Source organism: Lissotriton vulgaris, chromosome 1_2 (assembly GCF_964263255.1).
Source record: "Lissotriton vulgaris chromosome 1_2, aLisVul1.2, whole genome shotgun sequence".
NCBI lineage: Eukaryota > Metazoa > Chordata > Amphibia > Caudata > Salamandridae > Lissotriton > Lissotriton vulgaris.
Window position 1 is genome coordinate 359,157,018 of NC_141686.1, and position 72,089 is coordinate 359,229,106.

The 72,089-nt window shown below is 51.0% G+C and overlaps 1 protein-coding gene across 1 annotated transcript; it reads left to right on the forward strand.

Moving 5' to 3' along the window:
• Nucleotides 1-2,534: 2,534 nt before the first annotated feature.
• LOC147736842 (uncharacterized) lies at nucleotides 2,535-44,725 on the forward strand. Its single transcript, XM_086953525.1, has 2 exons — nucleotides 2,535-2,893; nucleotides 41,497-44,725. Exon 2 carries the CDS (start codon nucleotides 42,213-42,215, stop codon nucleotides 44,319-44,321), a length of 2,109 nt encoding a protein of 702 aa, XP_086809651.1. The 5' UTR covers nucleotides 2,535-2,893; nucleotides 41,497-42,212; the 3' UTR covers nucleotides 44,322-44,725.
• The last annotated feature ends 27,364 nt before the right edge of the window (nucleotides 44,726-72,089 follow it).

The following is a 72,089-nucleotide window of genomic DNA, read 5'->3' on the forward strand; positions in this document are numbered from 1 at the left end:
TGCCCACATATCAATATGGAAGAACGCGCAAATTAACTGCCTTTTTGTATGTCTTTGGAGTGTCCTGGGGAAAACGGTCACAGTGGGTCTGCCTCGTTTCATTGTGCGATGTGGAAGAATGTAGCGTGGCTGGGTCTGTGCTGAGGAATTGGGTTTGCAGGGACTTAAGTGGGATGAAAAATGGAGGGTCTCTCAAAGGTCTGTGGTCGATGTAATTAAGGGTGTGGCTTAAAAAAATCTAAGCTAAAAAACTATGTTAAGCATAGTGTGCTACCAGACGAAGATTTTGCTGCTACTGTCATTGCATTGACATATATAAAAGATTACACCTACAACAAACTAGGACTATTGGCGTTGTCATTGGTTGTTATTTGTATAAGATAAATAAGCAACAACTATAGCTTTGTTGTATATAATATTGAAAATGCTTCAGTTCTGAAATGAGACTGTGAAAGAACTAAAACGAGGCTCTTTGAAGTTACATTAAGGCAGTGAAGGATGGCACTGCTGCAGAGTAAAGATTTTTTTCTCACCCTTAGGGTAAGGTCAATAATGGAGAGCCCGATAGGGAACTATCTCAGTACCTGCTTTTTAGGTCTCACCTGAGCCAGCGCATGCGCCACCGGCAGGACCTTGCCCGCTTAATGCCTTGGGCTATGTGCACGGATCGGGACGTAGTCTTGAAGAGTGTTGAACAAATGGTAGTGCATGTCGAGCGTAGGGAGAGTATGGTTGGTCCTTCTGTGAGACCATTTGTTAAGATTCTGGATGAACTAGCTCTGAGTGACATAAAAGTTCTAATGCAAAATGACAAGTTTGTCCCACCTAGGGTTTGAGGCACAAAAACATTATCATGAGGGGCACTTAGGGCAAACTAAGACAAAAAACGGGTAAGGCAGGATTTTTGGTGACCCTGTATGGATGATCAGATCATGGTGAGTGTTGTGGATTGTGAAGTGTTTAAGGAGAGCGAAAAATGGCTTAAGAACGGTGTCCTTACAGTACAAGGAGATATTGAGTACCCTGATGCACCTAGGAGTACGGAGTATGATACCCTGATTAAGAATTAAGAGAATACTAAGGCAGAAAAGTGACGTTACAAATGTGTATATATATTTGATTTTGTTTAAAGTCTTATTTGGTGTCATACCCAGGCCTTTCAGACTCTTAAAACAACAACTGGTTAGTATTCATCTTGTGGAAAGGGGTCAACCCTACCTGAGGTTACAGCATAAAAAACACAGCAGAGTCATAGTGGGCTCTGCTCAAGCCTGCAGGATGGGGGTGGAGAGGCACCAGAGGCTAGCACTGAGTTGTCTCCTGCTGCCATAGGCCTGGAAAGTGAGATAGTATGGACAGTGGTGAAATGAAAGAAGAGTGACTTGAAATACCCTGGCCTTGTGCACCTGCAGAGACCAACGTCTGCCACATGTCTAGTCATCAATGAAAAGTGTGTACGGGACTGTAGGCTGAGCTAGCAAACACAAACAAAACAATACACTTACGTTTTGGCACTGCAGTAACAAATCCAACAGGCTGTTCTTTTAATTTCTGCATTAAAGCATGCCTTATGCCCAACTGAATTTGATCTGGTGAATAAAATGTCATGGTATTTTTAGTCATCAATGAAAAGTGTGTACGGGGCTATAGGCAGAGCCAGCAAACACAACCAAAACAATACACTTACGTGTTGGCACTGCCGTAATGAATCTTCCTTTTAATTTCTGCATTAAAGCATGCCTTATACCAAACTGAATTTGATCTGGTGAAAAAAACGTCAGGGTATTTCTCTCTATTTACGTTGCTGTATACCATGCTGTGCATTTGAAAAACCCGATAAAGTGTTTCAAAAAATAAAATGAAAAAATCAATAAGCTGCCAGTTTAATTGCACCACTAACACATGTTCTCATATATTTAATGAAATACAAAGTCTCGCTTCCAGTTGACAGCTTCCTGTAAATACTCTTTAGTCCTCTGCATCAGTGGTTTGAAGATGTGAAGTGAAGTTGTAAATACTTTTTTGCAGCAGCACCCGAGAGTGAGACCCTGTAACTTGGACTGTGTGTGTCTTCGGTTTAATGCTTTATTTGGTTTGTCAGACACAACCATATAAGCAATCAATAAAAACAACACTTGTATTTTACAGAATAAAATCGTTAAGTTAACAAGTCTGAATGAAACACATGCAAGAAGCAGTATTAAAACCAATAATTTCCATCTAACACAATATACTATACAAAGCTTCAGGTGCTGAGCATATGATCCATACTAGTAATGTCTTAAAAACATTCATATCTGTGACATCTAAAAACCCAGGTCTTTCCTGCCACAAAATGTTTGTTGTGTGAAATGTATTCACTCCTGGAGACTGGGAATGGAGGTTCCGTCAGTGGCCAGCAGAGGGCGCGCCTCGGGATGAACTCTACTGAGTACATTGTATGAAAGGGGAAGAGCTTCCTCTTCCGGGTCAGCGGCGGCAGAGACAGCCCCAGCACCGGATGGTGACATCACTTCCGGCCTCTACCCATGGTTGTCTTGCCACCGTCCTGTGCTGACCTTGGGTGTCTGCCCACAAGTATCACCCGCAGGGGCGGGTATCCTGGCGGGCGGGAGCTTCCTCGAATGAGGGTCCTGCAGGAGCAGCCGTGACGTCTGACCCGCCCTGGAGCCCCTGTTGCTTCCTCGAGCCCGCCCCGCCCCTACAGCTGTTTGCCCTTTGGCAGCTCTGCCCCCTCTTCCACCCTTTCAGCTTCCTCTGCTGCGGCCACAGAACCCCAACAGGGCCCTTGGATGGAGGCGGCGATGCCTGGGGGGGCCACGTGTCCTTCAGCTTGAGCCGGTCCCGGCCCCTCCTCTCGCCTCGAGTGAACCGACCCCCAGCACGATCAAAGGTGCGTGAAAGGAGAGAGGTGTGTGCATGAATGTGTGTGTGCATGAATGTGTGTGTGTGCATGAATGTGTGTGTGCATGAATGTGTGTGTGCACGAATGTGTGTGTGTGCATGTGTGTGTGTGCATGAGTGTGTGTGTGCATGAATGTGTGTGTGCATGAATGTGTGTGTGCATGAATGTGTGCATGAATGTGTGTGTGCATGAATGTGTGTGTGCATGAATGTGTACATTTATTTATTTATTTATACGTTTTTATATAGCACGGACTTTACCCGAAGGTGTCAGAGCGCTTCACAATAGGAGCAGTAATGATACATGAGGAGAACATTACAAATTGCAAAACCAAACGTGAAGTTACATGAGGCAAAGGTGACAATTGTGAGCAAACAAATACAAGAGGAGCAAACGGTGCATTACAGGAGGAAAAAGTGACATCTGTGAAGGTTATCAAGGCGTACAAAGTACAAGTGGAGGTATAATACTGCAATAAATGGAGGACACTCAAACACAAGAACAATCGTTACGTAGGCAATGGTGGCACTTGTGCAAGTATCTAAAGCAAACCAAAAGTAAGAGGTAGCAAACAGTGTGTTACAAGAGAAAAGTGACGTGTGCATGTTACAAAAGAGTACCAGACACAGGTAGAAGGATAATACTGCAATAAACAGCAGATTCTCAGACCACAAGAACAAACTGGGAAGGCACTTCCAGAGTCATGGAGAATAGAATTTTCTATAATAAAAGGTCTTCCTTCAGATAGTAGAGAGGGTGTGAATTAACTTTGGAAGTCTCTTTGGAGGAGGAGAGCTTTGAGGTCAGTTTTGAAGGCCTGGGAGGAGGTGGTGGTCCGGAGCTGGGGCGGAAGCGAGTTCCAGATTCTCACTGCGCTGCCTGAAAAGGATTGGAGAACAGAGAAGGTTTTGGATCCAGCAACTACCCAGCCTGGATCTCAACAATAAGGAAAACAGAACAAAGTGGCTGGACAGGAAATTTTAACAAAAACAATTGTTCAACCACGTAGTTGATGTATACCACGTGACAACCGGGTACAGATCCCAAAGTAAATTTATTTTTTCTTTTTACTTAGATTCAAAATTCAAAAGCACAAGCACAAACAAAACAATTGTTACGACAGTGGATTCATAATGACATTATATACAAATTTACAACATTTACAAATGTACAACAATTACAAGAATACATCAAGCAAACTGAGTGAACGAGACACACCAAAGCAATACTGGAATCAATAAACAAAATCAATTGCCGTTCTATACAATGCAGAAAACTTTCAGGTGAAGAGCATGTGACCAGTCCATAGAAATATGAGACCATGGGACAGGCGGGAAAAGATGGAATAAAGTGCCTGCCTGTCAACCAATCCTGTGGTTAATAATTTATAACGGGTTGACACAACTAGGATCCAAAGTAATTGATGAAATTCTATCCTAGGGTCACCCTTAAGGTTTGCCACAGGGTGGAGGTGTCGACGCGTTTCGAACCGGCGTTATTACAGGTTCTCTTCAGGACAGGGACTGGGGGTTGTTGTTCTGTAAAAGACATATAGAGTGGGTGTCAGAGGTTTCTATCATGAAGCTATTGCATAAGGCTCCGACTCCTGGGAACAGAGAAAAAGAATTACCTGCACAAGGCATGAAACTGGTCGTGGTTCAGAAGGACTCAACCAGGGAGAAATTTCTGAAATAATAAGTGAAAATGGGCTCAGTGAGGCAAACCAGGGGAAAGGGGTTGGGACAGACATGAAAGGTGCACGCATTGTGTGCTTAAAAGCGGGTCCTACCTGTGCTTCAACATGGACTGAAAATGGGGTGTAGTGCCCGCAACGCGGTGCACACGCGGAGTCCAAGAGAGCTCACATGTTGAGCCGTCTCAACGTGGGATCTGGGAGATTGTAAGAAACATAGAATCTAGGGTCAATATAATTGAAACGAGTATGCACTGACACCCACCAAACTGGAGTGCCCGGGAGAAACACAACGTACCTGAAGACCCAGGCAATGGGGGAAGAGAGGTTACTCCGCGCCAGCAAATGATTAGTGTAGACAGCTGGAACCTGTCGGGGAAGATGCGGGCTAGCGTTAGTCACTCGCTCAGGTTTCAAAGTGTATAGCGAGAACGGAGTCAGACGCGTCTAAGAGTCGCGCATCACTTACTTCGAGCACGGAATGAATCCGGCGGTCTGGGCGGCAGTGCAGTCAATCGATAGTGCGCCGCGCCCAAACACAGTGCTAAAGAACCCATCCGGTCGGACGGCCGGTGGGTGTGGCCTGGGGGCGGAGATCGCCAGGGATGCTGGAAGTTGTAGTTGTAACGTCCACAACGTGGGGCATAGTGCTGTGGGTGGCGGCAGTTATGGTGAATGCAACAATGTAACAATGTACTCGTTTGCTCAATTTGTCATCACAGTGGAATGATTTTACAACAGTCTAGAAAACGCATTACACATGAAGGAAAGTTATTATAACAAAGCAGTGCACATATTACAACAACTGTAAATAACCAGGGAATATGGAATACCATCAACAATGAACAATCTCGGGGAGTCACGGGAGTGCAGTGCATATAATGATATTAGGACAAAGTCTCATAGAAGACAGCACGCAGACCTGGGTAGTGCGTCAGCTGATATATACAGAACCAAAGAAAGGATCAAAGAAAGCCTTCCTGAGCAAGCTACCAGAACGCTGCAAAACAAACTTTCTGCCCAACCACCCCTTGTCGCCTCAACGTGCAGAACAGATACATTTAGACAAGATAGGGGGTAGATAATGTGAGCACAGCCAAGCTCAGCCAGAAAATTCCAGTTCATAGGCTAGTAGATTCAGTCATTTCGTTCAGGCCAGAATTAGAGGTGTCAAACTTAAGTATGAGATACGCCTCTTTGTGTGAGAGACGGACATCCGGGTCACCATTTCCGCCCTTGATGACTGCTAGCACTGTCCACCTCATGTCATGACTGGAATGTTTTTGTTGTACAAAGTGAGAAACCATAGGGGCCGTCATGGTTTTATTGTTGATTCTTGACCGATGTTGTATAATTCTCTGACGGACCTCCTGTGTAGTTTTGCCAATGTATAGCAAGTTGCACGGACACAGTATAGCATAGACCGTATATTTAGTCTTACAGTTTGTGTGTTCGTTGTGACGCCAAAATTTCTTCCCATCCGTGAAGAGTGAGCCTTCAATCGTAAGATCACATACCGAACAAGTCCCGCATTTGCGATGCCCTGTGACTGGACTTGCCCCGAAGATGGTGCTTTGAGAAACCTTTTTAGATGGAGGTCTGGTAGAGGTAATCATTTGGCCAATGCTCCTGTTCTTCTTAAGTGCAAAAAGAGGATTACCTATATCAGGAAGGATTTCTTGCACCAAATGCCAGCTCTTTCTGACGATTTTCTGGAGTTGGTTCGTATGGGGTCCAAAGGTGGAAACACACACCATCCTCTCCGTCGTCGGCCTGGATCTTTTTTCTAGGAGATGTTCCCTGGGTGTCCACCTGGCTCTCTTCATTGAATGCTTCAAAAGTTTTTGGGGATAACCCCGTTCTTGTAGCTTCGAAGTAAGGTTCTGGCCATGCAACTCAAACTGCTCGGTGGTGGTACAATTCCGTCTCACTCGGAGGTATTGGCCATAAGGGAGATTATCCCTTAGGCTCCGAGGATGGTAGCTCTTGTAATGCAGAGCATTATTTTTGTCCGTCTTCTTTTGGTACAGAGAGCACATCAACATATTGTCTCTCACTGAGACTTCGACATCCAGAAATGGAAGTGATCTTTCGTGGTAGCTCAAGCTGAACTTAATATCCGGGCTCCTGTTGTTCAGCCACGTGTGGAATTCTTCCAGTTCTATAGATGTTCCGTTCCACACACACCACACGTCATCTATATATCGGAACCACTGTCCGATGTGGTCTCTGTAGGGATTATTATTCAGAACAAATCTTTCTTCGAATTGGCCCATGTACAAAATAGCCATTTCGGGGGCAAAGGGACAGCCCATGGCTGAGCCTTTAATTTGGAGAAACATTTCCTCTTCGAAGGTAAAGAAGTTCTTTTTCAATGCCACAGTGGCCAAAGAGATTATGAACTCAGTGGGGATTCTGTGAGGGCGTGGTCGGTTGTCCAGATACAGTTCCATCACGTCTAGGCCATCTTGTTGTGGTATTTGTGTGTATAAGGATGACACATCCATTGAGGCAAGAAGTTGGGTGGAGGAATCAAACGGGAGACCTTCAACTTTGTTTATGAAGTCCATGGTATCACGTAGGAAAGATGGTACTTGCACCACAAGGGGTTTCAAAAAAACATCAACAAATTTGGAGATGGGCTCGAACAGGATTGGGCCATCGATCTTTCTTTTTCTTTTCCTTCATGCATACATGAATGTGTGCATGAAGGCCTCGGTACGTGCGTGCTCTTGTGAGGGGTGGGTATTTCACCCTCCTTTCTTCCTGTGTATTTCAAGGGTTCGTCCCGATGGACTCAAGAATCTGCATCAGGATTATCTGACAACATTAATTCATTCGGTTTCGGGAAGGTCTTGGCCTGCAGTTACACCCCACTCACTCTCCTGAGTGTGCGCTCAACCCGCTGAGTTACCTTCACAGTCCAAGGCCTGGAAGGCGCCTCCCTTGAAGCGCTCAGAAACCTGGCTTCTATGGGAGGCGGGGCACTGATGGGGGAGGGGCACTGATAGGGGGGAGGGGCTCTGATGGGGTAGGGGGACGGGCACTGATGGGGGAGGGAGGGGCAATGATTGGGGAAGGGGAGGACGAGCAATGATTGGGGGGACGGGCACTGCGGGGCACTTATTGGTGGAAGGGGGACGCGCACTGCGGGGGTGGGGGGGTCCTTGCACCCTCTGTTATTTTCATGCAAGTGGCCCCCTCCCTGCTGCTTGTGTTTAGACCCTTTAGAGGCAGATGGCGCATTAGGTGAAGTAGTGTGGCTCACTGGTTAGAGGCGGCAGACCCGAGAGCAGAGGACGGCCGGGGACCAGGGTTCGATTCCCGGCGCGGCAGGTTTCTGGACCAGGGTCAGCGGACTCGATAATTCTCTCGCCTCGGTGCCCACTCTGATCAGCGTTCACACTCGGCAACTCTGGGCATTAGCTTGCCTCATCTTCACTAACGGCCCCACCAGACCGCCGGGGATGCCTGGTCTCACCCTGGAGATACCCATTAAGGGACCATCTCTCAGGGAAGCCAGGAAGGGTTTCGCAGCGGTCGAAGCGCCTTGGGACCCTCCAGATAAGTAGTGCGCTATATAAATGCCTATACATTTACATTAGGGTTCGATGCCCCCCGGTACACACAGGGGCTTCGGAGAGTGGGGGGCTGGTGCCAGCAGGCTGACGGGGAGCAGCCTTGGCACGGCTAAATGTTTCTTACAGTCTTTGCCATGGTAATATGTCCCCTCGGCTATTATTTCACTCACTCTGAATGCACTTTTATGCCTCAACTGAGCAGCCGAATTCGTGTTCCAGGCACTTAAATAAGAACTGTATTTGTATAGCTCACAGTTCACTTTCGACCGCTTTTGGGCGCAGGTGTCTTGGCGCTAGGTAAATTGCACACTAGAGACGAGAATAACACTAATTAGTGGAAAACAGACGCGTTACAACAAACATCTGTTATTTAGCGCCAAAATGCCATTCTGGTTGAAAGTGCACTTTGTAGGAGAGTAGGGTCTGCAATCCTATGATCACCCGAACTTTTTGCTTTCGGTTTACTGGTTTACGACTTTCTCGGGCTGTGGGCCTGCTAATCAGACCCACAGCCTAGCTGTTCTCTCACTAAATTGATGCGTGTACCTTAGTGCATTACCCAATTGGAACTGGGCCACCTTGTCAGACCCTGTAACTCAGGGCATCGGTGTACCCAGGGCCTACCAGGGCCTGAAGCATGTATTATGCCACCCCTGGATGGCCATCTAAAACTGACACAACTGGCTGCACGATAGCTGGGGCAACGTAGCATACTCGCTCGTTGCTTTAGGTATAGTATCCCTATATCTAACCTCACAATGGACACCCGGGTTCCTATCAGTCACTCCTATGGCAGGCCTTGACAATCCTGAAGGCAGAGTGCATGGACCCGTGTGAATTGGGCTCTGGCACGAGCCGAGCCCGGTTGCAGCTTGCGGAACCAAGACCCAATGGCTGTTCCATGATAACGCGTATCATATCGGTAACTTCGGTATAGCGTTATCAAGACATGTCGAGTAAGGTGTCATACGAATTGGGATGCTGCCCCCTCACCAATTGTGGCGTCGAGGTTAGCATCCCACCCTTCTAGAGGGACACGACATGTACGTAACTGTGAACCCTGGTATAAGTTAAACAAAGCCTCAGCTCCACAAAATGGATGCTGCCACCACAGACACGAGTCTGACCTCCTGCTGCTGGGAGTCCTTCCAGCGCGGAGAGCTTGGACAAAGGGTTTCCTGTCCAGGGCGGTGTTCGCACCGTCCCAGACAGGGTTGGTGTATTCTGGGTAGATAGGGCTTTGCGAGAAGGTGACTGCGGAGTGGCACCCCGGTGCTCACTACGCATCTGCCGGTTAGAACCAGTTCCAGGGGCGCGCAGCCCCTGACCTGGGGAAAGTCCGGCAGGGGAGAGGGGTGTAACTACCCCCCTTCTTGGTCCCACCCCTAGGGCAGGACCTTGTCATGTACCCACCCCTTTCTTTAGGATAAAGGCTGGAGCGGGGACCCTCCAAAATTACATCATCTTTGAATCAAGAACTACTTTCTACGAAAGGAACTCTCGACTCTTCTCAAGATTTCTCCCTTGTGGCTAAGGAGTAGTCACCCTGCATCCGCAGGCACCATCTAAGAACTCTGCGGTTTGCTGCACGTCCTTCCTCAGGAATCCGACTGCCCAGCTCGACGAGAACCGGCTTCCCTGGCACCTCTGACCTCTACCCACGTCGTCAGCTCAGCTGAGATCTGTGGGTGCGACGAGACCTCGAGGGACCGGCCATCATCAAAACCGGCACGCTTTCTTAATCAGCACGACCACCGAAGCAATTCTCTGGTGAGTGCTCTGGGGTCCGAGAAGCCCCGACCCTGAGCAGCTCCAGCACCGAAGTGCTGTCTCCCAGCATCTCCACGATCTGCGTGGGGCCCTTCTGCTCGCTGCTCAGCACGTTGTCTGGTCACTAGCCGCTGGCTTGTGCCCTTCTTTGACGACATCCGACAACCAACGCTGCTGGTCTGGTTGCTCCAGACTAGCCTTTGCTCCCTTCTTTGAGAGGAGCACCCCGGACCCTCCTGGTCCACTCAAGACGCCATTTTAGGCCCACCACGTGGCCCTGAAATCTGCCAAGGCTTGTTGCCCCAATCCTGGGCCCAGCGACGCCGACAGCATCAACCTTCGTGGGACAGCTCGCACCTCCATCCTGGTCGCCGACAACGCCTCCTGGTCCGTGAGACTGCAGAGCCTAGCGTCGCCCACTCACCTAGTCGAGGTGACGGCCATCCGGTGCCTTCCTGGTACCCTCTGACTACTGGCTAGTAGTACGAACTTGGTCCCCTCTGCTTTCAGGTATCATCGATCACTGATCCAGGCTCGGATCACTACGAACTATTCACCACTGGTCGCCGGCCAGCAACTCCTTTTCTTCCGGCTCCTGGCTCGTCAGCGAAGACCCCCGACGCCTGTAAGACTTGTGCAGCCGCAGCCCTCGTGGCTAGGTAACTTCGGCATTTCGGTGCCTGCATAGCCTCCTTACTTTAGGGTCCCGAGTCCCTCGCTTCCGACTTGCCTTATCGGGTCCGCCCGAGACCACTAGAACTTTCCGTGCCCTCGGGCATTTGTTTTAATTGTGCACTTGAAGTATTTTCCTAAGAGTTTTGTTCTGTGCTTAGTACCCTGTCCTCATAAAGAGTCCAGGGCTGTTGTGATTCTAATAAATATACTGTTTATTTTCATAACACTTGTGTGGTGTCCTTTCACTTGGTGTTCAAGGGGTATGTGATGGTATAACAGCTGGCTTAACACGCCCTCTAGAGTTTAGCCCGAAGACTGCTCGTATCCACGCTACTAGGATAGCTGGTCTAAGGTTGACTTACAACCAATCACCATAAGGGTCGTTTGGACCGATGCATAGTGGTCGCTAGAATAGCGAACGCTGCATATCGGGCCAACTTCTCACACACTTTACAATTCATTTTGGAAGAGGGGATGCATAAGGGGGTGAATTTGATGTGCACAGGGATGTAAGTTAGTGCACAAGGAACACAGAGGAGGAGCAGATTCAGGGGAGTGCTGAGTATTGAAGGATGTGGGATGGAAAGCACTGATTTACACTTTGGATAGAATAGATGTTTTACAAGGTATTTACACAGCCCAAGCACACCGGCCTTTCACTGGCCCGGCCTGGGAGGGGTTTCCAGGCCGGGCCTGCTTGAAAACCTTGGAGCAGATTTACAAGAAAGGGACGCATCTATAGAGATGCGTCACTTTCCTTGCGCCACTCTAAAAAATGCTTGCGCCACCATGGATACGCCATATTTACAATACAGTGACCATGGCGGAAGGATTGACAGATAGGTCAGAAATTCTGACGCATCTGTTGCAGAAAAAGTCACGCATTGCTGGAGTCATGTCGCAAGCACGACGCAACTGCAGCAATGTGTGTTGAGGCCTATTCCCACTACACCACATCACTACTTACACCTGCTTGAAGTGTTGATGCAGTGGCATCCTAAAAATGGCTTGTAGATTTCACGGAGTCACTTTTATGAGGCCTTCCTGCGTGGGAACGCCCACCCTGCATACATTATACGTGACGCAGGTATAATGTGACGGAGGGCTATATAACGTGACGCATCTCCTTAGATGCATCACGTTGTAAATAGGCTACATTGTTTACACCACTGTTGCGTCAAAAAAGTGACGCAACTGCAGTGCAAAAGTCACGCAAGGAGCTTGTAAATCTGCCCCTTTGTGTTGATGGTTTGTACAACACTGTAAGACACCTGATGATAGCCTCAGAGAAGCGCATGATAGAGGGCTAAAACAAGAGTGCATTTGACAGAATTGATCTCAGATCTCGTCCCCCCCCCCTCCCCCCTCCTTAGACTGTGCCGCCTGTCACCAGGGGGATTGGGTGCACAGTATCTGCTTTGATCGCAACATGTAACAAGCTCTTACAATATACACACACACACACACACACACACACACACACACACACACACACACACACACACACACCCACACTCACACTCACACTCACACTCACACTCACACTCACACTCTCTCGACCGCGGGTTACTTCCATTGTATAGCGTGGGGATTCGAGTGCATTATTTGGGAAGTAAATCTCGTGAACCAGTAAAGATGAGGAAAAAAACTGAGTTGCAGTTGTTCCGCCGTTGTTCCCCACTGTAGTGAAAACTTGCACCTCAGAAAAAAAGTGCAGTGTGTGACAGTAGATAGGTGGAAGTGTAGCTTTGAGGATTTCTCACTTACACATTTATGATTATTACTTGTTTTGCCCTATTGAGGAAGTACCCTTAACAGCATGCTTTTTTTGTTTTATATTTTATATAGCGCGAACTCGACCCGAAGGTATTGGAGTGCTTTACAAGAGCACCGTATTTATATTACACATTCAGGCACGGGGAGATTCAGTGATTTGCCCAGAATTTGGACCGAGTGCGGTATTTGCCTCTCTGCGCTGCACCCTAGTAGCGGTCTTTGCCCCCACAATCCTTGTCTGCGGGGCGATTGCAAAGGGGGTTATTTCTTGTCTTCTTTTAGAGGGTATGCACCTTAAAGCCAAGGCCTAAGGCTCTCCATACGGTACATGGTGGCGGTAACATGCATCCTGCGGTGGGCCACACTATGTATAAAACTACAACACACACCCCAGGCACAAGACGCGCCGAGAGATGGGTGTGAGTCACAAGCGTCCATCGCGCAATAATCAGGCCACACTGTTGTTAAGCGTAAAAGGCCATTTTATTAGGACCAGGCTGCACAAACATCAAACAGCAAAATACAACAATCATCAACAATAAATCTCCCTCCCCAACATCAACTCCATCTTCATACACTCCAGCCTCTCCTTCCATTCCACTCCATGCCACATTCCGTTCTTCATCCCTTCCCTCCAATCTCTCTTCGCATCCTGACACTACTCGCATGCGACCAGTCGCCCCCCAATCATTCACTCCTCCCCCCCACGAGAGGTGGGTGCGCCCGCTAGTGACTCCCCGACCCCTCCCAAATACCGCCAACCAGGGAACCCCCTTTAGGGCGGTTACCTGCCCCACCCCTCTTAGGGTTCTACTGTGCATCTTTCAACACCGTCCCCTCAAGCATCCCTGCGGCACCCTATCGCCTCGTTCCGCAGCTTACTCACCACATCACACACTTCCATCATATAATAGGCGTTCCCAAGCGTCGAAAGATGCACTCCGTCATCCCTAAAGAGCAATCTTTCCTCGAGCCGTATTCCGGGGTGGGCTATCGCCCTCATCGCCCTGTTCAATTTCCTCAGAGTTTTCTCGACTGCCCCATGCTTGTTTGCCCCTCTCCAAACTCTCCTGGGAATAAATTCAGTCCATGCAATGCAAGTCCCAGATCATTTCTGCTTCATCACTTCCAGATCCCTCCTAATCAGCTGCAAGAGCGCCAAACCCGAAAGCTGAATCAAGTCATTTTCCTCCAAATGAATGCTCAACAAATCCGGGCATCCTCTCTGAGGGACCATCTTCGCAAACCACTGCAATAGTGCCCCCCAACGCATCCCCCCTTTCCCCCACCAGTGCACCTCATGTTGATGTCCTTTGAGTCCCAGGTTACGGTCGTACACCTGCTGCTCTGCGTATTTCGATGCCCTGTGCGCAAACGAATGCCCCACAATCCATGTGACCGTCTTGGTCCCCGGTCCGCCCACGTAACCTACGAAAGAAAAATAGATTAATTCACATCCGGGAATGCAGCCAACCTCAAACCCAAAAACCCCGGCCTCAGCCCAAAACCCTACTTCTGATATAACCCTCACAACACCGGGACTTCCACCTACCAATCCGCCGCATTCTATCCCATGACCAACCCAACCTTGCCGCTGCTGTCGCTGCCCCAATTCGAAAGGAATGGGTCCCAAAGTCTGCCGGATTCAAACCCAACCTACCCACAGCCATGCGCAAACCGCCAACAGCTGCGCAGCCGTAACCCTGGCCCCAGACGCGTGACAACAAATTTCACCCCCTGTTGCCCCTACTAGCTTCACAAAAGTCCTCCACTCAGTCACCGGGCACACCCCCCCATCCACTCGCACACAACCAGACCCCCTTACCCCTCCCCAACTGATCAGTTTTGGACTGACCCAACCAAATCCCCAGACGCCCCATCTCCAATCTGACCTCCTCAAAACTCCTACCACTCTTGGACCTTGTCCCCAACAATTCCAAAACTTTAAATGCCCCCAAAAAACATCCACACCATACACAGCCTAAACAGGTGAACTTCAAAGCTATCATAACAGCACAACGGCAACACTTCAACTAAACGGACCTACAATTCAAAAGTCACTGCTTCCCTCAATACCCCTCCCCCCCGTTCTCCCTACCCCAACTCCTGAGCATCCTACCAATGACCACATCCTTCGTGGGGTCGAAACCAAAAAACAAACTACCATCGAAAGACAACCCCGCCAACTTTCCTGCAATGGTCGCAGCCGACAGCCCCCTGTCAATACAGTGTAGCACAAAATGTAACACCCCCTGCTCAATGACTGAACGAACTCCGCATGCCCCATCCTGGCGCCATCCCATAAATGAACCAAACTCTTCCCAGCCTGTACGTCCGCCTCGTTGAGTCCGCCACAGAGTTCTCCACCAGTCCTAACACTCTCACTCCCCCAAGGCCCAGATGCCGGCCGGCAGTCTGGTCTTATACTGGTCCGCTCCAGGCGCCAACCTATGGAACTGCTGTCACTGCAAACGAGACAAAGCATCCGCAATGTCATTATTCGCTCCAGGGACATGCTTGGCTCGAAAAATCACATTCAACCTCAGGCAGCGTAGCATGAACTCCCTCAACAGATGCAGCACTCTGAGGTCTCTCGCCCTCTGTCGGTTGACCAACTCGACCACTGTCATATTGTCCACTTGAAACAACACCGATCTGTATTGGAATTCCGCCCCCCACACTTCCAGTGCCACCAAAAGGGGGAAAAATTGCAATGCTCCTCCCTTGCTTCAACCACTGGGCCGGCCACTCCTCCACATACCATCTGCCGTCCCAAAAGAGGCCAAAACCTGCTCCCACTGCATCAGAGTAGATCTGAATCTGCCAGACAGTCCGCTCCTCAACAAAATCTAGAGACACCCCATTGAACTCAGAAAGGAACGTCAGCCATGTCCGTAGGTCAGCCCGCACCCCCTTGGAGATCCGGACACTGTGGTGAGGTAAGATTGCCCCCGACATGGCCATGCCGAGCCGCCTGCAGAACGTCCGCCCCGCGCGCACTACCCGGCATGCAAAGTTCAAAAACCCCAGCAGTTGCTGCACAGCCCGTTAGCGCAATCCTCTTCTCTCCAATTAACCACAGCAGACATGCCCGGATTTCCTCCACCTTTGCCTGGGGGAGGCGAGCACTCAACTGAACGGAATCCAGCTCAATCCCTAAGAATGTCAAGCAAGAGCTAGGCCCAGCAGTTTTTTCCGGTGCCAAGGGCACTCCAAAATGCCGTGCCCTCTCCTGGAACTGTGACAGGGCCCTGCCACAGTCCCCCGATTGAGCTCTACCGATGAACAGGAAATCATCCAAGTAGTACGTCACGTCCCGATGCCCGCTACTCTGAATAAAATCCCACTGCAAGAATGTGCTGAAAACTTTGAAAAGCGCACAGGAAATAGTACACCCCATGGGAAAGACCTTGTCTACATAGATGGCACTCGCAAACTGCATGCCCAACAGAGCAAAATCCGCCGGACCAATCGGCAAAAGATGGAAGGCTGATTTAATATCGCATTTTGCCATTTCCGCCCCTGGCCCGCTCACCCTCACTAGGCGAATGGCGTCATCCACCAACGCATAGAGCACCCGGGAGTCTACCTCCGCGATGAAGTCATTGACGGACTGACCTTCCGGCCAGGAAAAAGGTGATGTATCATACCAAAAGCCCCTTCTTCCTTTTTTGGCACTACTCCCAACGGGGAAATGATCAGATGCTCAAGGGGCCTCTCCACAAATGGACCTTCCACTCTTCCCTCCAACACCTCCTTCTGCAACTTGGCCGCCACCATCCTAGGCAATTTTTTAGCTGATTTAAGGTTGTCTGCCCATCTCTGCACCCTCCGTCCTTGGTAGCCCACTCTAAAGCCCTCCGTGAAACCCCACTGCAATTTTAAAGCAGCCTCCCTGTCAGGGTAACACGCGAGCCACTGGGCCATCGCTTCCACCTTAACCGGGTAGGCCCTACCCTTCGCATTTGTGGTTCGCCATTGCTCTGAGGGTGTGGCCAATGTGAAACATTGGGTGATCGCATGCCGGCCACTGCATTTGGAGCACTTGTGTTTAAACTTACAAGGGTATCGCGAGCAATATCCCTTGTAACTCCAGCAGGCACGAGTCGTTCTGGTGCCTGGTTTGGCTGTTGGAGCTGTGTGCCCTGTAGGTGTGACCACTCCTCCCGCCCCAGACTGGGCGGGCCGCGACGGAAAGGACCGATAGGGAACTGGTAGCCCACTAGCCGTGTGCGTGGAGGCCGACGAGTGTGTCGATGCCATCCACAGCTCCTGATCAATTTCACCCCCAAGGTTTTTCAGGATTCACACTAACCCGGTGTTAGACCTGGCACCTTGGCATGAGTCTCCCTTCCACTTTTTGCTGCTGTGCCTCATATGTTTTGCTGGTGTTAGCTGCTCAGAGCACAGTGCCACTGCCAATCAGTGCCACAGTGCAAGTGCTCCCTGTATAAAGTGTATATGTAAATGGTTTCCATGATTGGCTTATTTGGTTTACTGTCAGACCCCAGTAAAGTGCACCAGGAGTGCCAGGGCTTGTAAATCCAAATGCTGCTAATGGGCCTGCAGCACTGGTTGTGCCACCCACAGAAGCAGCCTTGTAACATGTGTCTTAGGTCTGCCATTGCAGAGCCTGCGTGCAGTCTGGTACTGTCATGCTGGCTGGGCAAGTGCACACACTGGCCAGCCCCTAAACCTTCCCTTTACTTCATGTGAGTCACCCCTATGGTAGGCTCAAAAGCAGGGTGCATTGTAAGCATAAGGTAGGACAAGCCCTGATGTGTGTGGCATGTCATAATAGTGAATTACAGCCATTTTCGTTTTTCACTATTGTAAGGCTACCTGTTCTCATAGGCCAGAATGGGCTGCTGGAATTATTACATTCTATAATCCGAGCAGGCTCAGGGAACACGGTAGCAATTCAAATTTGGTATGCCTGAACTCAGAATAATAAAATACATCTTTTAGCAAAGTTTATTTTAATGTTCTGTGTTTGCAAATACCACTTTTAGAAAGTTGGTATTTGCTTGCCTAACCATTTCAGCCCGCTTCTGCTCTGATGTGTATCTGCTGTCTGGTTTGTGTGAGTGACAGGGCTGGGGAATTCCAGGAGACAGTCTGGGCAGCCAGGTGGTGAATAGAAAGATTACACCAGGATGGGTGGGAGGAGTGCCCCTTGACTCTGAATAGGGCTGTGCTCTGCCACCTCAATGCTGGCTCCACCTTCTGTGGAGCGTCTGATGTCTCTGCCCTGCACACTGAAAAGACAAGCCAGAGTCACCACAACAAAGTGCTCAAGAACTGGACTGAACAAGGCAAAGGCCCCCTGGCCTCAAAGAACAAAAGAAATGCAGTATAAAGGTAGGAGCCCTGCTCCTAAGAAATCAGATCCTGCTTGAACCACGAAGAACCTCTGCCCGACTAGAAGGACCTGGAAAAGCCGAAGGAGGAGTACTGTCCCTGACCTGGGGGATTGGCCTGCAGTGGTGCCTTGCTGAGAAAGGAGAGGAAAAGACTGAAAGAGACTTTGCAGAACTTGTGCTTCAACCTAATCTCCAAGGGCTTGTGGGTGAGCTTGCCCCCTGAATGGAGTCCCAGGAATATTGGACTCCTCCTGCCTCAAGAGCCGCTTGACATTGCCAAAACTTGCCTTGCCGCTGGAGTCGCGATCGACGTGCGACTCGAAACCCTGTTTGCTCTGCAGCCGTGGCCGCCCGCACCGCGTGGCTCCGCTCTGTACGACTGCCGCACCATGGCACTGCCGGGCCGCCTACACCCCGCTGCACCATCCCACTGTGAGCCGCACTGCTCGTCTCGCCACCCCTGCCGCTGGCAGTTAAAGACCGGAGCGTACCGCCAGGAGAATCTGCCCCGTACGCCCAAAGCGTACCGGCTCCCCTGGCGCCGCACTCCTGAAACCGAACCCGCAGCTGCGCACTGAAGAGTACGGCTCGTACGCTCGAAGCGTACAGGCCGCCCCGTACTGCGCCGCTGGCTTCGGGTTGGTATCACGCTCAAAAGCACGACGCACATCCCGCGCTGCATTGTGAAGCCTCTACGACTCGTACCATCTGCTTCGCCCTGCAGTCCTGCCCAGACGCCCCGAACCGAGGCATCTACCCGAGCCGGGCCCGCACTGGAGAAGAGCCAAAGCACGCTCCTGAGACATCTTCACCTGCCGCATCATCCGCGTCGACAACTACAAGCTTCAAGGTACTGTGAGAGTCGCCCCTGACTGTGTGCGCATCGGGCCAGCGTGTCCGCAACGTTTTTTAACTCTTAAGACACAAGAGAGCCGCGCAGACAGCGCGGCACGCAGGAACCATCAAGACACGCATTTTAACGTAAAACTTTGCCTTTCTAATAGTATTGTGGCCTCATTTGGAAACGGTATTTGGATCATGTGCTAAGCCTATAAAAAGAAAACCTATTTTTATATAAAACTATACTGGTGTCCATTTGTGGTGTATCATTGAATTACTGTATGTGGTCATAAATGCTTAACCCATAACGCTCTGAAGTTTAGCCTTGTCTGCTCGCGCCACTCTGCCTAGAGGGTGAGCAGGGATTATTTTTAAAAGTAAGTCCCTTGCCCTGACTAGAGGAGAGGTCCCTGCTTGTAACAAGTACTCACCTGTGCCAACCAGAGACCCACAATGCTAACACCCGGGCCCTAAACTTCTCGTCATAGCTCAGCCAGGCAAAACCCCCAAACTGCAACCGAGCCTTTCTGATAATGTCCATGCATTTTAACAGAGGAATAGCCCTATCCAGGTGCTTCTCACAGTAGATACTTGCGTATATTAAAAAGGCAGACGTCCAATTCTCCATATTCACTGGCACCCTGGGCCGCCTAGTCTGTTCCCATTCCTCCTTTTTCGAGCCCTCCTTCGCCTGTACGTCCCTGTGTAGCAGCTTGAAAACATCTACGTATTCATGTTTACCAAATCCTACCCTTAATCTTCTCGGATAAGTGTGACCCCAAAGGCATGGCCATGCCCATATAGGGCAATTTCTTCTGATGCTTGTCCTCCCCCTTTCCGTCTTTGTCCTCCTTCCCATCCGTTCGGTCATCCGTCTCCCGAGCTTGTCCGTTTGCACCCCTGCCATCACCACCTTCTTACCTGTTGCAGACGCAAGCACCCCTGCCTTTTGCCCCCGGCCCCCACTCCCCCTGCCTCTCTCACAGACCCCTCCCTCACTCCCACCAACCTGCACGCCTTCTTTCTGCCTTCCTTCGGGCCCTTCTCCCAAGCAGCCCACCAATCGCCCTCACCTGCCAGATTTGACTGCATCACTCCCGGCCGTCGCTCCGAGCTGCTGTGTTTTGTCGTAGACACCTTCGCTTTGCCAGACTTCTTCCGAGGGGCCTGCAAGACACCAAGTCCACTGTTGCTCTGTTCCTTCCCCCCCTCCACCGGCTTCCACACCACCTCACGTACCGCTTTTTTCACACCCTTCTGCACCTGCACACCACTCCCCATCGCCCGTTCCACACACGCCGCCGGTGCCCGATCCCACGATGGAGGGAGAGCCGCCGCAGACTCCCCTACTGCTTCAAGGCGGCGTCCAGAGGCCGTCTTGCACCCAGCTGAACCTGCCAACCCTCTGCTGACCTCTGTCAGCTCCAACCCGGGCGGGCTCTAGCATTGCCAGGCCTCGCCGCCGTTCTGGCCATCCCTAACTGCCCCTGCCTGGTACCCCTACCCCCCACCGGTGCACCTCCAGGCCCTACCAACTCTCTCCATGTCCGCCTGCTCTGCCTAAAACTCCTCCTCCGAGGTAGATTTAGGAGGGCCCTCCATCTCCTCCTCCCAAACAACATTAGCCCTGATGGCCTCGAGTTCTGCCCACCGGGCATCTTCCTCCTGAACCAAGCGCCTCTGCTCCCTAATCTTAGACTCCAAATCCATGGCCTCCCATCTGCCCAACAAAGGTAGGCAGTAGCCCCTGGGCCCTACACCCTGCATGCTCCTCCAAGGGGTGTCCACCGCAGTACTCCCTTCACCCCCAGGCCTGACCTCCACCGAGCCCACGTTGGGGGACCTCCCCCCAGCCCCCTGGCTTACTGGGGGGCTGGACCGAAAACCCACTGAAAGATCCAGGGGCCCCACCCCCTCCCCCAGGGCCCCACCCTCCACACACAGGCGGCCTCCTCGCCGTCGCTACCCACCTCCCGCTCTACCCCCTCGTGAACAGCCCCCCAGGCACATGCCCTCCCGAAAGAACGGCCCCCTTCCTCCCACCGGCAGCCCCAGCCCTGCCACTCGCACCTTGCCCTCCGGGCACGACCGCCGTGTAGGCCTCACTTCCGCTCAGCGGGGGGACGTCCTGTGCTCCCCTCCATCCCCCCCCCCCCCCCGGTGCCCGCCTCACTTTGCCATGATGCTGCCAACACAAGCCGCGGAAGCAGGCTCTTGCGCCAGCCTCCGCGCGACGCTCCTCTTCTCCAGGCGCCCCGCCCCCTACCCGGCGTGCCTCAACCTGCCTGAGTCGGCTCCTCCAGGCAGGCGATTACAGCAGCGGACACCCCCGCGGGAGCCGTCTGCGGGGTCCGCTCCAGGCCTACCCATGCTTCATTCAATACTCCCGGACACAGCAAGTCCTCCCGTCTGGCCCTGCCCAGGACTCGCAAAGCCTCCCGCACCGCCTCCGCAGAAATCCCCGACATACCACCACACGCTGGAATCAGCCCGACTACGCCAATCACCTCACCACTGACCAGTGGCTCCAGTCATACACCGCTCCACCGTCGCCTGCAACACGTCCTCCGCAAACCTGTGAGTAAATTCACTAAAACCACCTAACAAAATCTGCCCAAAACGACCCCCTTTGAAAAAAACTATTCCCACCCAGCAATGCCAGAATGCAGGAAGAGGAAGTCGCCTTCCTCTCCTGCATTCTTTTACCCACCCCCAAACCACAACCTTCCCCCCCCAGCCTGGCCCTTCCCTGCGCGAACAACCCCAGGGGAAGACTAGACTGCGTCTTTGCTTCCCCTGGGGCCCTCCAGTGTGTTTCATAAGGGGGAAATTCTAACAATCCACAGTTAACTATATGTTAGTTTATAACACCTATTTGTTACGTGTAACGCGGAACCTGATCTTTAATTGCATTAATCGGACTCAAAATGCGTCTTTATTTGCGACATGATACACAACAGATAACATTTGTGCTGGAGTAAATGCGCGGGTGCAGGTCGTGACTCGGACCCTTCAGTTAAGTCTGCTCCGCGAGAGAGCAAACACCTCGCGCCCTCCCGGGCTCTCTGTTGTTTCATTTCGGCTGTAATTGGGCTTCATGTAAACATGTCTTTATCTCAGTTTTTACAGAGGGCCCTCGAGAGCTCTCTGAATCCACTGGCAGTAAAACGGGACGGGTTTCAAGCGCAGGGCTCGGTGGCCGAGTAATTGAGCAGACCCATCAGTGCACTGACATACGAGTGAAACCCAAGCCCCTCTGCCAAGATCAACCCACCCGCAGAACCGCACCGTAAAGCTGAGAGAGTCCATCTGTCCTCCCTCCATTGGTGCAGCAGTGCTGTGGCTGGGCCAGCGCTGTTGTGTGACCCTGGCCTAGCCCTGCGCCGTTGTGTGACCCTGTCCCTGCGCCATTGTGTGACCCTGTCCCTGTGCCGTTGTGCGACCCTGGCCCTGCGCCGTTGTGTGACCCTGGCCCTGCGCCGTTGTGTGACCCTGGCCCTGCGCCGTTGTGTGACCCTGGCCCTGCACCGTTGTGTGTCCCTGGCCTAGCCCTGCGCCGTTGTGTGACCCTGGCCTAGCCCTGCGCCGTTGTATTACCCTGGCCCTTCTCCGTTGTGTGACCCTGGCCCTGCTCCGTTGTGTGACCCTGGCCCTGCTCCGTTGTGTGACCCTGGCCCTGCGCCGTTGTGTGACCCTGGCCCTGCGCCGTTGTGTGACCCTGGCCCTGCGCCGTTGTGTGACCCTGGCCCTGCGCCGTTGTGTGACCCTGGCCCTGCGCCGTTGTGTGACCCTGGCCCTGCGCCGTTGTGTGACCCTGGCCCTGCACCGTTGTGTGATCCTGGCCCTGCGCCGTTGTGTGACCCTGGCCTAGCCCTGTGCCGTTGTGTGACCCTGGCCCTGCGCCATTGTGTGACCCTGCCCTAGCCCTGCGACGTTGTGTGACCCTGGCCTAGCTCTGCGCCGTTGTGTGACCCTGGCCCTGTGCCGTTGTGTGACCCTGGCCTAGCCCTGCGCCGTTGTGTGACCCTATCCCTGTGCCGTTGTGTGACCTATGCCTGGCCCTGCGCCGTTGTGTGACCTATGCCTGGCCCTGCGCCGTTGTTTGACCTATGCCTGGCCCTGCGCCGTTGTGTGACCTATGCCTGGCCCTGCGCCGTTGTGTGACCCTGGTCCTGCGCCATTGTGTGACCCTGGCCCTGCACCGTTTATGTGACCCTGGCCCTGCACCATTGTGTGACCCTGGCCCTGCGCCGTTGTGTGACCCTGGCCTAGCCCTGTGCCGTTGTGTGACCCTGGCCCTGCGCCATTGTGTGGCCCTGCGCTGTTATGTGACCCTGGCCTTGCTCCGTTGTGTGACCCTGCGCCGTTGTGTGACCCTGGCCCTTCGCCGTTGTGTGACCCTGGCCTAGCCCTGTGCCGTTGTGTGACCCTGGCCCTGCGCCATTGTGTGACCCTGCCCTAGCCCTGCGACGTTGTGTGACCCTGGCCTAGCTCTGCGCCGTTGTGTGACCCTGGCCCTGTGCCGTTGTGTGACCCTGGCCTAGCCCTGTGCCGTTGTGTGACCCTATCCCTGTGCCGTTGTGTGACCTATGCCTGGCCCTGCGCCGTTGTGTGACCTATGCCTGGCCCTGCGCCGTTGTTTGACCTATGCCTGGCCCTGCGCCGTTGTGTGACCTATGCCTGGCCCTCCGCTGTTGTGTGACCTATGCCTGGCCCTGCGCCGTTGTGTGTCCCTGGCCCTGCGCCGTTGTGTGACCCTGGTCCTGCGCCATTGTGTGACCCTGGCCCTGCACCGTTTATGTGACCCTGGCCCTGCACCATTGTGTGACCCTGGCCCAGCGCCGTTGTGTGACCCTGGCCTAGCCCTGTGCCGTTGTGTGACCCTGGCCCTGCGCCATTGTGTGACCCTGGCCCTGCGCTGTTATGTGACCCTGGCCTTGCTCCGTTGTGTGACCCTGCGCCGTTGTGTGGCCCTGCGCCGTTATGTGACCCTGGCCCTGCGCCGTTGTGTGACCCTTGCCCTGTGCCGTTGTGTGACCCTTGCCCTGCGCCTTTGTGTGACCCTGGCCCTGCTCCGTTGTGTGACCCTGGCCCTGCTTCGTTGTGTGATCCTGGCCTAGCCCTGCGCCGTTGTGTGACCCTGGCCTGGCCCTGCGCCGTTGTCTGACCCTGGCCCTGCGCCGTTGTCTGACCCTGGCCCCTCACCTTTGTGTGACCCTGGCCTGGCCCTGTGCCATTGTGTGACCCTGGCCTGGCCCTGTGCCGTGTGTGACCCTGGCCCTGCACCGTTGTGTGACCCTGGCCCTGCGCCGTTGTGTGACCATGGCCTAGCCTTGCGCTGTTGTGTGACCCTGGCCCTGCACCGTTGTGTGACCCTGGCCATGCGCCTTTGTGTGACCCTGGCCTGGCCCTGTGCCGTTGTGTGACCCTGGCCCTGCGCTGTTGTGTGACCATGGCCTAGCGTTGCGCCGTTGTATGACCCTGGACCTGCACCATTTTGTGACCCTGGCCTTGCGCCGTTGTGTGACCCTGGCCTGGCCCTGTGCCGTTGTGTGACCCTGGCCCTGTGCCATTGTTTGATCCTGGCCTGGCCCTGCGCCGTTGTGTGACCCTGGCCCTGTGCCGTTGTGTGACCCTGGCCCTGCGCCATTGTGTGACCCTGGCCTAGCCCTGCGCCGTTGTGTGACCCTGGCCCAGTGCCGTTGTGTGACCCTAGCCTAGCCCTGCGCCGTTGTGTGAACCGGGCCTGCCCTGCGACGTTGTGTGACCCTGGCCTAGCCCTGCGCCGTTGTGTGACTCTGGCCCAGCGCCGGTGTGTGACCCTGGCCTAGCGCCGGTGTATGACCCTGGCCTAGCCCTGTTCCGTTGCGTGACCCTGGCCCAGCGCCGTTGTGTGACCCGGGCCTGCCCTGCTCCGTTGTGTGACCCTGGCGCTGCGGCACTGGTTGACCCTGGCCTGGCCCTGCTCCTTTGTGTGACCCTAGCCTGGCCCTGTGCCGTTGTGTGACCCTGGCCCTGCACCGTTGTGTGACCCTGGCCCTGCGCCGTTGTGTTACTGGCCTAGCCCTGCGCCGTTGTGTGACCCTGGCCCTGCACCGTTGTGTGGCCCTGGCCTTGTGTGACCCTGGGCTTGCCCTGTGCCATTGTGTGACACTGGCCCTGTGCCGTTGGGTGACCCTGGCCTGGCCCTGCGCTGTTGTGTGACCCTGGCCCTGAGCCGTTGTGTGACCCTGACCTTGCGCCGTTCTGTGACCCTGGCCTTGCGCCGTTGTGTGACCCTGGCCAAGCGCCGTTGTGTGACCCTGGCCTAGCCCTGTGCCGTTGTGTGACCCTGGCCCAGCGCCGTTGTGTGACCCTGGCCTACCCCTGCGCCATTCTGTGACCCTGGCCCAGCGCCGTTGTGTGACCCTGGACTAGCCCTGCGCCGTTGTGTGACCCTGGCCTAGCCCTGCGCCGATGTGTGACCTTGGCCTAGCCCTGCGCCGTTGTGTGACCCTGGCCCTGCGCCATTGTGTGACCCTGACCTGGCCCTGCGGCACTGTGTGACCGAGGCCCTGCGCCGTTGTGTGACCTATGCCTTGCCCTGCGCTGTTCTGTGACCTATGCCTGGCCCTGCGCCGTTGTGTGACCTATGCCTGCCCTGCGCCGTAAGCATTCCAAAACGCCCAGTAGTCAGTCCGGCCCTGGTGTGACCCGGCACCATTGTTTAACCTGAGCCCCAGCAGTTGTGCTCCCATATCCTCTTCCAGGCTCCCCATGCAATACCTGAGCCCGCAGTGGGCCCTGGGGTAGGTCTGCGCCGTTATGAGTTCCCAGGCACGGGTCTGCTCCATTTTGTGTCCTGGACTGGGCCTACGACATAATTGCAACCTGTGCAGGGCTTGCACCAGTGTGTGAGCCTGGGCAAAGGCCGCTGCGCCCTCTGGGGTTGGACCTAAGCCACTGGACTCCCAGCTACACCTCCGCAGACATGTGACCCTGCCTGGGCTCGGAGGTCTGCGCCACTGTGTGACCCTGGTCTGGGCTTGTGCAGCAGCGCCTCTATTCGACAGTGCGTGGGTTTGCGCCGCTGTGTGATCCTGGGCTGGTCATGCAACTCTGCTCGACCCTGGGTGGGCTTGCGCCACAGTGTGATCCTGGGTTGGGCATGCAACTCCGCTTGACCCTGGACTGGAACTGCGACACTGTGTGACCCTGGGCTGGGCTTGCACCGTTGTGTGACCCTATCTCTAGTTGAGTCTTCTGCAAGCCGCCAACTCTAATACCAGGCCTATTCAAAGAGATGGCGTGTGCCCGAGGAAAATATTGTATACGTCTCTGAACCAATCTAAAGTGGACACTCCGCAGTTTAGGTGCCCTATCAATTGTTAATTTTCATAATAAATCCATAAACCTATTTATTATTGCGCTAAAGGCAATAGGTTGAGTTAAGAATGCAAGACAAAAATGCAAAGGTTATTATAGAAGGATAATAGAGAACCAGCAGGGGCACTGATTGTTGAAAATATTAAATAGTTCCCAATGTTACGAATCCTGAGTGAAAAGTGCCGGTGTAAGCGAAAGTCTGACCCTCTCTCACACATGCACATACTCAAACATTCACGTATGTCGGAGCAGCGGTGGACTAAACAAGTACTCCTTGCTTTACTCTGGCACATGCATTTCCACAGCGCTTTCTACCATTAGTAGGAGCCTCGAGGTGCTTTCTCAATTTGGTTGCCTTTTCATATCATGGGCGTTTACATCGACCGATTGTACTTGGTTGTGTGTCTGTAACTGTAGGTGCACTTTAACGCAGAAGTAAATTGAGTTCAACCCGATTCAAGAACATTGTAGTGTAATAGGAGTCTGCTCGGGGACAAGGTGCATTTGTTGCGATGCCACGACATCGTGGTCAGCTCCACCATTAAATGTGCGCCAAAAAAATGACCAGGAACTAACGGCAATATTGTTTTTTGAAAAGCGACAAATTTCTTGGGGAAAAACATCAAGACCTTTTTGTATTATATTCACCTGAGTGTACGCATACGTGCACGCATTCGGAGGTGTGTGTCAGCCTGTGAGCTCCTGTGCCGCAGGGAATACGCACACATCGCTTTCCATAATCCCACCTTTTGTAACACATGCTGTAGTGGCATTAACTTGATTTACTCGCTGCAGAAATGTAACGCTCAATTGATTATAAGTCCTGTAATGGTTGCGACATCGCGTCCGTATCTTAGCCAACCATCACATCTGTTTGTACGTGCGTCATACTCATAGCAGTGCAACCAGGGGCACGTGGTCATGTGATCTATATGTGAGACTGATGTGCAACACAGATCTAGCCATCGGGGGTGCAGCGCGCGCCACAGCCTGGGCAAGAGTCCCAAACGTGAAGGCCCCATGCTCTTCTCTGTAACCAAGTGTGCAAATTGGACAAATGAGGCCTTTTGGGGTCTAATTGAGCGTGAGAGAAGGAAATGTCACAGCTAATGAGGTCTGAGAGAGCTCGGGTTACAGCGAGGTAGCTGGCACAGATGGAAGTTTCTCTATGCCCCGTCCTTTTCAGACTGGGGGGCGTGTTCTCCTGCTTACTTAAAAGGTTGCTTATCTTCTTTATGGGGCCATCTGGACCCATAAAGAAGATAAGGAACCTTTTACTTCAGCAGGAAAACACGCCTTCCAATCTGAAAAGGACGGGGCTTAGATCGAAAGAATTTAAAAGAAGAACGTCACTAGCACCTCTTCTCCAATGGCTGGCCACCGTTTAGGAGGCCAGCCAATGGAGAAGAGGGGCGGGGCTTAACCTCGCTAGAGACACTCACTCTATCCCATTAAGTCTCCCCAGTGAGACTGCGCATGTGTGCAGTCTTTCGCAGGCGGAGACCTAAAAACAACAGTTGATGGACACACTGCAGAACAATGTCATACATTCACCCCAGTTCAGAGATCTGGGCCTAAATCCATTGTTTTTTTGCTCGCCATTCCAGTTTGAACCCAGCCATATGCAAATCAGTCTTGACCCTGTACCTCATGGAAACAGTCTAGCCCGAACTGCCAAGCCAGGTCCTCCCTGGACTAGAAACCAGCATCCTAGGACCGGTTTCGGGGTTTCACCCCTCTTCAGCCGGGATGGCTTGATTCCATTGGCATGGAGAGCATGGGACCCAAGCCTGGGCATACCCGTCCCACTCGGGGTGACAAATTCAAAAACAACAGTTGATGGATAGAATGCAGAACAATGTCATACATTCGCCTCAGTACAGAGATCTGGGTCGATTTGAAGACGTTGTTGTCTGCAGTGTCTTTGCTAATTATCAACTTGTTTTAGAGTTGCTTAAAGTGCTGCATCACCACCCTGAGTTCTTCTGTGTACCAGCTGGCTTGCTCTTGCTTTTGTGATCTTGATTTCTTGTTTTTGTTGGTATGCTTGAGGGGGTGCAGGTGGTGATCCATTCATTGAAGTTCTTTTTTTTTTTTTTTTTTTGGTGAACCTTTATTAGTAGTACAAGCATTTACAAGTATGGGCCTACAACCAACCCGGCCGGCCACTAGGCTGAGCAAGAGTACAGCAAGCAATACGTAAGTTATACCAGCTCGGAATCCGGGGTCATAAAAATACCAGAGCAGATCTTGTAATCGGGTGCACCAACTTGAATCAGGATTTGAGAGGTTCATTTTCAAATAAGAAACTAAAAAAAGGTGTCTCACAGTCGCACACAGTCCTACAATACTGCACGCGAATCAGGATATCTACAAATTGTACAGATACGAAGAAAATATCGGGGGGCAGGATACTCAGAACAGGAGAAATGCAAGCACAATCCCGGCACATAGCGAGTCCAAACCCCACCCCTCAAAACTAAACAGATTGCAGAGACCATGAACGACGACGACACTAAAGAGAGACTAAAGGGCCATAGAAACAAATACCGAACAAACATCCACCCACCAACCCCCCACCCTGCACACCCGCAGAAGGCCATGGCCTACCCCCTCCCCCCCACAGCATGCCTGTCGCCCTAATAGAGACCCGAAATATAGAAAGAGACAGAAAGGAAATAGAGAGGAAGTGGAGGAGGAGCGAAAAATAGCATACAATTATACAATTTCTTCCCCCCCCCCCCGAGCCTATTAGAGAGGACCCCCCCCCCCGACAGCATACCACAAATATGCAGTAGTCCATGGGGAAACGTAGACGGACCAGAGGAGACCAGAAGGGACCGCCCCACCCCCCATTAGCAACATATTAGTGAGTCCGAGTTATCAATGAAAGCCATAATAAACAATCGCAGTACAATTAGATTAACCCTGGCCCTTACGCTCGCGAGAGTGAATTCTGTCCCACCATACCATCAGATCACAACACACAGCAGAGAGTGTTCGATAAAATGTCCAAAGCACCCGCGCGAAGTTCGGGAACAATGAATCCGACATCGGCCCCTGCGATCCCTGGGGGACCCCCAAGAGACAGTCTTCAGATCGCCAGGCCCCGCTTACATAGTTACTGTGCTCATACTTAACCAGACCGTGGGAAGATGTAAGTATGAACATGTCCAGTTGCGTCTGAAACACGCCGTCAACAATCACAAATGGCGCTACGAACTGAGGCTTGACCCTCTCAGCAACCCCGGCGTGAACTGCTCTTGTCGGGTGGAGTGCAATGAATCCTGTGTCCAGTGCGGTATTCAGCTTTGCAAATTGCGTGTCCAGGGAGAACCGAACGTCAGCTATGGCCGCCATGATGTCTCGTAACGTAACCGCCATCTTTGGGATAGGGGGGTTCCAGGCGTTCAAAGCATTAGATCCCAGCCTGCAGGTAAACACTCTCGGAGACCCAATGGACCACACCAAATTCGGGGCAAGTCGCCCATCAGATGAATGTCTCTCCTCACCCTGCCCAATCGACACTTCACGTGTAGCGAACACACCGCCCAGTTCTTGGTCCCACCACGTAGCGCCAGCAATGAGGGCACTTCAATATCCCAGAAGCAGTCGTATCTCTGGCAGGAACTGCAAAGCCGGTATTACGCCAGTGGGGGAGTCAACACAAGCCCCTGCCCATCCGTAATTTGCCACGGCGTGTTCCAAACACTTCACACAGTCATTGCTCTACACCAGCATTAGTGCACTCCACGGAGTTCTCCGGTAAGGCGATGACCTTCCACCCGGCCATACAGTCACACAGACTTCCCCATTCGTAGGCACAGGCACAGACGACCTGGGAGGTACTGGGTCAACCCCCCTGCCATCCCCGGCTCCGCACCACCGTTATGTGGTATAATCACTCCTCACCGGCCTTATTTGCGGGGGGCTGCTGCAGATCCGAAAAACACTTCCGACGGGCCCGACCGGCGACCTCCGGTTTGGGTCCCCGATGTTATGCCACTCGGTGGCGGGCGGAGCGGCAACTCTAGGTCCCGGCTTCGGTGATCCACAGGCCTCAAATCGAGACGGGCCAAACTCCGGCCATCGGCCGTCCCGAAGCTCCGAAATCGGGCCCCGACGGTCTGCGCAGCTTCCGGCAACGGTCCCTGGGCTCGGGGGACAGGATAGGCGACAGGATGGTAGGCTGGCAGACGAAGCTCGGAGGAGCCGAGTGCCTACGCGGCCATATTGCTCGAGCTCCAAGCTCCTCCTCCTTCATTGAAGTTCTTGATGTCTTCGTTTAGGTTGCTGGTATGCTTGAGGTGGTCCAGGGTGTTGGTGCAGGTGGTGATCCATTCATTGAACTTCTTGATGTCTTCGTTTAGGTTGCAGGTATGCTTGATGGGGGTTAGGGTGTCGGTGTAGGTGGTGATCCCGTCATTGAAGTTCTTGATATCTTCCGTTAGGTTGCTGGTATGCTCATCAAATCAAGCCTTTCCAATATAGTTCTTAGGGACTTGAACCAGGGTATAGAAGTGTTTTTTGGAAATTTTAGGAGCTCTAGATGAGCTCCCTATAAGAATATAAATCGTCCACAATCTATACCAAAACATCAGTAATTTATAGCTGATTTTAAATGCTAACTGTCTGTGAGCTAGATGAAGGTATAATGGTACTAAGGGAGTATTTACAGGTAGGCCCAACAGAAACCTTATAAAACGATGTTCTATTGAGGATAGAGAAGTAAGAGAAGTAATTGAGCCAGTGCCCCACAATTCTGCCCCATAGAGAACACCCCCAAAATGTTTGCATTATATATCTCAAGGGCGGCTGCTAGCTGCCTGGTCTCCGTTTTACTATGTATCTTACTCAGATTTGCAGTTTGATGAATAAGCTGCATCTTAGCCTTTTCTATATGAGGTTCCCATTTTTGGGTAGATGAGAGGCGTATACCCACATAATCAAAAGCCTCAACTCTTTCTAACTTATTCCCCAGATACACCTGTCTTAAGTATAATTTTTCCCTTTCTAAAGATCATGTATTTGGTTTTACTCTCATTCAGATCCAAACCACGGTCACTGCAAAACTTAGTAAAATCATTTAGGATCTGCTGTAGTCCTTGTGGAGTCTTTGCCATTCATTGAAGTTCTTGATGTCTTCCATTAGGCTGCTGGTATGCATGAGGGGGACTAGGGTGTCGGTGCAGGTGGTGATCCATTCATTGAAGTTCTTGAAGTCTTCGTTAGATTGCTGCTGTGCTTGAAGGGGGCTAGGGTGTCGGTGCAGGTGGTGATCCATTCATTGAAGTTCTTGATGTCTTAATTTAGGTTGCTGCTGGTATGCTTGAAGGGGGCTAGGGTGTTGGTGCAGGTGGTGATCCATTCATTGAAGTTCTTGATGTCTTCATTTAGGTTGCTGCTGCTGTGCTTGAAGGGGGCCAGGTTGTCGGTGCAGGTGGTGATCCAGTTATTGAAGTTCTTGATGTCTTCCGTTAGTTGCTGTTATGCTTGAGGTGGTCCAGGGTGTTGGTGTAGGTGGTGATCCATTCATTGAAGTTCTTGATGTCTTCCGTTAGTTTGCTGGTGTGCTTGAGGGGATCAGGGTGTTGGTGCAGTTGGTGATCCATTCATTGAAGTTCTTGATGTCTTCCGTTAGGTTGCTGGTATTCTTGAGGGGGGCCTGGTTCTTGGTGCAGGTGGTGTTTCATTCAAGGTTACTGGTATGCTTGAGGTGACGTGCGTTGAGGGCAGAAGCCCAGTCCTTCTCTGAGATGTTCTTCCAGCAACGACCGCCTGTCCAGAGGTGGTGGTTCTCCTGTGATTCAGGGTGGTGAACTTGAAACTTAAAAGGGTGTTGTCACTTCAGGTGATAGGCGTTGATTTGTAGATTGATGCTGTTTAGTGTGGAGAAGTTAGGGTCCAGGAAGTGTTCAGCTGTGTGGGTGGGCCTGGTGATGTGCTGAGTAAGGTCGAGGTTCTCAAGGCATTTGAGGAGGGTATTTGAATTGGAATCCTTACGGTCCTCTAGATGAAAGTGCAGGTCTCCATGAGGGTTGAAAGTGCTGGAGTCAATGATAATCTCAAGTCTAGATTCGTTCTGATGTCCATTCTTTCTGTTACACAGACCTATATCTCTATATTATCAAAGTCAAGAGAAGCCTTTTCCAATCTTTCCTCTGCATTTTACTTTGGGACTGCTGGCTTCTGATAATTCACTTTGTCGTTAACATGAAAAGACATAGGTTGGCTAGTTCACTTTAATGCTTCCAAATATTTTGAGGATACCCAGTGCTGAATGCTTCAATCTCTGACCCAATTAGAAGCTCATTTAGTTTGTGAACATCTGAGGGGGAAAAGACATTTTTTTTTCTTCATTTCCACAATGTACTCAGTCCTTGTGAAGGTCACCTTCTTCAGATGGGAACTTGTTGCATCCTCTCTGGTTGTTTACTTGATGTCTAGAATACTACGTGAAATACACATCCAGGCTCCTGTGATACCATACTCTTTACCAACAGCCAAAGTATACCCCAGTCAGACTCAGGACTAGTGAGTGCAAGGTTTCTGCAGGACTTGTACTTCAAGATTTTGAACATTTGCAGAGATTCTGTCACAAAGACAATCTCAGCCTAATCTAATGACAAAAACATCAAGCTTGATCTGTTTGTCCAAGCAACCGTAGATGTATCCATGAGAAGGCTTCTGGTCATGGTACTTAACCAGGGTCAATCACATCATTGAACCTTGCTTCTCGCTCAACCCCTCATTGGCCGTGGTAGACGTGACATTAATTTCTACCTCCTCTCGGGCAATGGGCACTCCAGGTTATCCCCACTGGATAGGCAGCCTGTGCAAACTGGCACTAGAGAGAATCTCCTCATGCTCAGGTGCAAATTGTAATATATTTACTTTAACGAACCAAAGAGTATTCATAGCACATACAAAGAAATGAACACACCAACAAGAGAGATAGATTCAATCATATATTGTAAAGGGTATTGAATACCGCTGGCTGTCACAAATACAAATTAAATACAATGAGTGACCGTGGGGAGAGAGTGACAGAGTGAATAGTGAAGTGAACAGTGCGCTATATACATGACAAATACATTGGTGACATGAAAAAAGGAAGAAAAAAAGTGTTAGCTTTATGACATACATCTTGAAGAGTTTCCTTTGTCATGTACTTCCTGAAGAGTTACAGTTGTTATACACTTTGTAAAACTGCATTTCCAGCAGCATCTCCTGATCATCTCTTTTTCCACAATGTCTTCTTGATATCTTCCATTAGGCTGCTGGCATTCTTGTTTAAATGACATCTTGACCATATGTGTCTTCCTAAAGCTCTACCTCTAGCGAATGGGTGCTCCGTGAGTGCCCTTTCTGTACTAAGTTATCACCTCCTTTTCCGAATTAAGATGCGGCATGTTCAATAGAACATTTAGTTAAATATCTGTGTATGGGGAAACATCTCTTGGTTACTTTAAAAAATGGTAAAGAAGAGATGTCTTTAACAAATAGTAAAATATGGTGTATTTACATTTCTATTTAGTGATAAATCTCTTTATATCCAACAGGAAACCAGCCTTGAATGCACAAATGATTCTGAATAATGACAATAATCGTGTAAATCTACACGATGATGACTAGATTTTAAATGTTACTAACAAATGTATGTTTTGATTTGCAAGGTTGGGCTGCCTTTGCACTCTGTAAAAGACCTGATGAGTAAGACAGATAATTTTAAAGTGGATCTTTTTTTTGCCTGTAAGCCATTGAAGAAACATAATGGCATTTCTGCATCGCTGACTCTAGGGTTATCTGTACATTGTGACTAGACGAAATAGAGCCTCCTCCAGGCATGTCTACTTGGTATGGAACTTTACCTGTCCGGGCCTTTACTGCAAAGTGGGAGTGTGTACCATGTGCAAAGGAGTTGCTTTGCCCGGCCTGTGGGGATCAAAAAGAAACCATTGAGCACATTATCTTCTTCTTCCCAATCTACTTGTCCCAAAGGAGGCGTTGTATTATTCCTCTCTGTCAGAAATTGGGACTAAGGGAACACAAGGAAGCACTCAGGAATCTGACAGAATACTGTCTACTGATGTAGTAACTCCAAATATGAAGTTATCTGTAGGCAACCCAAAACTGAGCTCCTTCAAAGCCATCTCTTCGAAGGGATCTCTTACGGCTCTTAAAACTTAAGTCAGGCTCCCTGATTGACCAATGCCCCCTTAAACTGCCAGCTGCAGGGGCTGACATCATGAATCCATTGGTCAATAAAATTCTTAATTCATCTCTAGGAACAGCCATGGTTCCCAGAGTCTGGGCACAGGCAATGATTATACCCCTTTAAAAAAAACAATAGCAGATCTTGTCATCCCATCTATTTACAGGCCCATTTCCATGCTGGCGGCTTTTTCCAAGATACTATAGAAGCAGGTAAATGGACAACTGTAGAAATATGTGGAGATTAATGGGCTTCTCCACCTGAGTCAATCAAGCTTCAGGGCCCAGTACAGCACAGAAACGGCTCTAGTAGAGGTATCTATTTTTATTAGGGGTACCCTGGACACAAGAAGTATAGCTGCACTCATATTTTTGGATCTGTGGGCCACTTTTGACACAGTCCTGAATGCAGTTCTCTTACATCGTCTTCAGGAGATAGGAGTGATAGGGTTCCTGGAGCTGGTAAAAATCCTTCTTAGAAAACAGAAACAATACAATCTGAATTCTCCCCTGCTCTGCAAGTCCTCAAAAGGTGGATACAGCAGTCCCTCAGGGATTCGCGTTGAGCCCCACCCTTTTTTTAATATTTATCTCACCCCGCTGATCCAGCTAGCAGTAAAATTAGGAGCAAAAGTGATCTCCCACGCAGATGACACACAGTTGCTCTTCTTCTGGATTAAGGGAACAGATTTGGAGAACTCTCATGTTAAAACCTGTCTTACCGCAGTCTTTTATTCTCTAACAAAAGTGCAATTGAAATGTAATGAGACGGTGCATCGTCCCTGGAGTAGCTGCACGCAATATGTCTCCTATCATATCATATCATGCTATCAGCAACCACAAACATGACCACTTGTTTACGTAAAAACAGATCTATCCTTTTGTTGTTTACTTTTGCATGCCCAAGGTAGACACAAGAAAGATACAAATTGGCTTTTCAAACATTTATTGAAACAATTGTAATATTGGATGAAAAGAGTGTGCTGCAATTATTAGTAAAAAAAAAACAAAGCAGTGTAACCAGCATTACAAGAATGGTGAAAAAGATAAACAGTTTGAGCTGTTTTCCTTTTTGGAACCACTTTGGCACTCCCTTAGTTTTGCGTTTTAGTCATTTTTAGGCTGCCCCTGCTTGCTCTCCATAGCCATATATAGCACATTTGTGTTTGCGATATTATTTTGAGAATATGCTGTAAATCTTGTTTGTTATTCAGGGACTCTTCGTAGGGTTTCGTCTACATATTTTGTACAAAGTCATCTAGAATACATAAAAAGATGGTGTACTGTTTTCTCTGCTCATTTAGTAATATCACCTATTATTTAGACATAACACGGTCACACAACTGCATCTCCTGCACAATAGTTTTATCCTATAAATGGTGTTCAGTCCCCACGGAGGCAGAGAGGAGAATTTCGGCAGAGGGGACTGTTCTGGAACGACAGCAGTGTCTGACATGCAACCCTGCCTAAACTAAGTTTACACTCATGATGCGGACCACCTAACTACATACGCCATGTCTGGGGTCTTAGACCAATCCCAGAGATCGCAAATATATCCCTGTGCTCACAAAATAAGGGTAGAACTAGACAGATATATAATTTGCCATGGTTGGGATGTTTGTCCTATACAGTCTGGTACTTATTATAATTAATTTGTTTAGTTGCATCTGCCTAATGATCGCAGCACATTTGCTTCATAAAACACTACAATAGTTTTAATAAATGTATTGTAAACTTTCTTTGTGTTTTTTTAATGTTCACTATGGGCATGCATGAGTGAGTGAGTGAGTAACAAAAGGGGAGGATCCATTTCCACAGTGCCCTGGGATAGAGGGTCGTGTTTGAGGTTGCCAAAATCCACTGTTACTCTGGGAAGATTAGGAGTTCAGATGAGGCACTGTGAGCTAGCAGGATTGGGCCAACAGGTACAGACGTTGTAGAGAGACTCCGTCCCTACACTCTGACGTCCTGTCATCCTAACGCACAGTTCTGCTTTACCAGCTGAATCTGTGCAATAGGTTCAACCATTATAAAATTACTATGTTGTTATATGAATATATTATTCTACTCCTACCTAACAGTACCTATACTTTTGAGAGCTTATCGGAAGTACCCGTTACCAGATACCTTGGGATACCCTATCCTGCTTACCTGACTGTGATGTATCACAAATTTAACCTGTGTAGAACAGGTTATCGTACATCTTTTTTTGACTTCAGTATTTGTCTGCATGTTAAATTATAAGGCAAAAACAATTCAGTTGCGTTTAGATATTTCCAAGGCACACTGTTTGATTTTAAAACCTACAATTTCCACTCAATTACATAATCGTTCTCAGTTGACTTTACTTATGCTGTAAGAGAGACGTGTCATTAAGTATAACATCAAATGCATATTATACAATATAATATTTTTCAAAGAATAAATGTGAGTTGACAATGCAGTCATGCCATTGTCCACATCAGCCAATGCATTTTACAAATGAATCCTGTCAATTTGTCTTAAGCGTTCAGCAGCTTCCACAGTTTATTGTAAGTGGCGTATCGAAATATTTTAGTATGTGGTGACCTAGGACTCAACAAGAAATCTTGTAAATCCATGTCATCAGAAAGGAAAAATAGATGTTCCTTAACTACGGATAATGTGGAAACCGCAAAGCTTAGCAATCAGGAATAAGTTAAGTTTAATTAAACAATAATGGCCAGGAATAGCAGCCACATCTCTTACCGTTGCGTGCTGAAATTCACTTTGCATTAGGTACGTGGCTTGCTTCATACTGTACAGCGGGTGCAATAAAGTGAAACTTGTCACACTTTGGGCAGGAAGTACTAGTCCAGTTGGTCATAAATATTGTGATTAGATAATTTATCCCACTCTGATAGGAGGGACCATAAATACTAACTGGAAGTCACATTCTGAGGTGGTCCAGGTGGCTGGGTGTGTTATCTAGGGTAACGCTTTGTTGGGCATTGTTTGGGCTTTATGTGATGAATGCAACTTACCGGCTGCTCTGCTATCGTCCTTGGCCAGAATACAGGCTCTCTGCTGTGTATTTTGTTGGATTTGAGTGTGTGCATCTGACTTGTTTCTTTAGGTATTACATCCTGGGGCCATATGTGATTTACTGCTGCAGTCTTCCAGGTGTGTTGAGACTTGTTCCATATCTGGTGTCTCCATCACATGAAGTGCTCGGGATGAACAGAGAACAGCTGTGCTATGTTGATCTGATAAACGGTAACTCTGGAACCGTAACAAGTGTTATATGGTGAATTTAGGTAGCGCAGGCAACAGTTGTTCTGTGGTGTGCTGGACAAGAGCGGGTCCTTTCTATAAATGAAACCTGAATCTAACATCCCCCACCCCCCGAATTGAGTTATCAACTACTACCCCGGCTGTTTGTATCTGTGTCTTGTGCATACGCGGTTCCTGTTTCTAGCTTGTGGTGTGAGTGTTTCCCTTGGCATTGGGTGTCCTAATCCGGTGTATTCCCCCTCAGGGTAGCTTTCTTCACGCAGCCCCATATTAGTTGCAGGGTACGTCACAGCAAGAGCAAGATTACAACTACTGGTAACAAGGCCTTACGTAGGCCTGCGATCCACCTTGCTACCCAGGTAAACAAACCTGTGAACCATTCTATGTTTGGGGCACCTCCTTCCTTAATAATGACCTGCTGTAGGTTGTACAGTGTTTGGAAGGCGATTGACAGTGTGCCATTGTCAAGGTCTTTCATGGGCATGAAGGTACAGCATACTGTACCTATCTTGGCGCATACACCCCCTTCCGTTGTGGTATTAAGTCCAAAACATACTGGTTCTACATCCCAATGAGGCAGAAGGCACGCATTTTATCTTTGCGTTTTGACCATTTTCAGTGGTGTTCATCATTTTCAGCAGTTCCCACCTGATGATCTGCAGCCACCGAGTGTTGGTCTTGGTTTGCCGGTGAAGAGGGGATTGAACCTATACCTATTTGTGGATTGGTGAAGAGCCAAGCTCTTCAGCAATGTCCTTGAATCTGTCCTAACCAAAGGACTCAGCTGACCTTGTTTTGCATATTTGTGTAGAAGCGTGGTGCCTTTGCTGATGAGGTGATGAAGTGCAGAAAGACCTTCACTGGGTATGACCAATTTAGGCATGTAGAGTGTGACCAGTGACCAGGTCCCACGCCAGCCTGGGATTAGCAGGGTGTAGGTGTGGTTGCCGCATGGCCAGTAGTAGTCCATCAAGGTACCCCACTACATATCCTTATTACAGGTTGTACTCTGGCATATTGCTGTTTACCTCTATGGGTATCATCCCCTTCCTCCGAAAACACAAGGAATACACTTGTATTCTCCTGACCACTATGAGCTTCCCATTACCCTCTAATCATGTATACCTTCCTGCCTCTGAGTTCCAGGTGTCTTGGCATTGGGTCAGTAGAGTGTCATTCAACCCGCCCCACTTTTGTTCCCCAAATTGATGGCTCTGCAGGTTAACTGAACATTGGGGTACTACTTGTTGTTCATAAATACTGCTCCAGTTATACTAAGGGCTTGCCTTGGTCAACAGGTTGATGCCTTTGCTGACACGTTAATGCACTGGGCTGATGTCTTGGTGAGCTCCAAGAAGCCCTTGTGGGGGGCTCTGTTTAGGCCCTGTGTTCCAATACCATTTCTGCTCCTTTTTTTAGTTTGTTTAACGGGGACTGGTTCTCATCCTGCTGTGTCAGGATGTAAAGGACTTTGGGTATGATATTGTACTTGGTTAGGTTCACTGTGACTTTCTGTGGTGCTGTGGTGTTAGGCTGGAGTTTGGCTTTTATTCATCTTCGGTATAAGTGTTTGAGGCACAATGATGAACCTTTTGCATGGGGTATCAATTAGCAAACAGAACAGGAGTCGGGTAGATGCTTTGCTTCCCACTTAGATCATCGGTTGATACCAGGTATTGTGTAATAGAGCGCTATGTAATCATTGTGTGTAGTGAAGTTGTGGGTTAAATGGGTAAGATCCTGAGACACAGTCTGGACCACTTTACCTGGTGTCCTTTGCTGAAACTTGACCTGTTCCTGTAAGGTGACATAGATTTGATGTCAAATCCGGGGTGGGGAGATCTATGGGCGCTCCTATCTGCAAAGTTCGCAAAGTCCGGAGGGGAAGCCCTACAGGTGCGTCTGTCCCCAAAGTGTTCATAGTTCATATTGGAAAGAGTCTGTTCTGGTGATTCATTTGATGGTAGTGATAGAATATCTGACAAGTGGTACTATGACTTTCCCTTTGACCTTGACAGCTGTGGGAGTTGAAAAGACACCTTTGAAGGGCCTTTCAAACTTGCCTTTTTTCCACTGGCGATGAATGTTGCGGATTAGGGCTCGGTTGATGGACTGCGGTATGGTGTAGGTTAGGCCCATGTAGGTGGGCATCACCTCCCTTTGGGCAACCTGTTTAGAGAGGAGTCTGCACGTTTTGGTCAGTTCAGAGAATTGTAGATACATTTCATTACATACGGCTTCAGAGCTGAATTCTGCACTTAGTTTGGTTCTGCTCTAAGATATTGGCATCTAAATTGTGCTACCAATGACTAGCTGATGCCGGGAGGGGATTCAGGTGATGGTCTGTGCTTGTGGTGACACTTAGAAGACATTGGAAACAATGTACACCAAGGGTCTCATTTAGATTTTGGCGGACAGGTTACTCCATCACATGCGTGACAGGTATCACGTCCGCCATATTAGAAGTGCATTATATCCTGTGACAATTGTAGTAAGATGGACTGGGATATCTGTCACATTTGTGATGCAATAACCATTCTGCCAAACTCCAAATCAATCTTCAAGTCTGCAACCAATGTTGTATCAGAGAAAACCACAATGACAGGAAGGGGGCCTAGAAGCAGCTGTAGTCCCAGAGGCACCGGAAAGGGAATCTGAGTTTGAGAGGGTGGACTGATAGCAAGTGCACCTTGGATCTGTTGTGGGTACGCCTAAGAAGCAGGGTGATTTTTAGAATCCTTTTATGTTTTTTGCTGATATTGCCTGACACCTGGACCCTCACCTTCCCTTCAGGCAGGCAGCCTTCAGGTGTTGTGCTCTCTAAGGCTCTGCTCTCTTCTTGTAAAGGGTCAAATTGGTAACACCCATGCAGCAAGTGCCCTTATGAGCCTCGGTAATAAGATACAGTGCACACCAATGCCCAGTAAAGGCCTGAAACAGACCCAAAATGGAGCATTTACCTACGTTTGCCTGCTCTGTTGGTACCTCATAAGTAGCGACCTGTGCCCTTCCTACATGTATATGCCCCAGGGGAGGTTCTTTAATGACACTTGTGATCCTTGTACTGCCAAACATGGCCTTTCGACTATCAGACTTTCACCTGATGTCTTCTGTGAGCATCGAGTCACTTCCCTGCTTTAACTGTCAATGAACCCTGTTAACGAAGTACGCAGACATAAGGGAGTATGGAAGGTGATAAACAGGGAGTAAGGTGAAGCTGAATGTAAGAAATGCCCAAAGGTGTAAATGCTGCACTCCCCCTCAAGCAACGGACATCTTGTCCCACTCTGCCAATGGCCTATCCCCCCACAGAGTAGCATGCTGGCACCACACGGAAGACATTAAGTCAGATACACTTGTAAGGTAGAAAAGACAAAAAGCAGACCCGTATTGGCAGCAGAGATATCGCAGTTCTATTACTGGCTGTGATGGAATCTCTATAATCAATGCTGCAATCTTCGCACGAATGCTTGAACCAACCCCAGGAAAGTGGCAAAGATAACTTAACAAACAGAAAAGTAAAGACAGGAGTTGGAACTTCAGCTGCTCCAGTGTGAACAGGAACGTATTGTCAAGAAGAGTGTGAATGAAGCTACATTTCTTATATACTTCCTGAAGCTTTACCTTTATTATATACTTCCTGAAGAGTTTTCTTTGTCATGTAGACTTGAAAGGGTTACTGTTGTTATACACTTCCTGAAACTGAAGTGACAGCAACACATCCTGATCCATCTCTTTTTCCACAATCCCATCTTCTTTAAATGAAATCTTGGCCATGTTGCATCTTCCTAAAGCTGTACCTCTGGCGAGTGGGCACTCCATGTGTACTCTTTCTGTACTAAGTTACTCTGTGAACACTGGAAAATCTCCTCCTTTTCTGAAGTAAGTAAGAGTGACATGTTCAATGAAAGATTCAGTTAAATATCTGTATATGGTGAAATATCTCTTGGTAACATTCATAAATGGTAAAGAAGAGATGTCTTTTACAACTAGTTAAATATTGTGTATTCACATTCTCTTACATTTCCATTTAGTGATTTTAAATCTCTTTACATCCAATAGGAAACCAGCCTTGAATGCACAAATGATCGTGAATAATGACAGTAATCTGGCAAATCTGAAAAAAGCGGTTAGAAAAAATGAGCTCCAATATTCTAGGAAAGATCTGCACAGTCCGAGACTGAGGACCCTGAACAAAACCTTTTAGATCCAGGAAGAAGCAGTCCAGAGCAATTCAGTGGATCTAAGAGTCTGAGCTGTGCACACCTACGCAGCAGGATAAAGAATGACCTCTAGAAAATTAAGGCAACAACACTGACAAACCGCCTCCTGTATAAACAGGCCTCCACCACCAGCTTTGATCATGCGTTTGGTATGAGGTGGATACAGCATTGCTCTGCTTCCTGCATTGGTGGCAGACTACCATTCAGCGTGCTAGGTGTATTGTAAACTCTTTCTGTCCAAACCACATGAGGAAGAGAAAAATACAATGGCAGACAACTGAAGGGTAATAGAAAGAGAGGGTCTTTGATCTACAACAGACTGTCCCAATTTGCATCGACCAGAAGGAAGACTAATCTTTACCCGTAACACACCAGTAACACACAAAACTATTACGCAATCTAAAGACATACCCACCTCCAAAGAAGCTTTACTTGCCAAAATGATAATATATCTAGTTGGTGAGTCTTGTATTTCATTGTGAAATCTGAAATCAACCATCCAAAATACCACACACATACCAGGAATGTGAGAATAACACAAGTGCTTTATCAACCATGTCATCTCCTCAGGAAACGCAGTCATGGGATGCAGACAAATATAAACCGGACCCAGAGACACCAACCAAGAAAGAAAAATCATACACATGCAGCAAGAGCTTTAGTTTGTCATTGTTACTTAAGAACCATAAGCAAACACACACAGGAGAAGCAACCTGCGATTGCAATGAATGTATGAAGAATTTTAGTCCGTTATTAGATCTCCAAGTACATAAACAAACACTTACAGGGGAAAAAGCATACTATTGCAATGAATTTGGAACTAGTTTTAGTGATTCCTCCACTCTTAGGACTCATCAGCGAACACACACAGGGGAAAAACCATTCAAGTGCAGTGAATGTGTGAAGAGCTTCAGTCTGTTATCACATCTCCAGTCACATCAGCGAACACATACTGGGGAAAAACCATACCATTGCAATGAATGTGGAAGTAGTTTTAGTGATTTCTCAACTCTCAGGAGTCATCAGCGAACACACACAGGGGAAAAACCATTCAAGTGCAGTGAATGTGTAAAGAGCTTTAGTGGGTCATCAGAGCTACAAAAACATATTCAAACACACACTGGGGAAAAACCATTCAAGTGCAGTGAATGTATGAAGAGTTTTAGTCATTTATCAAACCTACAGAGACATCAGCGAACACACACAGGGGAAAAACTGTACCATTGCACTGAATGTGGAAGTAGTTTTAGTGTTTCCTCTAAACTAAAGATTCATCAGCGAACACACACAGGGGAAAAGCCATTCAAATGCAGTGAATGTGAAAGTAGTTTTAGTGTTTCCTCTAAACTCAAGATTCATCAGCGAACACACACAGGGGAAAAACCGTACCATTGCAGTGAATGTGTGAAGAGCTTCAGTCAGTTATCACATCTCCAGTCACATCAGCGAACACATACTGGGGAAAAACCATACCATTGCAATGAATGTGTGAAGAGATTCAGTCAGTTATCACATCTCCAGTCACATCAGCGAACACATACTGGGGAAAAACCATACCATTGCAATGAATGTGGAAGTAGTTTTAGTGATTCCTCAACACTCAGACGTCATCAGCGAACACACACAGGGGTAAAACCATTCAAATGCAGTGAATGTGAAAGTAGTTTTAGTGTTTCCTCTAAACTCAAGATTCATCAGCGAACACACACTCGGGAAAAACCGTACCATTGCACTGAATGTGTGAAGAAATTCAGTCAGTTATTAGATCTCCAAGTACATAAACAAACACACACAGGGGAAAAAGCATACTATTGCAATGAATTTGGAACTAGTTTTAGTGATTCCTCAACTCTTAGGACTCATCAGCGAACACACACAGGGGAAAAACCATTCAAGTGCAGTGAATGTGTGAAGAGCTTCAGTCTGTTATCACATCTCCAGTCACATCAGCGAACACATACTGGGGAAAAACCATACCATTGCAATGAATGTGGAAGTAGTTTTAGTGATTTCTCAACTCTCAGGAGTCATCAGCGAACACACACAGGGGAAAAACCATTCAAGTGCAGTGAATGTGTAAAGAGCTTTAGTGGGTCATCAGAGCTACAAAAACATATTCGAACACACACTGGGGAAAAACCATTCAAGTGCAGTGAATGTATGAAGAGTTTTAGTCATTTATCAAACCTACAGAGACATCAGCGAACACACACAGGGGAAAAACTGTACCATTGCACTGAATGTGGAAGTAGTTTTAGTGTTTCCTCTAAACTCAAGATTCATCAGCGAACACACACTGGGGAAAAGCCATTCAAGTGCAGTGAATGTGTGAAGAGATTCAGTCAGTTATCACATCTCCAGTCACATCAGCGAACACATACTGGGGAAAAACCATACCATTGCAATGAATGTGGAAGTAGTTTTAGTGATTCCTCAACACTCAGACGTCATCAGCGAACACACACAGGGGTAAAACCATTCCAGTGCAGTGAATGTATGAAGAGCTTTAGTCATTTATCAAACCTACAGAGACATCAGCGAACACACACAGGGGAAAAACCGTACCGTTGCACTGAATGTGTTAAGAGCTTCTGTCGGTTATCAACCCTCAGGAGCCACCAGCGAACACACACAGGGAAAAAACCATCACCACCCAGCCAGTGAGGAACAGCAACAAGACTGCTCTTCATCACATCCATACTTATACATAACACTCTACAGGGGTTTGTTCCAGGGTCAAACTCACTTTACTTTCACGTTAACAGCAACAAGTTCTAAACTGGAGAATTTATATTTAGGAACGAGGGGTTTGTACGGCCATTAGTGGCATAATACATTTGAAACCCAGTACTTTATAAATCTGTATTAATGATACATATCCAAACACCACCAATGTATGGACATCCGAGATACTTTAAAAACCACACCACTGAGGTGTGTACCAGGATCAAACTCAATTTACTTCAAAGTTAACATGAACTAAATTATGCAGCAAGAAGAATCATGATGCTATGAAATGTACACAATGATTTGTTTTTTGATACATAATAAAACAACACTTTTTTAAATTCATGGTATTTGACTGCTGAGTGCATTTAAGGCGATCTTAAATGTGATTTATTCCCTAAATGTTGGGCAGGCCCCAGGAAGGGCTCGCTCCCTCCCCGCATGACGGAGCCCGGACACCGGCTCTCCATGTGCTACCCACAGAAGCAACCCGCAACCTGTCCCCTACGGGACGCCTGCCCTTGAACATCTCTGTGTCACTGGCCCGGGCCACCGTCAGCACCATTGCCCGGGCCCAGCCGCCATCTTGGACACTGCACCACGAGGCCGCGTGGCCTCAGCTTGACCCCAACCCTGGGCCTGGCCAGGCCCCGACATCCCGGCACCACCATCCACCCAGGAGGTGAACGGACCACTTGGCAGGTCAATGGGAGAGAGGAGTGTCGATGGCTCTCCCCCGCCAGGTGCCGATCGCCCCCAGCCTCCCCGGGCGCTGGCTCCACCCCCCTGCTGGGTGTCTGGACTCCCTCATCCCGGACCTCCCGACCTCCAAGCGCGAGGGTCCGGACATCAAAGGGCGCCAGACCTATAACTGAGGCAGCTCCACAGCAGGAAGGCAGTTGTATCCTGGAGTCGAGAGACACCGTGAAGAACTCATCCTTGACGGACTGCTGGCGCTGCCGCAGCCCTGCCTTGTGAACTGTCGTCCTGCCTGCTGGCGCTGCCGCGGCCTTCTGCAACCTTCATCCTCGTAGGGACCTGCTGGCGCTGCCGCGGCCCTCTGCAACCTTCATCCTCGTAGGGACCTGCTGGCGCTGCCGCAGCCCTTTGCAACCTACGTCCTCGTCGGGACCTGCTGGCGCTGCCGCGGCCCCCTTGCAACCACCATCTTCGTCGGGACCTGCTGGCGCTGCCGCGGCCCGTTGCTATCTACGACCTCCTCAGGACCTGCTGGCGCTGCCGCGGCCCGACCTTCCAGAACGCCGAGCTCGAGGATTGTGAGCTATCATCATTCCACCACCATGCCAGATTGGTAACAAGACTGTCCCGCTACCCCCTTTCCCTGCCAGAGACTAGAATTGAGAGGATCCTCGTATCCTGATCTCACTGTACCGTCTTACCTTACTTCAAGAATTACATATAAAAAGCGTTAAACCTTATCTTTGTGTGGTGTCCATCTGTGGGGGGGAAGTTACTTGTCTGTACGATCGCTAGGAGACGGCTCTCCCCGGAGGCCTCTCCCCTTGTCCTCGGCCAACCCTCCAGGTCCCGTCTAACATTGGTGGCCAGCGGCGCGATCCGAACCAACGCGTAATCGTACAGAGAGTAACTCACCCCACGACTAAACCACAATGTCAACCAAAGAGAGCGGATCCACAGAGAAATTCCAGATGGAAAAACTAGAAGAGTACAGCCATCGAGAGCTAAAACAATTTTGCATAGAACTAGGCATTGCTACCACAGGTCTGAGCACGAAAGAGGACTTCAAACACGCCCTAGAATCTTGGGCAGAAACAGGTACCGCCAGACCCCGGGACCAAAACGCCGAAGCACCAGAGACATACACCACTCCGACCGAAGAAAGAAGAGCGTGTCTCTCCCGGGAAGAGATCCAAGAACGAGAAAAAAGCAGACTCCACGAATTAGAATTGGCACGGCTCAAGTTGGACGGAGAACTGAAACTGGCAGAACAAAAGATAAACTTAGAACACTTACGGCTCCGAGAAGAGCGAGAAGAAAAGGAAAGACAAAGAGAACTCGAAGAGAAAAGACTGGCATACGAACACGAGCGCAAGCTCGCAGAGATAGAAATGCGGAAACAGAACAAAGAACTAGGGGTGCCCGAGCAACCGCGCCCCCCAGGCGCTACAGAACCAAAGGTCCACATCCCTAAAGATGTCGTCCGAGAATATTATCGGAACGACGACATACAACAGTGGTTCAAGGCCTACGAGATCGCCATGACCTCCCACCGGATCGATCGAAGTGACTGGGGAGCCGGTCTATGGGGGAGGGTCGTCAATGAAGGCCGCGATGCCCTGCTACAGCTCCCGGACCATCAGATGACGTCCTATGACCACATGAAGGCCGCTCTCCTCACTCGATATGGGCTCACGCCCGAGATGTACCGTCAGAGGTTCCGCGACTGCACACGGATCCCGGGTACGACCTGGGTAGAATATGTGAACTATTTCAGCCGAGCCTTCGAGGGATGGATAAAGGGGAGCCACGTAACTACTTACGAGCAACTCTTCAACCTCATTGTGTGGGAGCACCTCTCCAACAACTGCTTTGTCGAGCTCAGGCAGCACCTCCTCGACAGTAAATTGACTGAACCACGGCAGCTCGCCGCCGAGGCTGACCGATGGGAAAGCACCCGAGTGGCCCGGAGTGGGCCAACCGAGCAGAACAGAACCAGCCAAGGTCACCATCGTCCCCGAGGAGGAGGAGGAGGCCAGGGCCGGGGCAGAGATGCCGTCCCGGCAGCTCCCGCCAATACCACCCCGCCCCCGGCCGGTCGGGGAAACCCCCCGATGCGCCCAGGGTTCCGCGCCAACGTTACTTGCCACCGGTGCCAGCCAATCGGCCACTATGCCAGCGACCCGACCTGCCCAAAGAATCAGACTCCCGGGCCCCGCCAGGTCGCTGCCGCCGCCCTAGGAGAAGAGCAAATCTCCGAAGAACATGAAGCATACGAGCAGGAGCAGCCCGAGTGGGAACCTGCCGCCATGGTCCTAGCTTGCCTAGGGGGAAGAGACATGATCCCGCGGGTCCCCCTACCCGCCAACACCAGAAAATACAGCCAGTGGGTGAACATAAATGGGCGCAAGGCCGAAGCCCTGCGTGACACGGGGGCCAGTGTGACGGCCGTCCGCTGTCACCTGGTGGCCCCAGAACAAATCCTGCCAAACGTTCTTTGCCCCGTCCGATCGGCCGACAATTCTGAGAGCCTGTGTCGGATGGCCTGCGTCCCCTTCGAATGGGGAGGAGTGTCCGGCATGCTAAAAGTGACTGTCCGCGATGATGCCCCCATGGACTGCCTCCTTGGGAACGATCTCGAGAGTTCCCCGTGGGCGGCCGTTGAAAGAAGAGAGCACCTGGGGATGTTGGGCCTCCCGGACTGGGCATGCGTAACAACCCGGTCCATGGCCGCCCGCGCCATCCCCAGACCCGAAGAACCCGAATGGCCAGCACCTCCTCCCCGATCACTCCAGAGGAAGACACCGTCCAGACTGACCCCCCCAGAACAAACCCAAGAAGGGCCCTCTCAGCCCCAAGACCTTCCAGACCTGGCTCAGTGGCGTCAAGAGGGGGGGCCCACCCAGGAACAATTCCGGCAGGAGCAAAAGACCTGTCCCTCCCTTGAGGGACTCCGGCAGCAAGCACTCGCCCAGAGCGCGGGAGACACCGCAGGGGCCCACTGGATCTATTGGGACAATGACCTATTGTACAGCGAGCAAAGAATAGCGGAATTGGGGGCCAGTCGGGTGCTGGTGGTGCCCCTCCGCTTCAGAGACTTCCTTTTGAACTTGGCACATGATGTCCCCCTGGCTGGGCACCTGGGGCAAGACAAAACCTACAACCGCCTGGTAACCCACTTTTACTGGCCAAAGATGCGAAATTACGTCTCCAACCACTGCCGGGCCTGCCCCACCTGCCAGGCCAGCGGAAAGAGCGGCCGAAAACTCAAGGCACCCCTGCAACCGTTCCCCGTCGTCACCATCCCGTTCGAAAGGGTAGGAATAGACATTGTGGGGCCCCTGGACCCCCGAACAGCACAAGAGCACCGATTCATCCTGGTCCTGGTGGACCACGGCACCAGCTATTCCGAGGCCGTTCCCCTTCGAACTGTGACAGCACCAGTGGTAGGCCGAGCCTTGATGGGGATCTTCTCTCGAGTGGGCTTCCCCCGGGAGGTGGTCAGCGACAGGGGCACAAACTTTATTTCCAAATATATAAAATTCCTCTGGCAGCAGTGCGGAGTCACCTACCGATTCACAACCCCCTATCATCCGCAAGGAAACGGACTGGTCGAGCGGTTCAACCGCACTCTCAAGGGGATGATCATGGGGCTAGAGGAACCCCTACGCCGCCAGTGGGACGTGCTACTCCCGTGCCTCCTCTGCGTCTACCGAGAAGTCCCCCAGAAGTCCCTCGGCTTCAGCCCCTTCGAGCTCCTGTACGGACACCCTGTCCGAGGGCCCCTCAGCCTAGTGAAAGAAGAATGGGAAATGGCCCCCCTGAAAATCCCTCCAGACGTCTATAAGTACCTCCTGACCCTCCGCAATCAGACCAGGCGATTCAGGGAGATCGCTAAAGCCAACCTTGAGACCAGTCAGGAGGACATGAAGAAATGGTACGAGCAACATGCCTCCTCCATCGAGTTCGAGCCTGGTCAGCAGGTGTGGGTGATGTCCCCCACCGAGCCTTGTGCCTTGCAAGACAAATGGACAGGACCCTTCAAGGTGATCGAACGCAAGGGCCCTGTCACCTATCTCATCGACATGGAATCCCCCCGGAACCCCCTCCGGGTCCTCCACGCCAACAGACTCAAACCACACTTCGTGCGCTCGGAGCTCAGCCTACTGATGGCTACAGACAGTGGGGCGGAAGAAGACTCCGAGACCCTCCCTGACCTGCTGAGGACCCGTGAAAAAGATGGTTCGGTGGACGGGGTCCGACTCTCCGATGCCCTGACCCCGGAGCAGCGCCAAGACTGTCGGGCCCTCCTGCTGCAGTTTGCAAACCTGTTTTCCCCTCACCCCCGGGGTCACCCCCTATTGCCTTCACGACGTGGACACCGGGGACAGTCCCCCTATCCGACACCGGGCGTACCGAGTACCAGATCGGGTGCGCGCCTGCATCCAAGAAGAAGTCGCCAAAATGCTCACACTCGGAGTCATCGAGCCCTCAGACAGCCCCTGGGCCAGCCCAGTCGTACTGGTCCCCAAAGCGGCTGCCCCGGGCACCACCCCCGAGCTCCGATTCTGCGTCGACTATCGGGGTCTGAACGCTGTCACCCGAACCGACGCTCATCCCATCCCCCGAGCAGATGAACTGGTTGACCGCATGGGGGCTGCCCGCTACCTGAGCATCTTCGACCTGATAGCGGGCTACTGGCAGATCGGCCTCACCCCCAGGGCCCAAGAACGATCCGTTTTCTCCACCCCGGATGGACACTACCAGTTCACAGTGATGCCATTCGGCATGAAAAACGCTCCAGCCACTTTTCAACGACTTGTGAACCAGGTATTGGCGGGCCTCGAAGAATTCAGCGCCGCCTACCTGGACGATATCGCGGTATACAGCCGCCACTGGGCAGACCACCTCCGCCACCTCCGAGAGGTCCTGCAGGCCCTTCAACGAGCCGGCCTCACAATCAAGGCCAGCAAGTGCCAAATTGGCCAGGGGTCCGTGACCTACCTCGGGCACCAAGTGGGGAGCGGTCTGGTGGCCCCTCTCCAGCTCAAGATCGCTGCCATCCAGTCCTGGCAGCCCCCCGTCACCCAAACCGAGGTACGAGCCTTCTTGGGGCTCACCGGATATTACTGGCGGTTTGTGAAGGACTATGGCAGCATTGTGGGGCCCCTCACGGAACTCACATCCAAGAAACACCCAAAAACAGTCAACTGGACCCCGGACTGTCAAGCGGCCTTCGAGAAGCTGAAGGCCGCCATGTGCACCGCCCCTGTGCTCCAGGCCCCCGACTACAGCCGTGAGTTCATCGTCCAGACTGATGCCTCAGACCATGGCATTGGGGCCGTCCTCTCCCAACTGAACCCCGAGGGAGTCGACCAACCAGTGGCCTTCATCAGCCGACGCCTGCTGGCCCGGGAACAGCGCTGGAGTACCATCGAGCGGGAGGCCTTTGCAGTAGTGTGGGCCCTCAGGAAGCTCCGTCCCTACCTCTTCGGTACCCACTTTCGGGTACAAACAGATCATCGCCCCCTGCAATGGTTAATGCAGATGCGGGGGGAGAATCCCAAACTGTTGCGATGGTCCATCTCCCTGCAGGGGATGGACTTCACTGTGGAACATCGCCCGGGCCAAGACCACGCCAACGCGGATGGCCTGTCACGCTTTTTGCCGCCTCGACGAGGAGAGTCCCCAAGAGGACGGGTGACTCTCCCCGCCTTCAGCTGGGGGGGACGCATGTTGGACAGGCCCCAGGAAGGGCTCGCTCCCTCCCCGCATGACGGAGCCCGGACACCAGCTCTCCATGTGCTACCCACAGAAGCAACCCGCAATCTGTCCCCTACGGGACGCCTGCCCTTGAACATCTCTGTGTCACTGGCCCGGGCCACCGTCAGCACCATTGCCCGGGCCCAGCCGCCATCTTGGACACTGCACCACGAGGCCGCGTGGCCTCAGCTCGACCCCAACCCTGGGCCTGGACAGGCCCCGACATCCCGGCACCACCATCCATCCAGGAGGTGAACGGACCACTTGGCAGGTCAATGGGAGAGAGGAGTGTCGATGGCTCTCCCCCGCCAGGTGCCGATCGCCCCCAGCCTCCCCGGGCGCTGGCTCCACCCCCCTGCTGGGTGTCTGGACTCCCTCATCCCGGACCTCCCGACCTCCAAGCGCGAGGGTCCGGACATCAAAGGGTGCCAGACCTATAACTGAGGCAGCTCCAGAGCAGGAAGGCAGTTGTATCTTGGAGTCGAGAGACACCGTGAAGAACTCATCCTTGACGGACTGCTGGCGCTGCCGCAGCCCTGCCTTGTGAACTGTCGTCCTGCCTGCTGGCGCTGCCGCGGCCTTCTGCAACCTTCATCCTCGTAGGGACCTGCTGGCTCTGCCGCGGCCCTCTGCAACCTTCATCCTCGTAGGGACCTGCTGGCGCTGCCGCGGCCCTTTGCAACCGACGTCCTCGTCGGGACCTGCTGGCGCTGCCGCGGCCCCCTTGCAACCACCATCTTCGTCGGGACCTGCTGGCGCTGCCGCGGCCCGTTGCTATCTACGACCTCCTCGGGACCTGCTGGCGCTGCCGCGGCCCGACCTTCCAGAACGCCGAGCTCGAGGATTGTGAGCTATCATCATTCCACCTCCATGCCAGATTGGTAACAAGACTGTCCCGCTACCCCCTTTCCCTGCCAAAGACTAGAATTGAGAGGATCCTCGTATCCTGATCTCACTGTACCGTCTTACCTTACTTCAAGAATTACATATAAAAAGCGTTAAACCTTATCTTTGTGTGGTGTCCATCTGTGGGGGGGAAGTTACTTGTCTGTACGATTGCTAGGAGACGGCTCTCCCCGGAGGCCTCTCCCCTTGTCCTCGGCCGACCCTCCAGGTCCCGTCTAACACTAAACTATAAAGATAATTTGTGATGTCAGCAAGAAGCATAGTTTATTTGGCAATAGAGGGGTCAAATCTCGACAGCATGACTGCTTTCAGCTGGGAGTCTGGCGCAGGCTGTATCAGAGGAGACGATTCTCCCCAGTGTGCCTTCTCTTAGAGTGAGAAGCGGTTCTTTGCTTGAGATGGTTCTACCTCTCCTTCTTTGTTAATGAATAGAGAAGTGCTACCAGTAATACTGAGATCTGGGATTCACTTCTCTTTTGGGAACCTATTCAGTAGTTTTTACCCAATCAATACCTGATTTATTTAGGAAAGCTAAAATATGTCTGTATCTTTGCAGTCCTCTTGTTAATAATCCATAAAATACAACAGAGATTTAAACATGAATTTGTCAAATACAAAATTGTCTTTTTTTTAAGGTTCTTATGTAGCGCTGCTTTATCTAATAATGTCTGATGGGTTTTGTTCAAGAGCCCTCTCTTCTTCGGAAGAAGTTTTCCATCGACAGACCCAATGGGATTTCCGATGAAAGGCTGACAATCCGTCCAACTCTTAACAGGGCTGGTGGGTGGGCCGTTGGTTTGGCTGGTATTAAAGCCATTTTTGATAGAGTGCCCTGAATCCAGCCCATCTTTCTTTAGTAATTTTTCTATTTTGAGTTACATTTGAAGACTTTCCTGCTCATTTATAGTTCGACAGGTGGTCCACAGTCTGCCAGAGTAAAAGGTGTAACAACTTCCACTACCCCGTTGGACTACCATCCACCATATTTAGCGATCTCCACCAACCTGGCCATCCCTGTGTCTTCAGAGGAGCAACAGGAGCTCCTCTAAAACCACCTAAAGTTTGCTGAGTTGCTAACATTTTTCACACGTTGCCCAACAGACTTTTTGGTATTGCTCCTAAAGTGAGCGTTTGCTTTTTGTAAAACCAATACATAATCTACTTGATACACTGAGAGCTTTCAACAAGGGAGTCTAGGTAATTTTTTCTAGATTTTTTTCTGTTTGAGACTGCCAGTCTTTTCATTGTGTTCCAGAAGAGAAACAAGTAGGTTAGAATGCCTACCATAAGTAGGGTGGACGGTCGATGTACATTCACCAACGGCTCCAGGTATGTCGGTCATTATTGTGAGGGTTCCTGAGGTTCTGACCTCTGTTTAAACAGAAGGGAATAGTGAGAGATTCTTCCCAACAACTTCCAAAATTCTCCAATTTATTTTTATAATCCATTCTTCCTTAGAGACCTTGGTTTGAAGTTTGCAACATTTTGTCAGGTTCTGTGCAAAACCAGTGTACAGTTCTCCAAGGCTGTAATGTTGCATCAAAGGTTTCATAAAAGCAGTGTGCCACCCTCCGAGGCTGTGCTATTGAATCAGATTACATGTAGAAGCAGTGTGCAGCCTTCTTTGGCTGCATAAAGACGTATGTAAAACTATTGTGTCTCTGTACACTTGCTGCCGACTGTGGCGTCATGGTAAACACCTTCTCCCTGGGATCCTATTGGGTGCTTCTGACTGCGGCATCATCATGTCCACCTTCTACCTGGGCTCTATGTTCCCTCTAAGCTGCGTGCCTGTGCGGCCACGCGCAGTGTCATTTTCACTCCACAGGGGGCCTTAAGGGGCACGCAAAACAAAGGAATCTCCTGCTGACAGGAGAAGCGCTCTTGATGGCTAGCTAATGAATGTAGACTAAGGGTGATCATTTTCTTCCTGACTCTCGATTTAAACAAGCCTTGAACAGGTTCGACTCGCCAGCCCCACTATCACCATTCTCAGAAGAAAAAATAGTAACAAACTGTTTTTGAAACTTCGATAGCAGACACCAGATTTACACACCCTGAATTTATGAAAATAAGGAACATGTTTGTGCGGGTACCACAATTTTATATTAAAAGTACAAGCTGGGGCACCCAGGGGGTGGCTATCTTACTCAGGAAGGGCCTTCCCTTTACCCTGGCTGCTGCCGAGACAGACGTACAGGGCCGCTATGTGGTGGTATCTGGTACTTTGAATGGACGCCCCCTAAACCTCCTGAACCTTTATATTCCCCCTGCCCTCCTATCTCCAACACTCCGACATCTTACACAGGTGCTTTACTCCCTCCCGCAGGGTCTTACGGTGGTTGGGGGAGACTTTAATGCTGTCCTGCAGCCCCTGCCTGATACGACAGGAACCCCATCCGAGGCCCGTGTCGCCTCTGCTAAATCCCTGTCGAGCTGGACCTCGGCCCTAGGCCTCTGTGACGTGTGGCGGGTCTGGAACCCCTGCGTAAATCAGTACACCCATACGTCGGTGTCCCACCATATCCCTCTCCCGCATTGACCTTTTCCTGTTGCCGGCTACCGACTGCGAGCTGGTCTCTAGTGCTGCGATCCTGCCCACAGGGCTGTCTGACCACTCTCCTGTCTCCCTCCGGCTCGGGCCCTCTTCGACGGATCCGCGTGCGGTCTGGCAGCTGAACGCCTGGTTCCTCGGAACTGGTAGAATCCCTTGGCCAGGAACTCAGCCACTATTTCTCCACCAATGAGGGCTCGGTTCTCTCGCTGGGGATGCTGTGGGAGGCAGGCAAGGCTGTGGTCCGAGGAGTGGCCAGGGGTTTGGTACACGCGAAACGATCAGAGCAGATGGCCCAGCTCGTACTGCTGGAGTCCCATGCGACGCGGTTGGAAGCTGCACACTCTTCTGGCGAGCGGGAGGATTCTTCCCGGCAACTAGCGGCGTTTCGTGAGGAGATCCGCCGCATCTCACTGGAGTCGACCAAAATGCTCTGGCGCTCATTGGTGGCTCGGGTTTATGGGTGGGGGGATAAGAACGGTAAACTCCTTCACAATCTGGTGTCCTATCCTAAAATCAACTGTATTATTCCGGAGGTCCGCTCAAATGATAGAACCCTTCACGTGGCTTCCGCGGCCATAGCTCAGACTTTTGCTATCTTCTATGCGCGCCTCTATGCTGATCGACCCTCGGGTGCACCTCTGGCCACTCTGATGGACGGAACTGGTACCTGACTGCCTTCTATCCCCCAGGACACTGCAGAAGCTCTGGACCACCCCGTCACCCTAGAGGAGGTTCAGGATGCCATCTCCCTCCTGCACCCCGGTAAGATGCCTGGTCCCGACGGGTACCCGCAGCAGTACTATGTGGCCTTTCGAGATATCTTGGCCCCTTGCCTGCTGGATCTTTTCCGCCATGTGGTGGATACTGGCACCTTCCCCCCTGAGTCGGACTTGGCCACGATAGTGGTTATCAATCAACAGAATTTGTATAGCACGCTACTCACCCGTAAGGGTCTCAAGGCGCTGAGGGGGGGGGTCGCTACTGCTCGAACAGCCAGGTCTTGAGTTGTTTCCTGAAGGAGAGATGGTCCAGGGTCAGCCGTAGGTGAATGGGGAGGGAGTTCCATGTCTTGGCTGCCAGGTAGGAGAAGGATCTTCCTCCAACGGTGGATTTGCGGATTCGTAGGATGGAGGCGAGGGCGAGGCTGGCGGATCGGAGCTGGCGGGTGGGTGTGTAGAATGTGAGGCGGCTGTTGAGGTACTTCGGGCCCGTGTCGTGGAGAGCCTTGTGTGCGTGGGTGAGGAGTCTGAATGTGATCCTCTTGTTGACGGGGAGCCAGTGCAGGTCTTTCAGGTGGGCAGAGATGTGGCTGTGGCGAGGGATGTCCAGGATGAGTTATCCTGAAGCGTTCTGAATGCGCTGGAGTCTTTTCTGGAGTTTGGCTGTCGTTCCAGCGTAGAGGGTGTTCCCGTAGTCCAGACGGCTGGTGACGAGGGCCTGGGTGACCGTCTTCCTGGTTTTCGGTGGAGATCCATCGGAAGATCTTACGGAGCATGCGCAGGGTGTTGAAGCAGGATGACGAGTCAGTTTTGACTTGCTTGGTCATCGTGAGGGAGGAGTCCAGGATGAAGCCCAGGTTGCGTGCGTGGTCTGTTGGCTTGGGTGCGGTGCCCAGGGCTGGGGGCCACCAGGAGTCGTCCCAGGCAGAGGTAGATGGTCCGAGTTTCAGTTTCAGACGGCTGATCTTTATCCATTCCGCGACGTCTTTCATTCCTTCCTGGAGGTTGGCTTTGGCGGTGGCGGGGTCGTTGGTGAGGGAGAGGATCAGCTGGGTGTCGTCGGCGTAGGAGATGATGTTGAGGTTGTGTTGGCGTGCGATGGCTGCGAGAGGGCTCATGTAGACGTTGAAGAGGGTGGGGCTGAGTGAAGATCCTTGCGGAACGCCGCAGATGACTTCGCTTGCCGCAGATCGGAACGGGGGGAGGTGGACTCTCTGGGTTCTTCCGTCGAGGAACGAGATGATCCACTCCAGGGCCGCTCCTTGGATTCCGGTGTTGCTGAGGCGCTGTATCAGGGTGCGGTGGCATACGGTGTCGAAGGTTGCTGAGAGGTCCAGGAGGATGAATGCAGCAGTTTCCCCGTTGTCGAGCAGGGACCTGATGTCATCGGTGGCTGCGATGAGGGCGGTCTCGGTGCTTTGGCTTGCTCGGAAACCGGACTGTGAGGGGTTGAGGGATCCGTTGTGTGAAATCTGATAAATTCGATGTACATAGACAGCATTCATTCCCCTTCTTCTCCCACTCCTCTCCTTGTGAGCACCATGGATACTGTAAATTATTGACCGTATCACCCTACCAGTAAGAACCCGTACCCCTGTGTATATGTACGGCCATTCTAGGCACCATGGCCCTTTTTACCCATTAGACTCCCCAGCCTCCCTCCTGCGCGTATCTTGCACCCCCTCTCTCATGTATAGGCCATGAAACCCGCTCCCTTTGCGCGACCCTGATGTGAAAGGTAACCCTCCTGCTTGACCCAGGCCTTCTCCATTCCCCTCTCGAAGAAGCATCCTTCGCCTCAGCTGACATGGCCCCCCCCAGTTGTATCTGGCTGCCCCTGTTCCCCCATGTACAGGTCGTAAGATCTCTCTCTCTCTCTCTCCCTCTCTGCGCGGCTCTGGTCCTGCACGCACCCCGTCCCCCCTCCTTCTCCTCACATGAACAAGTCATAAACCCTCTTCTTCCGCAAAGCCCTGTCCTTGCGAGTCACGGCCGCGCCTGACCAGCACCTCCTCCCCTTCCATGAATGTCCCTCTGTTGACGAGCCTTCCCTCCACGCTCGATTGTCCACGCAGGCCTGAATACCACTCCTTTGATGACCCCTTCCCCCGAGTCCGGCTGACCACACATGTCCGAGGCCATCGCCTAAGCCAGGAGATACCATTTACTGCCCTTATTGTATGCCTAGCCACCCCACCCCCTGGGCCATGATCAGGCGCACACATCCTACGACACACTCAGCTGCATGATTGCCCTCCCCTCTTATCAGCAGGTCAAGGGTCCCCATTGTGAATGTATGTGGAATAGGATCATCACGAGGATTATAGGAATGTTTCCCTTTTGCGACACATTGACCTGATTGTATCATCAAATGTTCTGCAAATGTATAAAAGCCGGAGTCTCACGCTCACTTGTTAGAGCACCTCCCGAAAGACACTGTGTTTCGTGTCCGAAATGACATGCTCTCCTCATGAGAAATAAACTCTGTTCTTGATTCCTGCTCCCAGCGCCCGTCTCTTTATTTGGTAATTATTCAGAATGGGAACTGAGAGGCGGTTTGCGCCAGCGGCCTGGGCATCGTTAGGATTATGGGCTCACTTTCCACAATTGGCGTCCCAACGCGGGGTCCATCAGTGACATAGGGTTCGGTAAGAGAGATCCAGACGAAAAAGTGAACGTCTAAAATGATCGGGGTATGCCTGCCTTGAGAGGGCCCTAGCCCGGCTGCCGATCGACAGAACTTCACCAATTCTGAACGGACCTCTCTTGAGTGACCTATTGTCCTGACTGGAATCCCACAGGTATGCTACATGGAGTAAGAGAACGATCGGGCGCTGGAGGAAGGAGTCGAAGAACTGTCCGTATGGTCCGGTCCGGGTAAGATTAAGTAGGGTGTTTTTACGCCTGATTGGTAGGGTGGCTCTATCCACCTGATTGATTGATTGTTTGTATTGAAATCGGTATTTGTATACTGATATTGTATTGGTTGGTATTGGTTCATTTAGCTTTGAGGGCTACTTGACATATTGGTTCTCTTGTGAGAACGAGACATTCTCTGTTTGCAAACAGCGGCGAATAGGAACGTCGTCCCTCTTTGCAGATAGAGAAGGGTAGGTAATGCAGACTTTTGTCCCCGTTGTAATCCGTCATGCCTACTTTTCTCCCCACTGATTGTTTGAAATCGATTAATAATCGATTGTTGCTCTTTGAGATCTTCCCTGTCTACAAACTGAGACGAGTAGAAATATTCTGTCTTCCTTTTTGGATAGCGAAGGGCAGGTAATGCAGACATTTGTCCCCGTTGTAATCCGTCATGCCTGTTTTTCTCCCCACTGATTGGTTGGTTGCCTGGACATTGTTGTTCCAGGAATTGTTTCGTTTGAGGTATTTTCTATTTGCAAACAACGTAAAATAGAAACACTCTGTCTAGTCTTTGCAAGTAGAAAAGGGTAGGTTATGCCCCTTTGTGAATTCGTCAGTCCTACCCACTCCCCACTGGTTGGTTATTGTGGGGTAGCTCGCATGGTCCGCCCAGGAGACTACTCTTATGGAGGACATATGCTCTCTACTCATGGGCCATTTAGTAGAAATAGACCGACTGGTCCGTCCAGGAGGCTACCCTAGTAAGTGGAAGTACATCGCTCGGTCTGTCCAGGATGATACCCTAATGAAGGAATATATGTTCCCCTTTTGATCGATAATCTCGTTCCACCCCGGACCATTTATTGGAGGGGACTCGTCTGGTCCGTCCAGATGTACCCCCCTAGTGAAAAGGACACATAAAAATATGAAGTGATCACCGTTCCCTACTAACAAAAAGCTTTAGCTCGAAACACGCTAAGGAAGAGAAAGAAAAATAAAAAGAAATCAGGCCAAGTCAGTAACCCCCTGATGAGCTTTTGACTTCACCAAAAATAAGAAACATTAGAAGTAGTTCGTAATAAGAAATGTAAAAAGGCGAAAAGATTCGATATCAGAACATAGCCACGAGGTAGCTAGGCTTCACTGCCTGTTCCTGTTCCCAACATGTCTGCCTCATTGCCCGCCCCGCCCAAATAACGGTCACATGAAATAGAAACAACTCAATAGGTACCTACCCCCATTCCGGAAGCTCCCGAAGTGCAACAGGTCCGCGGTTACGCCCATCCGGAAGGCGAGGCCTGGAGGCACGAGGGACTCGCCTGCCCACGGTCAGAAGGAGACGATGTTGGGCAGGCGGTCCAAAAGGGATGACAAGGACCTCTCCGTCTTCTCCCTTCTGCCGCCCTGCAGGCCGCGGGGAGAGAGGGGGCTGTCTTGCCTCGGCCACCGACCACCCCTCTCTCTCACCCGATCCGGCTTTTGCCAAAGGCCAACGCCAAGGCGACAATGGCGGCGAATCAAGTAGTCCCGCCACATTTCAAATTCGCCGCATGCCATCATCTGCTGGTCCAGAGCCGAAGCCAAGGCAAGAACGGCGGCAAATCAGATAGTCCCGCCACATGCCAAATTCACCGCCTGCCTTCATAGGTATAGGCAGTCCTGCCACATTCCACGCTCCCTGGAGAGTCGAAGGTAGTCCCGCCACATGTCGCCGAGGGAAAGGGGGGGGCTGTCTTGCCTCAGCCGCCGACCACCCCCCCCATCATCAATGGCTGGCATGGCCGATGTCGAAAACTATGGAGCCGGGGAACGGCGCAGGGTCGCTGGAAGGGGGAGGTGCCGCGAACGGCCCTCCCCCACCTCCCTCCAGGTGGAGGCTTCCAGCGACACCCCAACGCTCTTCGCTTAAGGGTCAACATCAAAAAGAGGTCCTCTGCCCAGGACGGGCACACGCTCCATATCGCCTCTCCTCGACCTTGAAGATTCTATAAGAGCCGGGGGGCCCCCGACCCCCTGCATGGGTGCCCCCGTCCCCTTTGCTGGGAACCACGACAGCGGTGCTGCTCCTGCCGGCACCAGACTTGGATCGGAAATGGCTAAGATGCCGCCACGGCACAGGCTTGTTCAGTTCCGGAGGAACACCAGAAAGACCCGGTAGGAAAATTGTTGCCGCCCTTCCCACTCTTTGACTCATGGTCCATATTGTTAGACTGTTAACCACATTGCACGAGACTTTCTGAACTGCCAATGGAAAGTTCTGGGCCAACCTTGCGAGACTAGAGACACTCTGACTATGCTAGAACTCGCCTGACCCCACCCAAAATGGCGCCGACGCGAAATGTGACGTTTTTAATGAACTTTGTTGCACCCTGATCGCGCAACCTTTTTGCACCGAGATATATATAACGTTTGGATAATGAAAGTAAATATGAAGGGTATTGAGTATGTGCTTGAACAATGAATTGACTTAAGGGTGGGTACTGTTTATGAGTTGGGAAATGAATTGGTATAAATGAATGATCATTGGACGATGTATTTATGAACGTATTTAAGATGAATTACTGACATGCATCATGCTTGCTCTGTAGGAGAGTTTAATATGATTTTATTGCGCTGCCGCACTTTATACAATGAACTGCCACTAGCTTCGTTCTTCCCATGCACAGTTCCAATCTGCTCCGTGGCTAGCCCACCGGGTTGTAGGCCTGTATTTATGTGTCAACCCTCTTTATTAAAGGTATTTTGGAAACGAAAGCATCATTGTAGCGGATTGCATTAATGAGTTTTGAATGAATTACTACTATGAGCAACGAGAAAGTATGATGAAGGCTAAAGGTTAAAAAGGACCCGATATTTAGCAGCCACACTATGTGTGACAGGCGGCCGGAAAGGTGCTTTAGAAGCCCTGAAACGACACCACAGAAATGCCACCTGGCCGCCACCCTTGTACCCGATCAAAAGAGGGTTACGACCGAGTAACTCATGTAGATAGGCAGTTCGCCAATGATTATCTATCTGACATTACTGGTCAAATCTGGGCTTAAACGCCGAGATGGTAAAGAAAGGCGGTACGTGAAGATGGGTCGAGTATGTGGTAAGTAAAAACATTTCCGGGCTCCTACGTGCTGATGTACTTTGAATGCTGCCACCCCCACCCCTTCTTTTCCCTCCCTTCTGCAGGTCACGTCGGAACGTCGGCTGAAGTGTGGAAGAGCGACGGTCAGACCACCGACGAAAAAGGAAAAGAGGGAATATGTGTGAAGTCGTTATAACGATAGGTTCTTAAAAGAAAAGACGTAGACTTAACATGACTGTTCTTCCTTAGGACATAGCGACTGAGAGGATGGACTGACATAGAAACTGGACAGGTACTGAATGACGAACAAAATTTTGACTAGAAAGGACGTGTTAAATAATGTAACCGGACGTTTGAATAGGTAGGGAAAGGACAAAGAAAATCGTACGTATAAGGGTTGCCACGGCGCCACCCGTCTAGGAAGTTAGAAATGTCGCCGATGTTCAAAATGCACTACTCCCTTTCTCACACTCTTGCAGATATAGCCAAGCTGTCCGACTGTTTTTCCGATCAATACTTGCCGTTGCCTCAGCCTGGAGAACTTCCCACCACAGGAGGGAACAGAAAAATGGTTTAAGATCCAACCATGGGTAACTAGCATGACCAGGTTAATTTCCGAATCAGCCAACGGAGGTGTGAGTATTGGTAATTGGGAACGCTCACAGGCGTGACAAACGAGAAGAAAAAGGGGGGAAAGGCAGAAAGAGCTAAGCACGTAGATAAATAGGATAGTAAAGATATGTAGGATAAATATATAAAAAGCAGATGTTGTGGACTAACAATTGTTTCCCGCCTTGTTGTGAATGTCTTGTCTATGTGTAATACATGTGCCGTCTTCCCTGTCTGAGTTTGTGTGTGTGTAACGTACGAATATATGTCTCCCCTCTGTCTATATCTGCATGTTACCTGACCTTTGCTGTTCCGTGTTGTGAACGCACTAAATGACCTATTTTCGTACACGTCTCTCTCTCCACCCTTCTTTCTCTCTCTCTCCTTACATGTCATACGTGTACCGAATGGCTCGTTTAGACTGCGGACGACTCTCACTCTCTTTGAGAGCCTCCCTATTTTCTGTCCATCTTTTTGGTAAAATTGTGCCCCACCGGCACCACTCCGATTTGATACGTATTTGAACACGAAGGTGTTCAGCGAAATTGACCAAAACTAAAATGACTGTATCTTGCCATGTTACTGCCTCTCCTTTCTGCAAAATGAATGAACTTGAATTGGCTAAGAAGGAAAGGACAGGTAAGACGACTAAAGTCCCCCAAATCAGGCCATTTATAGGGGAACTATATGTCAGTGGCATCCTATGTCTGTTCTTCAGAGGCGAACGCCAAACGCCTAGATTGACACCCAATACCCAGATTACCCCACCCCTTTGCACCCAAGCGCAAGCGCCCGAGGCATCCCCGCCCCACTTTTTGATAGAACCGCTTCCGTTGTCCCCGGTATAAACATAATGACCATGGGTAGCTGCTGACCCTTGAGGATATCTTGTTTTGCCCGACACTCGACGATAGCACCCCCGCCCTGTCTGAAAATGTTAGCCGGTTCTGAAGGGAAATGCTGCGCTAATGTTGAAAATGATGTAATGCACAGTTGATGGAAATATTATCTTGTCCTTACTTGAATCATAAATGGGCCAATGAATATACCTGCCATAAACTCAGTAGGAATGCTGACACATGCACTGCTTGGTAATAGACCTCTGACTGTGACCAATGACCATAAGGACTCAAATGCGAAAAATTGAGGGAGGAATTCACATGCGTAGATATCTTCTTCTGCCATTTCTCTAAAACACTGTCTTGTACTCATTCAAAGATGCACGATCACCGAAGGAGATGGGTCGGATGTGACGTACAGCCTGGCTACAGATCCTGGGACACGTGCGACCTCGACCAAAGGTGGAGCTGCAGAGCAACAAGATACGGACGAGACAGCACTTTCAACGTGGAAAATGAAAAATGACGGGCCGACCTGAAGCCCTCCGTCTGCTAACCCACGTGTGCCTGGAGTCTCCGTCCCCCTTCTTTGGGCCCGATTGATGGGCCTGCCTGCTTGTTATCCTTTGCTCCCTTGGTCCCTTTTGTGTGTCCCAGGAACTCTGACCCAACTCCGCTCACTCTTTCTCCCATTGACTGTTTGAACGACATCCACCCACCTCCCCACGTGACTTTTTGCCAAAGGAAAGAGCTGCAATTATGTGGGAAGAGGGTGTTGCCATAGAACTATAGGTGCCGAGCATAAGGCGCCACCAAACGGACTGTTTAGGGAACAGGACTGTGGTCTAACAGCAGAGGACTGACCGCACCCTGCAACGCGTGAGGATGGAACCGAGCTGGACCCGTAGCTCCATCGCCGGTGCTCAACAGCGCCACCGAAAGTACCCGGATTAGAGCCTACCAGTGATGGCTCGCTGATAAAAAGACACTGTGACGAAGAAATACTGTGTATCGAACTGAATTCCGCTCTCAACTGCCTGGTCAAAACGGTCCATTGGTCACGTTTTTTTTAAGTCCGAAAGCCTTGTGCTATGTAATGCGTTTAACTGTCAGGAACACACCGAAAATGTAATTTCGTATGTACTGCATTCTTCCCTTCACCTTAAACTGTCTATGATTGTACGCCACATGTTAGTATCGACAAAGTGCTAATTCGTCATCGATGCTTGCCTGCCTGTAATGTCATCAGCTGTAAAAATGATTGCTGCTATGTAAAAAGGGGCGACTGTGAAATCTGATAAATTCGATGTACATAGACAGCATTCATTCCCCTTCTTCTCCCACTCCTCTCCTTGTGAGCACCATGGATACTGTAAATTATTGACCGTATCACCCTACCAGTAAGAACCCGTACCCCTGTGTATATGTACGGCCATTCTAGGCACCATGGCCCTTTTTACCCATTAGACTCCCCAGCCTCCCTCCTGCGCGTATCTTGCACCCCCTCTCTCATGTATAGGCCATGAAACCCGCTCCCTTTGCGCGACCCTGATGTGAAAGGTAACCCTCCTGCTTGACCCAGGCCTTCTCCATTCCCCTCTCGAAGAAGCATCCTTCGCCTCAGCTGACATGGCCCCCCCCAGTTGTATCTGGCTGCCCCTGTTCCCCCATGTACAGGTCGTAAGATCTCTCTCTCTCTCTCTCCCTCTCTGCGCGGCTCTGGTCCTGCACGCACCCCGTCCCCCCTCCTTCTCCTCACATGAACAAGTCATAAACCCTCTTCTTCCGCAAAGCCCTGTCCTTGCGAGTCACGGCCGCGCCTGACCAGCACCTCCTCCCCTTCCATGAATGTCCCTCTGTTGACGAGCCTTCCCTCCACGCTCGATTGTCCACGCAGGCCTGAATACCACTCCTTTGATGACCCCTTCCCCCGAGTCCGGCTGACCACACATGTCCGAGGCCATCGCCTAAGCCAGGAGATACCATTTACTGCCCTTATTGTATGCCTAGCCACCCCACCCCCTGGGCCATGATCAGGCGCACACATCCTACGACACACTCAGCTGCATGATTGCCCTCCCCTCTTATCAGCAGGTCAAGGGTCCCCATTGTGAATGTATGTGGAATAGGATCATCACGAGGATTATAGGAATGTTTCCCTTTTGCGACACATTGACCTGATTGTATCATCAAATGTTCTGCAAATGTATAAAAGCCGGAGTCTCACGCTCACTTGTTAGAGCACCTCCCGAAAGACACTGTGTTTCGTGTCCGAAATGACATGCTCTCCTCATGAGAAATAAACTCTGTTCTTGATTCCTGCTCCCAGCGCCCGTCTCTTTATTTGGTAATTATTCAGAATGGGAACTGAGAGGCGGTTTGCGCCAGCGGCCTGGGCATCGTTAGGATTATGGGCTCACTTTCCACAGTTGGTCTCGAGGAAGGTGGAGAGTTGTCTGTTGACGGTCTTCTTGATGACTTTGGCTGGAAAGGGAAGGAGCGAGATGGGGCGGAAGTTCTTCAGGTCCGTGGGGTCCGCGTTGGGTTTCTTCAGGAGTACGCTCAGCTCGGCATGTTTCCAACTCTCCGGGAAGGTGGCGGATGCGAAGGAGATGTTGATGATGTTCCGGAGTTGGGGTGCGATGATGGAGTCGGCTTTGTTGTAGATGTGGTGTGGGCAGGGGTCGGTAGGGGAGCCGGAGTGGATGGTGTTCATCAGGTGGGTGGTGTCTTCGGTGCTGATAGGGGTCCAGGTGCAGAGGGTGGTGCTGGGGGGTGTTGGTTTGATGGTTGGGTGCGTGGTCAGCTCGCCGAAGCTGTTGTGTATGTCGGCGATCTTGCGGTGGAAGAACGAGGCGAGTGAGTTGTAGAGGTCTTGCGAGGGTGTGATGTCGTTGTTGCAGGCGCTGGGGTTGGAGAGCTCTTTAACAATGCTGAAGAGTTCCTTGCTGTTGTGGGTGTTATTGTCCAGTCGTTCTTTGAATGTTGTCTTCTTGGTGGTGCGGATCAGCTGGTGGTGTTTGCGGGTGGCGTTCTTGAAGGCGGTCATGTGTTCTACTGTCTGGTCATGGCGCCAGGCTTTCTCAATGGTGCAGCAGTTTTTCTTGGAGTATTTGAGGTTGTTGGTAACCACGCGGCTTTCCTGTTGCCGGGTCTGCTAGGAGGATTCTTCAGTGGTGCGAGTTCGTGGGCGCAGTTGGTGAGCCACTGTGTGAGGTTGCGGGCTGCTTCGTTGGGGTCCGTCATGTTGGTGGGCGGGTTCTGGCTGAGGGCGGTGGTGAGCTGGTCGGCGGTGATCTTGCTCCAGGTTCTGCGGGGAACCTGTTGCGGGTGGTGGTGGTTCGTGGTTCTCCTAAAGTTGAAGTGGACGCAGCTGTGGTCTATCCATTGTAGTCCGGTTGAGTGGCTGAAGGAGATGTGCTTGCTGGAGGAGAAGATGGGTTCGAGCGTGTGGCCGGCGCAATGGGTGGGGGTGTTCACCAGTTGCTTGAGTCCGAGGTTGGCGAGGTTGTCCAGCAGGGCGGCGGTGTTGCAGTCCTTGTTGTTCTCCAGGTGGAAGTTGAGGTCCCCTAGGAGGATGTAGTCTATGAAGGTGAGGGCGTGCGGGCTGATGAAGTCTGCGATGGCTTCGCTGAATTGTGTGCGTGGTCCCGGGGGTCTGTAGATGAGGGTGCCTCTGAGGGTGGTCTTGGGGTCGGTGTGAATCTGGAAGTGAAGGTGCTCTGCGGCGGTGAGGGTGTCGTCGGAGTTGGTCGTGATGCGGATGCTGTTTCTGTGGACGATGGCGATGCCTCCTCCGGTTTGGTTGACGCGGTCCCTTCGGGTGATCTTGTAGCCCTCCGGGATGGCTATGGCGATGTCGGGGGCTGAGGAGGCGTTCATCCATGTTACTGTGAGGAAGGTGACGTCTGGAGATGTTGAGTCGAGAAGGTTCCAGAGTTCGACGGCGTGCCTGTGGACGGAGCGGGTGTTGATCAGGATGCACTTGAGGTAGTTGTCGCTTGAGCTCGGCTTGGCGAGTGCGGTGCAGGTTCGGAGGCAGGTGAATTGGCAGGCCTGGCAGGTGAAGGGTCCGTGGGTGGGTTTCGGGGTGGCTCGGTAGCAAGCGGGGTTCCGGCCGGCATTGAGTGCGTTGAAGGTGGCAGCGTCGTAAGTTCGTCGGGAACGTTGGCATCATCGAGGACCAGGGGTCCTGGCGCTGGCCGTGGTCCAGGCGCGGACGGGCGTAGAGGGGCTTGCCTTTGACGCTCCTTTGGCGCATAATCGGCGCGCCCGCTGCACACGTCCGCTGTGCTTCTGTGCGGCGACCTCCATAAATGGTGAAGTTTGAGGGAGGAGCAGCTGGGAGGCGGGAGCGGGGTGGCCAATGGGCGGGGTACAGAATTAAAAAGGGGGCGGGGTAGCAGGGGAGCAGCGGCGGGAGGGGGAAGCGGGGAGGGGGAGAAGCGGCGGGAAACAGGCGCGGGCACACAGGGACGGTAAAATTACAAGGGCACAGCTAAGACAGAAACAGAGAGACTGAAAAAAAAATACAGGGGCACAGGCTAAGAAAAAAACAAAGAAACTGGCACAAGTCACACGCAACAGTCCTGGCAGGCAGGCACTCAGCTAGAGCGAGTCAGCAGCTGAGGGCTCACGGCAGTAGCGGAGGTGTCAGGGGTCCTGGCACTCACGGGGGGAACCGGGCGGTGTGTGGGGCGACCGGTCCTGCAAGCAGGGGCAAGGTCACAACTCACCACCATGCGGTGACCTACATAAATGGCCAAGTGGGAGGGAGGAGCTGCTGGGAGGCGGAAGCGGGGTGGCCAATTGGCGGGGTACAGAATAAAAAAGGGGGTTTGGCCCCAGGGGAGCAGCGGCGGGGAGCGGGGAGGGGGAGAAGCAGCAGGAAACAGGCGCGGGCACACGGGGACGGTAAAATTACAAGGGCACAGCTAAGAGAGAAACAGAGAGACTGGAAAAAAATACAGGGGCACAGGCTAAGAAAAAAACAAAGAAACTGGCACAAGTCACACGCAACAGTCCTGGCAGGCAGGCACTCAGCTAGAGCGAGCCAGCAGCTGAGGGCTCACGGCAGTAGCGGAGGTGTCAGGGGTCCTGGCACTCACGGGGGGAGCCGCACGGTGTGTGGGGCGACCAGTCCTGCAAGCAGGGGCAAGGTCACAGCTCACCACCGTGCGACGACCTCCATAAATGGCCAAGTGGGAGGGAGGAGCAGCTGGGAGGCGGGAGCGGGGTGGCCAATGGGCGGGGTACAGAAAAAAAAGGGGGCGGGCCGCAGGGGAGCAGCGGCGGGAAGGGGGAGAAGTGGCGGGAAACAGGTGGGGGCACACGGGGATGGTAAAATTACAAGGGCACAGCTAAGACAGAAACAGAGACACTGAAAAAAGAATACAGGGGCACAGGCTAAGAAAAAAAACAAAGAAACTGGCACAAGTCACTCGCAACAGTCCTGGCAGGCAGGCATTCAGCTGGAGCGAGGGAGCAGCTGAGGGCTCACGGCAGTAGCGGAGGGGTCAGGGGTCCTGGCACTCACGGGGGGGAGCCGCGCGTTGTGTGGGGCGACCGGTCCTGCAAGCAGGGGCAAGCCGTCGCCGCCGCTGTCTCTGAACTGTGCAGACTACCGCCCGATCTCGCTGATCAACACAGAGATTAAACTCTTCGCCACTGTCTTGGCCCAGGAGCTGGTTCATCCCGACCAATGCGGGTTTTTTGCCGGCTAGGGGCACCCATCACTGCATTCGTCACCTCCACCTGGCCCTGGCCCACCGTGACCGGCTAACCCCATACCTAGCCCTCCTTTTTTTAGACTTCGAGAAGGCCTTTGACACGGTGAATTGGGATTACCTGCAGGACGTGCTGGACAAGATGGGTTTTGGCCCCTCGTTCCGCCGCCTCGTCAAGGTCCCCTACACCAACCCCCGAGCCCGGGTGCTCATTAACGGAGAGCTCTCCGAGGCCTTTCCGATCCGCAGGGGCACGCATTAGGGGTGCCCCCTCTCGCCACTTTTGTTCGCATTGGCGATGGAGCCCTTGGTGGCATTTATCCGCTAGGACCCCCTCATTCGGGGTTGGGCCTGGGACTCGAACCAAGTGGACAAGATAGCCCTATATGCTGCCGACGTGCTGCTATACCTAGCGGATCCTCAAGTTCTGGCCCAAGGTGCTTGAAAGTCCTCTCGGCTTTTGAGGAGGTCTCCGGACTTCGTCGCAATGCAGCCAAGTCCACTCTGGTCCTATTGCATCCTTCCAGGGAGTGCTATGACTGGCAGTCAACTATTCCCGTCAGGAGGCACTCGGTCAAGTACCTTGCCCTATGGATTGCTCTTCTACCGGAGCTTGAATGGGCCCTGAACGTCACACCCCTGGTTATCAGATGAAGGCAGACCTTAAGAAGTGGCAGACTCTTCCCCTGGACCCCTTGGGCAGGAGTGCACTATTCAAAATGACAGTCCTCCCCCGCTTCCTCTATATACTGCAAAATATCACGATCCACCTTCCGAGCAGTTGGTTCCGCGAATGTGACGGGGTCCTCACCCGTTTTCTCTGGGGAGGCGGGAGATTGCACGTATCCCTGGCACACTGCCGCATCCCCCCCCTTTGACGGAGGTATGGGGGTGACCAATCTTCACCTCTACTACCTAGCCATGAAACTTATCGTCATCCATGATTGGTTCGCGGGCGGCTGGTCCGACCCTGCCTATCGGGTGGAACTAATTGCGTTGGACTTTCCACAGGTCCAGGCGCTTCTGTATGGAAGCTCAGTGCCACAGGCGAGGCCCCGGACACTAGGACGGTGTTTCTGGCCTAGTATACAGCCCTTAGGCATGTGGGGTGGGACCGTAAACTCACTCGACAGACGACACTCTGGCAGGGGTCTTGGATGCGGGAGGTCTTGTCCCTGCGGGGGTTCCGGAGGTGGGATCTCATTGGAGTTTCGGTGCTCAGTGATGTCCGGGTGGGGGATCACATCCGCTCGTTCGCAGACCTACAGCAACGTCATGCTCTTCCTCACTCGCAACTCTATTGGTACTTACAACTAAGACACGCCCTCTACACGCATGTCTCGCCCCCTGTTTCCCTTCCAGAGTTCAGTCCATTGGAGGCCCAGGTAATGATGGGGAATCTGGGCAGAGGGGGAGTGTCCCGCATTTATCGGTCCCTAGTGAATAATGGTCCCGCTTCCCTAGACCGACTCAGGGCCCGCTGGGAGGAATGGCTAGGCCACCTAGAAGAGGCAGACGGGAGTGATGCCCTTATGGTGCTCAAAATCCTGACCACGTCTTCCAAGCTGCGCCTTGTTCAATTATATTACCTCCACGCGGCATACATCACCCCGGCACGGCTATTCCGGGTCCAGTTATGACCCTCTTCAGAGTGCCCGAGATGTGCCTCGGCCTCTGCCAATTTTATCTCATGGTATGGCATTGTCCAGTGCTGGCGCCAATCTGTAGGGGGGTAGAGCTGGATCTCACGCAGGCCCTGGGGTGGGAGGTTCCACACGACCCACTGCGTATGTTGTTGGGGGTCTTTGACGGCCTAGATGGTTCTAGGATGGACAAGCGCCTCTTGGGGACGGCTGTGGCGGTGGCCAAGAGGGACATAGCAGCGCACTGGTCACAAGCTAAGGCACCCACTGTGTGGAGATGGAGGAAGGGAGTGGACTGGTGTGGGATCCAGGAGGAGGCCCTATTCGAGGCCCGAGGATGCCCGGACTTATTTAACAAAGTGTGGGGTAAATGGTTTAATATGAAGCCACCATGTTAAACTGTCTTCCTTTTGCTCTATTTCATGATGTAACCACCAATCAAACTGCTGTGTTGGACTTTGATGGACCGACCCTACCTGTAACATCCATCATCCCTGACCTGTTCCCTTTGAAGACCATTGAACTGCAACCTATGAATTTTCTCTGTTTTTGCTAAATCAATAAAGTTGATTATCAAAAAAAAAAGCACAAGCTGTTTTATTTACATGCTTGTATTTTGAAATATGTTACTCCTGCAAAAGTCCCGGCTTATAATAGTGAGATGTTCAACTTAATTTAATTTGGGAGGTAGAGAAATACCAAGCTGGAAAAAAATAAGCACGGTTCAAAATTACTGCCATAAAATAATCTTCATCTCAGACATGCTGTTCTCCACCTTTAGGAGGGACATTTCCCTACTTACATTGTTAAAGTAAATCGAATAAACCAACTTTGTTGAAAAATTTAAGATATTGCATTCTTCTTTGTGTGCACCTTTGAAATATGCTCTCCTGTTCTTTCACACACATATGTGATTTCTCCAAATTGCTCTTAATATTTACAGTTCCTATCTGGCAGACATGCAACAGTAGTTACTACCAGCACTTCGTAAACAGCAATCACATAAACCGAATACTCAACAGACAGTTAGCAATACCAGGATTTCTGAATGGGAGCAGAAGTAAATCTAAGCTGTTATTAAAAATAAGACCCCTAAGGAAAATAAAGTGACCAGAGTATGTGTACCACTGAGTTGGGTACTGTGCATTTGTAATACAGCACCAAAAAACCCTTGGATGAATGTTTATTTCACAAATGCATGTATGATTCTCTGTCTGGTACACATTTTCTCCCAACATTGACATACAAACTGATATGCTCTGAATCTGCATTCTGCCCATTCCTTCTTCCTGCTCATTTCTCTGCTTCTCCCTCTTAACGGATGATACAATGCTTGATGCAGACAGCACCACATTATAGTTTAGAGCTAAGTTTGTCTAGGAAGGGGATTCTGCACTGGACTAAAGTGATGATGTGCATTAGGCATGATGTAAGGGGGTAAAATTCCAATTATATCAAAAGTCAAAAAATGAGAAGAGGATGGGCTGCTTCCGCTTGACGAATTCAGAGGGTTGCCAGAATGGAGGTCCTAGAAGGAGGAGTCCTAAATTGCTTTACACCAAAACAAATGATAGCCAAATCTCAACACTACTCTGAGAAGCCACATTAGTAATTCAAAGCACCTATTTCTTTACAGTACAATTTAGACTTTTTTTTATAGATAAAGAACACCAGTGTTAATAAAACGAGCGGTCAGTCCAGTTGATTGAATTACGTTTTACTGTTGTAAATATTTCAGTGCAAATTGTAGTAAGGTGCCACGACCACAAAGAGGAACCGAGGCTCACTGCCTAGCCTGAATTGAATGAATTCAAGCAATCTTTCAAGCAGTGCATGAATTGTATTCACAAAGGCATTACAACTGTTGTGGGGAAATTCTTAAACTGCTGAGCTGGGAAGATACTTTTATTCGTCTGTACAGTAGTCTCTCTCAAGAAATACAGTTTCAATCCAGTTATTTTTCTGTCAACTGCTGTCTTTCCTGGTCACCAACTCTGAGCAGTGTTTTCTACTTTGCACAACTGTGTCCCATAGTTACAGCTATCTCAGCTCTTGTTTCCTCTATTTCACTGCTACTTTCCTGGCACTTTTTCTTCTGTTGCTGTCTCCTTTTCTTTGTGCAACAGCCTCTCTCAATCTCCATTCCCCTATCACTGCAGTCTTCTGACAGTTTTACACCCACGGCAGGCTCTTCTCTTCTTTGAATCTGAAAAATAAGGGGGAGGTAGAGGTATATGCTAGGTCCACCCTCCTAATGCAATGGTAAACCTGAAAACCCGAGATACCGGGTGAAGAACCAGCCAAAG

Bases quoted from the DNA above. Each gene is read 5' to 3' on its own strand.
- LOC147736842 (XM_086953525.1), top strand. From the start codon at position 42,213: ATGTCATCTCCTCAGGAAACGCAGTCATGGGATGCAGACAAATATAAA.